General features: G+C 36.8%; 2 long non-coding RNA genes across 2 annotated transcripts; one reads left to right on the forward strand and one right to left on the reverse strand.

The window, feature by feature from the left end:
- Positions 1-11,062: 11,062 nt before the first annotated feature.
- On the reverse strand, positions 11,063-55,966 carry LOC109488437. The gene is made up of 4 exons (XR_004624347.1): positions 55,901-55,966; positions 35,792-35,879; positions 16,948-17,018; positions 11,063-11,092 (listed from the first exon to the last, which is right to left on the reverse strand). It is a non-coding gene; the product is annotated as an uncharacterized LOC109488437 (long non-coding RNA).
- Positions 34,131-53,457, forward strand: LOC109488438. The gene is made up of 3 exons (XR_002141412.2): positions 34,131-34,302; positions 45,116-45,180; positions 53,322-53,457. It is a non-coding gene; the product is annotated as an uncharacterized LOC109488438 (long non-coding RNA).
- Positions 55,967-72,089: the final 16,123 nt, after the last annotated feature.

The following is a 72,089-nucleotide window of genomic DNA, read 5'->3' on the forward strand; positions in this document are numbered from 1 at the left end:
GAAAAATCTTAAGCAGTTCTCTTAATTTTTCTGGGACTCCCTTTTCTAATATGTAAAGGTGAAGTTTAAACTGATGACATCTAAGTGTCTCTCTCAGAGCTTATTTTATTTAAAACTTATCATTTCTGAAGATTTCCCCAATTACAAATCCTAATTTTGGCACACACACAAAATCAGATTTTAAACTGGGAAAAATATTGCAATTAAGTACAAAACTTAGCTGAGAAACCTCCTGGTTAGCAAAAGCATAATAAAAAATGCAGAATTTAAGATCATTATTATTTATTATTTTAGAAGGCTACGGTGCTCTTTGCTTTTTCTCCAGGTATATGAGCACAAATATATCATCAAATATTTTCAAACTTCATTGATAATGATAAAAATAAGAATGTTTACTTAATAGGATTGATTAGAGGATCATATGGCATAATTTTGAAAGTGTTTTTTAAAGAAAAATATAAAACAAATGCTGGTTGGTATATTTAAATACATTCAATAATGTAAAAATGAAACAATTGTTTTTCTTCTTTTACATTCAATAATGTAAAAATGAAACAATTGTTTTTCTTCTTGTTCTCTTGATGAGAGAGAAACTGTGATTATCACCAGGATCTGCAAGCCTATAATATACCCGGAAGCAGGATAGGCGGGAAAACTGTGCACCAGAGGATGAAGTAAATCCTGGATGTAGTGAAGGATACATTCCAACACCTCTGTGAATCTGCTAAGTAGAAATATTTGTCCAGGCTCTTGGTTTTCTCTCAAATCACATTTCAGTCAAGCCACATGTTTCCTGAGAATATCCTCATGTGAGTGGTTTGAGTATTTACTAGAACATTCCAGTCATATTTTATCTTATTTCCACAGCAGTGGGGTATGCTTGTTCATATCATGGGACCAAGTCTTCACTAAAACAGACATCTCACTCTCTAATGTACCTTGAACTCCTGTTATCTGGACAAGAATCCTGTCGGCTTTTAGACTCCTTGATATTTGCTTCACTTTCAACCTCAATACTAATGCTTTCTTTTAGGGCTAGTATGAAAGGAAAAAAGTTCTCTTTTCTTGCTAGTTTTTCTTTAAGAATCTCTCAAAAGAATTATTGTGGAAGCTTATTTACTACCTAGGTGGGACACTTTCATTTTTTGGCACATGACTCAAATTCATGCCTCTGCAAAATGACAAATATCCTCTAATACATCTTAAAATCTTGGAAACTTTGACCATTGAATTCTCAAGTGCCAAGGTCTATTATTATACCCAACAGCCTTACCATTAATGCTTTTTTCTATTAATTCAATTTCCCTTTTCCTGATCAATTCAATTTCCCTTTTCCTGATCAGACTATTTCACACCTCTCTCTTCAAAACTCCAACAACACTGCTTTCTCCCTTTAGTGATAATCTCACTTTTTAATTAACTGAGAAAATGGAAATGAATAGACAAGAATTCCTCCATGCTCTCAACACCAATTACTCACCTACCCGGTGACTTCTCTCCTGAAATCACCCCCTCCTGCCTGCATCATTGTCTCCTGTGCCCTATTGGATCATGCCCATTAGCAGACAAACAGGCTGAATTAGCTCCCATCTGAGATATCCCCCGGTTTCTTTAATGCCTCCTTTGTCTGTTCCTCTTTTTTTCTAAACCTGTTGCCTATATTTACTATATTTCTCCTCTCCCATACTCTCCTGAACCCACCCCCAGACAGGCTGAAATCCTTACCATGCCAACAGTCTGCCCTGGTTAACAATGAGCACCATATTGCAAAATCAGATAAATGCTTTTTACATCTTCACATTCTCAAATGATTCATTCTTAGTCAAATAGTATTTTCAACTGTTAACAAACAGTTGTTTGTTAAGTTGCTTCTTCAAAATGTCATGTCTCTTGGCTTCTGGGAAACCCCGCTCTCCTGGCTTATTTCCTGGCACGCTGACTATTCTTTCTTGGCCTTGTTTGCTGACTGTTTTTCCCCAACCTAAATATTATAGTGGCCAAGAGCTTGGTCTTACATTCTTTCTCTTCTCCATTTATACATACCTCACCCACCACCTTGACTTTAAATAAAATGCAAATGTAGATGTAAATTCATTGTAAATCCCTTTCTCTGCACTGAGGTGCAGACTTAACAAATCTAACTGCTACTTAATGATTACAATTAAAAACATAAAATAGACACCACAAATTTAACATAGCAAAACCAAGGTTTTTTTTTCCAACCCAAAAGCCATTTCTTCCTAGTCTTCCCATCTCAGTAAATGGCACCCCTACCTATGCAGTTACTTAGAACAAAATCCAAGGAGTCATCTATGACTCTTCTCTTTCCTTCACATTCCACATCCGGTTCACCAGCAAGTCAAACTGGCTTCATTTTGAAAATATAACTTGCTCATTTCTCTCTATGTGGACTATGCCACTTTAGTTCAGCCTCCTCCGTCTCTTACTTAGATTTCAGCAATATCCTCCTAACTGATATCCCTGCTTTTACCCTTATCCACATTCAACTCATTTTCCATTTAACATGTCTGATGGCATAACTCTTCTAAAGGCTTGACCTCACTTTTAAAATAAAATCTGTGCCAATAAACAAAATCAAACTTTCGCACATGAAAAAAAATTTATTTTTGTTAAAGACCAGAGATTATAAATAAATATACCTGTATGTTTATATGGGCAAGCATACATACACATACACATAGCAAGTGAATGAATAATTGAAATAAGTAAGTTAATGAAACAAGTAAAAAAAACTAGTTTTTATTTCTTATAAGTTAATATTTTTAATTTAAAGCCAACTGACAAATATAAAAAAAGAAGAATGAGAAAATTTTTTTATATGTTAGGATCACATGATATCTCTAAGAGGTTATATGCTTAAAACTAATTTCTTCGGATTATGTGCCCAGATTCCTAGAAAGGGTCAATCCTTAACCCACCTACCCCCCACCAGAGGGACTTGGATAGGAAAATATGTATCTATATTAGAAGTAATGATCTGTACTCAAAGAATTTTCTTATATCAATAATCAATACCTTTTTGCTAGGCCCCAAATCAACACTCTTCATGTTGTCCAACAGACAACTGAAAGGGACGCAAGGAGTGACACTTTTCATTATAAAGCTTTCAAAGGAAGGTAAAATCCTTGTTTACTTACTTATCCTGTGCATGGTCCCTATAAATTGATGTCAAATTTATCAAAGCAATCCAGCTTTCAAGAAATCATAAAGAGTGTGAAAATCATTACTCACAATCTGTCTTCTTTTCCATCACAGACATTTCTTCATAGACAGCTCCTGGTGAGTTTGAGCCCCTTGTAATCTTCCTGAGTGTATAAATAATGTCACACTATTCAGGGTTAGAAAATTCTACTTTCTCAGGCATTTCAGTCTGAAAACAAGATAGTGTTCCAGTGTTTGTTTATTGACCATCAAATGCCCCCAGTGCTGGAAAGTATTTCTGCACTACATCTCATACTGGGCTTTGGGCCAAAAACTTCCTGCATTAGATGTTACCACTGGCCTCTGTAAGGGGGAAATTATTTTACCCTACGCTTTAATTAGCAAGGAAATGGTCATAAAACTGCTTAGCCTTTCCCTGTTATTCTGGATAAAGCAAAAACAAAAGACAAACAAACAAACAATAAAACCCACCACATCTCCATATGGAAAAAACTCTCTACACAAAATTTTGCCATTGACTACTGAAGTAATAAGAAAAATTTCCCTCCTGGCGAGCCTTCCCCATCTCAGATTCCTTACCCTCACGGGGAATGGGGCCAACCCACCAAGAAGCAAACCGACTCTCACTCTCCTGCTACAATTGCTGGTACAGAGCCATGGAGGGAGCACTGTGGGAAAGCAATCAAGACAGCAGAGTGAGTTAATTTTCTGCTGTCAGAATAAAGCTTCATAACTCACAGATGTGAGGAATTGACAAGAAAACCTACAGTCAAATCAGTTTCTACTCATCCAAGAGTCTCCTTATCCCTGGAAATGATATAAACTTCAAACGCAATCACGATCTGGTTCATTTCCTGTTGCCCAAAGAAATGTCTGCAACATATTCATTTTAATGGTTTTAACATAAACATTCTCCTCACCATCATAAATTCACCCATTCCGATTTGAAAGATACACTCTATTAACAGTGGTGAAATAATTTGAAAGGGTATTTTTATAATGTAGGAGGATGCTGCGTGCGTATATGTCATATGGTCCTATGGGAGTGGAATGTGTCTGTGTGTGAGAGAGAGAAGAGAGAAAATGAGATGGGGGAAAGGAAAAAGAAGACAAGTGAAACTTCCTACAGAATGAAAGAGTTTGGTAGGCTAGAAAGATTTCCCAGGTTTCCAAGTGAAATCAGACATAACTAAATTTCAAATGAACACCTCAATAGACAACTCTGAGCTCTCCAAGGCAGATATGTCAGCTCCACACCATCCTTCTCATACCACTCTTGTACTCATATCGAAAGCCAAAGGATTTTCAGAATAGAATGGAAGCACACATCCTGGCTAAGAATCATTCCCAGTCAGTACATTTGTTGGCTGACATAACCCATTGCCCAAGAAGACCATGTGTTTTGGTTTGTTTTACTTGATGATCAGCTAGTGACTATCTTTAGTTTACCATCTCCTTCTTGTGACTAAGGAAAAGTATTAGCAAAATTAATGGCAGAATAGCTGCATAAGCTACGTGGCCCTGAGATGCAATAAAAGTCACGTATTGAAATGCCCACAATTATGACTTGAGTCCAGAAAGTCCTTGTGAATATAAGGTTCAAAGCAGGAGCCCTACTACTTTAATTATATATGACAGTATAGACAGTTAATGGTCTGAGAACACTGATTATTGCCACTTTATACTTTTTATGGAGCCCAGTAAATTTCCCATTTGGGCTTAAATGTAAAGAGAATAGATTATATGTCTTGCTTCTATTTATGATGAAGTAATTCTATAGATAGATGTAAATATATTTTAGTGTATCTCCTTTGTAGCTCAACCAGCTCCATCTGTACTATGGTTTACAAGCTCCACTTTGTCTAAATTCCTTATTCCAAATGGCCAAAATAATAAGCATTGTACATCTATATTTGATGCTTTCTGGTCTAAAATGCAAATATAATCACTGGAAAGATATTTTTGCAGGGATACAGAATTGCAAGTACTCAGTGAGCAGGTGGCAAAGCTGGTCACTGAGTTATCGTGGCACGTATTCCATGAATCTTCCAGATGAACAGAAACAACCTGGTCGATTCCCTGGGATACTCCTTGGGATCACGCCTTCAATTGTCAGTAGTGCAGGTTTCAGAGGTTGTGAAAAATATATTGGCAAATATTAGTTTGATAAGTGCAAATCACCCCTTTATTTAGATTGCTTTTCTGTAGAGCATGCAGCTACGATATAAGCCCGCTCTAAATTTGGATTGATTGTACCCTTGAGAAAAAAATATTTTAACAAATTAAGTTTATTTTGTGTTAATTCTGTCCCAGTCCTTCCTTTCAACCGAAATGCACTCCAGACAAATCCTTTAGGGTTTGCTCGATCTTTGTTGGAGCAGCAGTAAGAAAATACAATCTGGGAAGAAGGAAAAAAACAAAAAACTTTTTTTCCCAGAATCATGCTGACATGACATCAGTTTTATAGAAACACAGACACATTGGTATGTAAGTTCCAGTTTGGCTAAGTTGAGTGAACCCAAAGATAGATGAATCCTGTCCCCAACCACACCTTAAAAGTTGTCACTAAACAAAAAACAGATGTGTTGACTTTAGCTCTATTCAAAACATTTATAAATTCTTTATGAAGTTTTATTTCAGGATCCTAAAGAAAACAATAATGTTTGAGTTAAATCCTAGATATTTATATGATTTACTTAAAGTCAACAAGGCCACAGATAAGAAGTACAGATGAATTATGCGAAGGGAAATGTGAGAATAGAATGTTAAAGGAAGTTACAGGTCTTAAAATCAGGTCAGTCTTAATGTTTTTCAAGTCATAAAACTTTTCCAGCTACAGGCTTTCCCCCATCTTTTGCTCACCACTGTTTTCAAGTGTGGGAAAACAGCTGCCTTGTGTGGTTTTAAAGGCAAGAGAATTACTGGTATCTCACAGACTCTGAAGAGACATGCAGAAATATGTAGACAGCATTTGAGTTGATTAATTCTCCTTAGATGGTTTCAGTCTCCTTTAAAAACAAGCTTGAGAAGAAAACTGAGGCCATATAGTATGTTTCATCAGGCTGTTGTATACACATTAACACATCCCACATACAAAGTGTAACCATTGCATTAAAGAACACAACATTGCTGTTCCATATTTAGATGCAACGCAGCCTGTCCCCTTCAAAAGAAGTTCACAGTTACCCAAAACAAGGAGATTGTAAAGCAAACCATATTCATTAATTGCCTTACAAAACTGTTCTTTCATTTAAATTTTAGAAACAGTGTGATGGAAAAAAAAAAGTCATCACTTGAGAGCACTTTAAAAAGAGTACCAAAAATCACATCACCAAAGATTTCTCAAAGTCTATTTATTTGGTACACAATGGAGTGGCATTTGTACACATTCAGTTTTTCATCCTGTGTGTCTGTACTCTGAGGGGCGGATGTGGGTGGAGGGTATAGGAAAATACTCTTTTATTTATCTTGTTACCCTTTTCCCCAGGTTATGAGGCTACAGATTTAGTGCAAAAGAATCCCAGCCTGGTGATTTCATGGCAGTGAAGGAATTTTTGAAGGATAGTTTTAAATGTATGTGATTTTTGTACTATGTCCTTACTTTAGAATCTAACTTTCTCATTAGATGTGAGTCCACCCTATTAGGCACTTACCTTTAAGTATTCTGATAAAATTCTTGCTGCTTCCATTTATCATTTCAAAGGACAGAAATTATTTTTGACAATTTGTTTAATGTTAAAGTTTGGAAACTAAGCAATCTTTAAACAAAGTCTTACATTAAAGAAACCCCTCATGTTTGAGGTGGTAACAGAATGTTTTAACTATTGTAACTCCTCTGTCAGATTCTTGGACATCAGCGTTCCCTCTGGTTCTCAGGAATCACGTCGCATTTATTCTTTTTAAGCGTTTCTTTTTATTTATTTGTTTGTTTATTTATTTATAGTACCTGTCGGGGGAGGGGCAGAGAGACAGGACAAGGGACAAGAAGACCCCCTGTGGAGCAAGGAGCCTGCCCCGGGGCTTGATCCCACAACCCTAGATCATGACCTGAGCCAAAACCAAGGGTCAGACCCTTAACCGACTAAGCCACCCAGCCATCACATCGCATTTAAAGGAAAATCAGCTAAATTCTCCATTTCAGGAGCTACAGGGAGCCCAGTTTCTCTCCCGCTACACAGGACAGGTGAGGTGAGAGCAGTTCCTCATCATCTTCAGTTCTTCTTCTGCTAAATTCTCATTTGTCCTCCTGTGTGCCTATTTTTTTTGCCAACAATGGGGTGCTGGTGAGACATCCCATTCCTTCAATTCCCAACGTCCACCAACCCAAAGCCGTGTAAATAGGGATCTTATACAAGGTTTAGAATAGGGAAAGTTATGTCTCTAGTGAAGGACAGAAAATATCTTAAAATTTAATATTAGTCATTCTTTATTTAAACTCTCAAATACTCTCTCCTCCAAAGAATGCTTATACTTCTTGCTTCTACTTGATTTCTAGAATTTCATCTTCCTTTCCCCTGCTCCCCATCTGTGCCTCCAACTTGAAAACTTCTCCTGATTTCTTATAGAAGACATTTTTGCTGTCTCTGTGTGTGTAATTCTTGGCTATCCAACCATTTCCTGGGGCCTAATAAGCCAGAGAAATGAAGGGAGAGAGAACAGTACTTCCATAATCAAAATAGTCTGTTTCAAGATGGTGAGCTAAAAATAGAGAAGTCTCTTGTAAATAATTCGAATGTCTACAGGGGCTAAGTAGGAGGCAAACAGGGACACAGATGAGTGGGCCACAGAGAACTAGAGCTTCTACACCCCACCCAGAGGAGTCAGTGGTCTGGATCATCAGCCCCAGATATTCGTTGCCCTCTGAGTTTGAACCCCCTTTGCTAGTGCTTACCATTTTTCATGAAAAGGCCAAAATTTCAGATTATTCTGTGAAATCTCCCAGTTTTTAAATATTGGAAACTAATTTTTTAATGTTTTAAAACACTGTACAGAGCAAATGTAATATGTTTACAGTTTATATCGAGCCTGTGGGATACTGTTACAGGAGGCAAAGCTGTTCACTGTTATTGTAAACTATGTGCACATGTTAGCTGAAACTTCCTAATGAACAGAGACACTCTACTTTAATTATCACTTTAATTGCACATGACAGTATAGATAGCTAACAAGTTTCAAGGCCTCTCATAAATACACAATTTTACCCTCCTAGTTATGCTATTTATAAACCTCTATTTCTCATCTTCTGAAAGGGAGAAGATCAATTTAAAGTAAAATTATGAGGGAAAAATGCATTTCACTTGTTTTTCCCTAAATCCCCTATTCTTCTGGCTTCATTTTCAGAAATATCTAAATTAAATAAATCAAGTCCATGTCCCCCACACTAAGGGACATTTCAGAATTCCAGATTTTTCATGATTCCCCTGGGGAATTACAGTCATTGTCCTCATCACCTCTTACTATGAATTACAATGGCTGACACTGGCTATCCTCTTTTTGGTCACTATGCCCCACACAAGGCCTTCTCTTTCATTCTCCAAGGAAACAATAAGACAAGACCAGAGCATGTATGCTTAGGATTAAATGAGAAAGAACTCCATATACTCAAAATAGGAAAGGAGTCTAAAAAAATGTTGGACATTATTTTCCTTGGGTTCTTCTTAGACTCTGGCCTTTATCATGAGTTGGAGAGAAATTACTTTGGCTTGTTTTGTTTCTCTCCATTTCACCACTTCTGACATTAGCATTTAAAACATTCATATTTTTTATATGTGATAATCTTGTCTGTGACAAAACCCGTAGTAAATAGAATCCACAATAATTTAAGGAAGATGTTTTGCCATGAGAAAACTTTAATAATTTTATTTCACATGGCCAATATAGTTCCCATAAAAACTCACATCAAGACCAAACTAATACAATGTTTTAAACAACTGGATTTTGGGAGTGTCACTAGTCAAATGAACCAGACTTTCAAAGCTCAGCAACATGCACCTGTAAATTAAGGGAAAATGTTGATGCCATTGTTTATTATTTCTAAGTAATTAAATGTTGAGGAATTGTGGTTTTGAGTGAACATGAAAAGTTGTTTCTTTGAATTATTAACAGAATCATGATGTTGTATTTAGGAATGTTTTGAAAGCCAGAGAATTGAAAGGTCTTTTGCATGGAAACAGGGGTGAGAATGATACAGACTTAAATATTAAATTAACCCAGTAGATGGATATTAATAAATTTGGCATTGAAAAATCACTGTAGCATCTCAAATTCATCTTAGATGTCAACAAATCATGAATACTGCATCACCAATGACTTTCTTGGAATGTTTTCAAGATTGATCATATACATGTTTGTCCTTAGCACATCACAGATGGAAGGAATATATGGAATGCAATTCCCTTTTCCAGATTTAAGAGGCAACTGGTCCTTGGGGTTTCTGAAGCTTCCTCACACGGAGGAGAGTCACCCTACAGCTCAATGTTGTGACTGCTCCGAAAGGGATTTTGGCCCAGACCTCTACGGGGGTAAAAGAGGCCTTTGTGGAAGGGTGCAAAAGAAAAAAGAGAAAGGGAAAAAAAATTTTTTCAGCTGCTAAATTCCCATACCCTTCAAAAATCCCCATTAAAGAAACAATGTTTTTCCAAATTGTTGTCAATAAGTGTAGGTTTGCATTTGTAATGATAACCTTTCTTATCATTTGCTCAACTGAAGCTTTGTGAGTGAACACAGAATAAGAAATGAATGATCCCAACAATTTACTTTCCTATACACCTCAGAAAGGCAACCTTTTTTTTCCCCATGTAAAATGTAATCATTTGAATTTGGAATTAAACACAAAAACCCAGAACTGTACAGTATGATATAAGAAGACAGGGCTGGCCCACCTGTCCAAAACACCCTCTTTTTACCTGAATTGTCACTTTCATGAGTGTGTTTCTTAAAACTGTACCATATTTGCATAATGAGCACTCATTTCCAGCTGATGAGTCTAATACTTACTGTCCAGGATACCCACATATACCAAGTTTGAGACTTACTTGAAATTGCTTTCAACATTAATATAGATAAGAGCTAGTAGAAAAATAACTAGAGTGGTTTAATCAATCAAGAGTATTGCAAAAGTAAGATTTTTCAGAATAATTTAATAGTCTGCTTTAATCAGAGTATCAACACCAGACCTGTTGAGCAGACCACACTGGAAAATTGGATTAAATATTGAGAAACATTAATATATGTCTTGCAGATTTTACGATTTTCAAAAAATTATTTTCAATTTTATGTTCATCATAAACAAGTTTCTTGCTACATACATCTTTCTATAAATCTTATCAACCGTTGTTTATCATGTATTCTAGACATTTCCAACCTGGAATGTGTAAAGGTCTAGACATTCTGGGAGGTATTAAAGTCTACCACGTGAACTTGCCATTTTCATAGCTCGAAAATGGCCAAACATCAGCAATTTCATATTATTCAACCCAGAGTAATAAAAGACAGTGGTTAGTAAATTCAATAAAACACACAAAACACATAAGTTATTTTTACTATTTTTACTATTTTACTATTTTTGAGTTTTAAAGATTGGCACATTATAGGCTGACAAAAATTCTGATTATTTTATGGTGATCAGAAGCTGTAGGTGTTAACTAAATACACTTTCACGTATTAAAACTGAAAAATAATCATTTCATAAATACAGTTTGATAAATATAAAAACTTTATTTAGCAGCCTTAAAATTTGTCATCACAGGGGCGCCTGGGTGGCACAGTGGTTAAGCATCTGCCTTCGGCTCAGGGCGTGATCCCGGCGTTATGGGATCGAGCCCCACATCAGGCTCCTCAGCTATGAGCCTGCTTCTTCCTCTCCCACTCCCCCTGCTTGTCTTCCCTCTCTCGCTAGCTGTCTCTATCTCTGTCGAATAAATAAATAAAATCTTTAAAAAAAATTGTCATCACAGTAGTTCAAACAACTCAGATATTCAAAAATAGAACTTTATTTTCCTCTTACTAAATCCATCATAATTTTCAGGTGCTCATTTCTTTCAACAGGAGGCAACAATCTAGATAAGAAATATGTTCACTTCCTTTTCGTATAAAAGTCTCTTTTTGGATAGTCAATCAAATCCAGAGTTCTCTCCCTCTCCCTTCTCCTTTTCTGGAGAGTAATCTAAGCTTCAGAGTCTTCCTAGCATGACTTTGAGGAAGGAGAGCTCACTTTGTAGATTCTTATGTAGGGGACAAAAAAGTTTCCTTCGACCCACTTAGAGTCCCTGGCTGGGGCTGAAAATTAAACTTAGATTAACAGGAGAAAACTGTACAACTTTTACTGAATTTTTAGATATACATCAGAGCCTTCACAAGAGAATGAAGACCCAAAGAATTGACCAATGCAGGCAGCTTTTATACCTTTTACACAAAGAAATAATAAATTTGTGAAGAACTGGCTAAACAAGGTGATTTGGGTAAAGGGTGGTAAATGCTAAAGAATAACTAGGAAGATAAGGGTCAGTTTGACACAGTTTATTTGCACAGAAAGTCTCTTGTGACAAGAATTTCTTTGCTCCTCCTGGTACAGAGGGTGCCTCTCATATGGGATTTTTATAATTTGTTTCAGAGAATAAGAGTGAAGGGCTGAAAGGTCAGAGTGACTGCTTCTGTTGGTTTTTAAATTCCTCTAGCTTATGATATTTAATATGCCAAGCCATATTTTTGGGTAGTGTCCTGCCCCATCATGATCTTCAGGTAATCTTTAGTGATTAATTCCTTCACTCTTTTCCCAGCTGGGGAAAGGCAGTATGACAGGAGGAGAATACCCAGCAGTCTTATCTGATTGTTCCATCATACTCCTCAGTTCCCAGTTTCCCTTCAGAAGCCAACTAGGCCTTTTGTCCCATAGACTCTATAAGGAGTCCTTCATCCCTTACCATGACACTTCCTTGGCAAGCATAACATCTTCACCTCTTTCTTTTCATTCCCTATTTGGCTCTCCTATGAATATTTCCAGATCTCTTCTATATCCAGTAGAAAATTTAAATGGTAAGTGGAAACAGGGGACAGATCTCTGAACATTTTCTAAGTAGACATGCACTGTTAGCATTTTTTTCTGCATTGCAGTGATTCTATGTTAACATAGAATACTCCACAATGATACATTTTGTCATAGTTCCAGACAGAATCTCAGGCAAATATCACATCCATCCACAGATTCTCACATCTAGAAGTTTCTATCCTCCCCACTAGGAGGGTAATGGTAGTAGAGATAGACAGAGAAGGGAGCTCCATGCTAGTGGTTAAATTCTACTTTCCTTTCTTAGTCTTCTCTAAACCTCTCCTCTGAGCCCAGAAATCATTGTTATCTCTTTTTTTAATGTGGAAGTATAAGTACATGTATGATACAAATATTTTTCATTTATTTCTCTTCCTTTTGTTTATGATATAAATATATGATCTGAAGTTTCCAAATTTTGCTTTTTTTTAAAGACTTTATTTATTTATTTATTTATTTATTTATTTGAAAGAGAGAGCACAAGTAGCCAGAGAGGCAGAGGGAGATGGAGAACAGACTCCCTGCTGAGCAACGAGCCCAATGTGGGGCTCCAGCCCTGGACCCTGAGATCATGACCTGAGCTGAAGGCAGAAGCTTAACCAACTGAGCCACCCAAGCACCCTCCAAGTTTTTCTTTTGATACTCAAAACCAAATTGAGAAATCTTAAAAATTAGAAAAGTCAATATGGAAGCCTCCTCTCGCCAGTTGCAGGCTATTTAAATCAAAAACCATATAGATGGTGCCTGAGTGTCTCAATCGGTTAAGCGTCTGCCTTAGGCTCGAGTCATGATCTCAAGGTCCTGGGATTGAGCCCCACATTGGACTCCCTGCTGAGTGGGGAATCTGCTTCTCCCCTCCCTCTGCCCCTCTGCCTGCTTGCGCTCACTCTCTCTCAAATAAATAAATAAAATCTATAAAGAAGCCATATAGAATTTGTATAATTGCATTTTTGAGACAGATACCCTCCTCTGCTGTAATGAATACAAACTGAGTGAATACCAGAATAGTTGTAAGGTAATATTATTAAAAACAAAATTATCTTCATGATACTCTCATTTATATGCTTTCTTTCTAATGTTCTTATATAACCCTGTAAGTTATATCGAGTAGAATTAACATGTTGACTATGACTAAACACTGTGATTTATAATTGATACCATTGATCCTCACACCAGCACTACGCACACACAGAATTGCCCCATTTCACACATAAGAAAGCTAAGGTGCCACGATAACTTCAGTGATTATTCAATTTTATCTGACACTAAATGTTAGAGCTAAAATCTAATCTAGAGCTTCCTTGTTTTTCCTGTATCACCTTTTTTTTCATGTAATACCTGAAATAAGTATATATAATCATTTAAATAACTTCTCAAATATTGGGGAAAGAGCAAATAATATTCTGAAATGGTACAACTACAGGTTTCTAAATTTCAAACCATGAGACTAACACAGATATATATTGAAAAGAAAGATTGAAATCTTCTTTAATAACTTTTTCATCACAGGACACAATTTATGGCTTTCTGCCATTTGATAATGAAAGTTAAGTTTTCTGTGCTATTACTGGAATTGGGCACAATAACTCATTCTCCAAAACCAATTTATATAGAAAACATATTCAATACTGAGATGATTGAGTTCCTGTATTTCTCTTCTGTCATTTGGCAGCAATTTGTGTGAGACTCAAGAAGATAGAGTGAGAACTGATGGTAGTTATTTCTTCAAGATATGTGGAAAAGACCAATGGTACTGAAAGCATGTGTCAGTTAAAATCATTCATTTTAGATTAAACTCATGGTCTGCAGTGACAGAAATCCCAAAGAAGATATTTATCTTTAAGGATTAATAGAGTTTTATCTGAGGATTATTCTTGGTCAAAAAAACATGGGTGTTGTGTTATTTTTTTTCTTTAGTAGCTCATTTGACAGCCATTGTAGCCATAGAAGGCAGTAGACATTTGAATCTATTTTTTTCTGAGGTATGTGAATGTTGGATGGAGTCTTTGGTAACTTTACAATTTATTTTGAAGGCACAATGGACTTTGTAATCTCTGTTCTCCCACACTCAATAAATGTCGGTTACCTCTATCATTGAAAATAAAAGTTTTTCGAATCCAATAATTATAAGGTGGTTGGCAACTCCATTTGTGAAACTGACAATTTCTATTTCTGAGCCTTAGTATCTTTTATAACCTTGCAGCTGAGTTCATAAAGTCATGGGTTTTTTTTTTCTATGTATTTCAAACTTTTTAGAGTATTTCTTCAGTAATGGACATTGGGGTAATCTCTTCAACAATCTCTAAACATTCTTCATCCTGAAGCAACTGTGAAGGTTGGGTGGGATTGGGTGGGACTTTGAGAGGTCCACATTCTTTGGGTTAATGTCACATTCCTTACTACAACCATTGTCACAGCAACCCATACAGCAGATGGTCTGGCAATCTAAGACAAATTCAGTTAATGTGTAACATTTTCTTGGCCACTGAAATTAGTTGAAGATTAGCCCAATCATCACTAAAGTTGCTAATAATGAAAGAACTGTGGAACCAGATGTCTATCTTCTCCTAATGATGTGATTGGTGAATGGGCCATCAGTCTGACAGCCTGAAGGACACCAATTTGATGATACAACTAAAACACATATAGGCCAGAGACCTGATCAAATCATATCTAGACATGTTATTTCTCTGAAACTTTTAAATGATGTAAATAAATCCCTTTATAACAAATAATTTCAAGATAGATTTTACATAATAAGTTAAATAGACATAACTATATCTCTCCTTGAATTGTAAGTCTAACAAATATTTCTGTAGCTAGAAGTGTTGTGCCTCATGATTTTTACAGGTTAGTTACATTATCTTAAATTATTTGGTGAATAATTAGAAAGAAAATACTTTTCTATTAATTTTCTTAAAAGGTAAAAATAAAGGATACTGTATATTAAGTCACATATTTGGCTAATTAGCTTATTTTCCCTCTTTTTCTGTAATCAAAGAATGTGAGATGAGAATAAGATCACAATGATCATTTAGATTAACAATACATCTGAGGCTTGAATTCTATTCCAATTGGTCATTAGCCAACTCTTGATCACTTCCAGTAACAGGAAACTCATACTTCCTGAGATGGTTTCTTCCGTCTTTATTCAAAATTTATTAGTAAGCTTCATTTTCATTCATATTAGAATCCAGATTACTAGTTCACTGAAGATCCTGTAAATTTTAATAGTATTTATTTCCTTTCTCTCTAGATAATAATTTATCACTTCTATGTCTCTTCAGGCAAAGCATTCATTGCTAGTTGCCTTTGAAATTCCTGCTGTCTTTTTTCAAAGATTTCGCTTCAATTTTCTTTTTACCCAATTGACTTTGGGCTACTGTGTTTTTTAAATCTAGTCAATTATGATTGCAGAGGTTAGAAAAGGAGCTGTGACTGTCATAATGTCTTTTCTAAAATCCTGCTTTCCTGTTTAGAGGTCACTAAGCTTTCTGGTAGTATAGTTAAAAGGGTTCATCAATTTTGGAAAATTCTTGGTCTTTATCTCTTCGAATATTCTTTCTTCCCCATTCGCCCTCTGCTCTCTTCATGAGAGTTCATTTATAAACAGATTGGGAATTGTTACAAATCTCTGTCATTTCAGGGGCGCCTGGGTGGCACAGTGGTTAAGCATCTGCCTTCGGCTCAGGGCGTGATCCCGGCGTTATAGGATAGAGCCCCACATCAGGCTCCTCTGCTAGGAGCCTGCTTCTTCCTCTCCCACTCCCCCTGCTTGTGTTCCCTCTCTCGCTGGCTGTCTCCGTCTCTGTCGAATAAATAAATAAAATCTTAAAAAAAAAATCTCTGTCATTTCAATCCTTTTTCTTTTTGTTTCAGTGTGAATGCATTCTATCAACTTGTCTTTAAGTTCACTTACCCTTTTCTCAGCTGTTTACATGCTCCTGCTAAGTCTGTTTAATGAATTTTTCATTTCTCTTTTTTTTAAGATTTTATTTATTCATTTGAGAGAGAGAAAGAGAGCAAGCAGGAGTTAGGGCAGGGGGAGAAGGAGAAACAGACTCCCCCCGAGCAGTAAGCCAGATGCAAGGTTTGATCCCAGGACCCTGAGATCATGAACTGAGCCAAAGGCAGACACTTAACCAACTGAGCCACCCAGGTGGCTCAGAATTTTTCATTTCTTATAATGTTGTCTTCATTCTAGTATTTCCACTTTTTTCTACAGCAGATGCCTCTTTCTCTTGCCATTCTACCAGAGGTAAAATTAACTGTAGTTTTCTCTCCTGCTAAGCATACAACACTTTTGGAGTTTAGTTCCTTTTGTGTTTCTTTGAGTACTCAGATCTCTGATGGGTTTATAAAACTAGATTCTGTAAGTTACCTGGATTGTTTGGGTTGTTAGGGTAAATTGCTTGTCATTTTCTAAGACTGAACTAAAACCAAAAGTGCCATATGGTTTTGTTTAATTTTAAAAATCATGTGGGGCGCCTGGGTGGCTCAGTCATTAAGCGTCTGCCTTTGGCTCAGGGCATGATCCCGGCGTTCTGGGATTGAGCCGCGCATCAGGCTCCTCCTCTGGGAGCCTGTTTCTTCCTCTCCCACTCCCCCTGCTTGTGTTCCCTCTCTCTCTGGCTGTCTCTCTCTGTTGAATAAATAAATAAAATCTTTTAAAAAAATAAAAAATAAAAATAAAATAAAAATCATAGAATTATGATAATGACCTGTTGTTCCACTTGCTGTCAGGTATTTGACTTGTCTGATATGAAAGTTGGTAGATCCAATTGCAAAAGTCCTAGAGAAATAAGAGAAAAAGATTTCTTTTTTTAATTACTAAGGCTTTGTAGAATCCCAAAGGCCTCCCCCAAAAAGGTCACATAACATGTTTAGGTATATAAATAAGCACAGTGTCTTATGTTATATGCCATCCTCCAAAGTACTTTTAAACAAAATTTTTTAAAGATTCCACTTGTAGGGGCGCCTGGGTGGTGCAGTTGTTAGGCGTCTGCCTTCGGCTCAGGGCATGATCCCCGCGTTCTGGGATCGAGCCCCACATCAGGCTCCTCCACTAGGAGCCTGCTTCTTCCTCTCCCACTCCTCCTGCTTGTGTTCTCTCTCTCGCTGGCTGTCTGTCTCTGTCAAATAAATAAATAAAATCTTTTAAAAAAAAAAGATTCCACTTGTAAGTTATATTATATGGTATTTGTCTTTCTCTCTCTGGCTTCCTTCACTTAGCATAATGTCCTATAGTTTCACCCATGATGTCACAAATAGCAGGATTTCTCTCTTTCACATCATGGAATAATATTCAATTAGGTATATAAATACACCACATATTCATTTTTTATTCTCTCAATGATGGGCATTTAGTTTGTTTCTATATCTTGGCTATTTTAAATAATGCTGCGATGAACATAGAGGTGCAGATATCTCTTAAGATATTGATTTTGTTTCCTTCAGATATAGACCCAGAAGTGGGAAGGAAGGATCATATAGTAGTTCTATTTATATTTTTTTCAGGAACCTCCATACTGTTTTCCATAGTGGTTGCACCAACTTACATTTCTACCAATAGTATGTAAGGAAAGGGTCCCTGTCCTCCACATTATCACCAACACTTGTTATTTCTTATCTTTTTGATAAATGCCATCCTCACAGGTGTGAGGTGATATCTCATTGTGGTTCGTGGTAAAATGGTGATCACTAGGAGTTGGTGAGTGGGGGAATTAGGGAGCGGCTCTTCAAATGGTGCAGGCCTTCAGTTACAAGATGAATAAGTTCTGGGGATCTATTGTACCGCATGATGACTATATTTAATAACACTAAATTGTATACTTGAAATTTGCTAAAAGAATAGACCTTAAACATTCTCACCACACACACAAAAAGATAGATAACTATGCGAGGTGATGAATGTGCTAATTAACCTGGTTTTGGCAATTATTTCAAAGTATATTTATATCAAATGGTTACATTGATTGGGTGATAGGTATTAAGGAGGACACAAATGTGAAGAGCACTGGGTGTGATACACAACTAATGAATCATTGAACACTATCAAAAAGTAATGATGTACTATATGTTGGTTACTTGAACATAATAAAAAATGTTTAAAAAGTTGTTACATTGTACAGTTTAAATATATACAATTTTATCTGTCAATTATACCTCAATAAGGGAAAAAAAAAGCTGTAAGAAATGTAAGCAATGCAGCAAAGATATAGAGTCCAGGAAAATAGCAGACCAAGCTGCTAGATATTTAGCAATCACACAGAGGCACACAACAGTAGAACTCGAAAGGATTTAGAGTTCTGGCTCATCACATTCATTTTAAAAAAGAAAGATTTAGAAAGCTAACATACACAAGAGGTTATTAAAATTAGAAGCTCTATAAATCTATTTCTTCAGTCTTTAATCTCTACACCATTCCACTCACTTCTGAACAAGTTCTACTAGAGATTTCACGGAGAACTTTAATATTTCTCCCTCCCTCACTCTTGACATACTTCCAGTCAGCAACCACATTTTATTAGTTCTTCATCACAAAACCCATGTTTTCCAAATTCAAGATATATTTATATTATGTGATTGTCAAAAATATGAGAAACTAGCAAAAGTACATAAAACCAACTATGTGAATTGTAAAACCAAAGTCACCGTTTGGTTTTTTCTGCTATAATAACCATAGGTTATTAAGCAATGTAGAAAATAAAAACTCAACATCACAGCATCCACAAATCTGGGTTCATGCCCACTAAGCATTTTAAACATTTCATCTCTATGCTTCAAAATATCTTTGACTTTTGTCCTTTCTTGTCCTCTTGTCACTAGCCCTCCAATGTGTGTGCTTTCTATTCCATTTCCATGCTGCTTCCAGACTTACTGAGCTAAGACATAGATTAGATCCTGCTACTTCGTTTTTCAAAGGTATTCAAAGGTATTCACCTTCCAGATGGCTACACACACACACACACACACACACGCACGCACACACACACACATATGCACACGCACACACACATGCACACGCACATGCACACGCACACACACATGCGCACGCACACACACATGCGCACACACATGCACACGCACACACACATGCACACGCACACACATGCACACACACACAAACACGCACACGCACACACATGCACACACATGCACACACACACAAACACGCACGCACACACGCACGCACACACGCACACGCACACACACACGCACACGCACACGCACACACACACACGCACACACACACACACCCTAAGATGCTCCAACATGGCATATAAGAGTTTCCATGGGATAAAATTTAGAATCCATTCTTTTGTTTGATCAGAGATGGGGTAGGGACTTGAAGAGGAAAACAAAACAAAATGAAAAGGTGCTTAGCTTAAGATGAGAATTCTGATTTGGAATGTACTTGAAACAGAAAAAGGATATTGTGGGGGCGCCTGGGGCGCACAGCAGTTAAGCGTCTGCCTTCGGCTCAGGGCGTGATCCCGGCATTATGGGATCGAGCCCCACATCAGGCCTCCACTATGAGCCTGCTTCTTCCTCTCCCACTCCCCCTGCTTGTGTTCCCTCTCTCGCTGGCTGTCTCTATCTCTGTCAAATAAATAAATCTTTAAAAAAAGAAAAAAAGAAAAAAAAAAAAGAAAAAGGATATTGTGAAGGGCATTAAGTTCCCAAAAGCAGTGACTAGAATAGAAGGTTAAGCCTAACACTACAGCTTCAGGCCAACAAATCAAGGAACACATGTTCCTTATATAAATGTTCCACAGTGTGTTTAAAATCCTCACTCTATTTGTGCTTGAAACACACAGTCATCGGTCATTTTCACTGTTTCAGTAGAATAATTTGTCTTCCTGTTATTTAAGACACTGTCTACTGACCATCTCAAAAGGACACATAGCCCAAGCCCCTCCTCACTAGAAATAGCAAGTGATCATTGGAACCTACTGAAGAAGAAGAAAGGTTCAAACTGCATGTATTTTAGAAAAAGTGAAATTGATATGCCAAATGCTGAATCAGTGACTCTTGCAAGGGAAAATAGGGTATCTTGACTGGCCATTTACCATTCCTTATTAATGTATCCAATTCAGAGTAAGTAGATGCAATTCACTGAAGCAGCAGGGAATGGGTTCCCCAAAATAAAGATGTATTTTTATATAATAAGAAGAGAAAAAAAAGGAAAAAATAGTTCTGAACACTATATCAACTAATTTAAATGAGTATTTGATAAAAGATCTGCATTATCTACAAATTCGTTATTGGGGCCAAATGGTTAATATTTAAATACACAGAATTAAGCATAAACATTTTGTTAAGTATAAATTATGCAATGATCAGATTCTATATCTTCATCTAAATAATTTTGGTTTTGCACTCTTGGCTATCTTTTATTTTCCTAGTTGCAACTGATTAATATTCCCATTTAATAGTCAATGTTGATACTCTCCAAACTATTCCAGGTACCATGTAACTTCTCTTTACTGGGCAACCCTAAAACATAAATTTGTTGGTTTCTTCCTCCCTCCACTGATGATGGCAATGATAATAACATTTATTGAATACTTATTATGTAAGTACTCACTGTAAGTAGGCACTGTTTTAAGTACCATGTGCGGTTTTTCTAATTGACGCATAATTAACAGTGTTATATTAATTTCAAGCGCACAGTATAATGGTTCAACAATTCTACACATTACTCAGTGTTCTTCACAATAAGTGTATTCTGAATTCCCTTTATCTATTTCACCCATCCCCTGTCCTATCTCACCTCTGTCAATCATCAGCTTGCTCTCTATAGTTAAGAGCCTGTCTTCGGGTTTTGTTTTTGTCTTTTTTCCCTTTGTTTGCTCATTTGTTTTGTTTCTTAAACTCTATGTATGAGTGAATCATATGGTATTTGTTTTTCTCTGATTGACTTATTTCACTTAGCATTATACCCTCTAGAACCTCCATGTTGTTGCAAATGGTGGGATTTCATTGCTTTTGAGGGCTGAGTAATATACTTCTTTATTCATTCATCTATGAGTGGATACTTGGGTTGCTTCCATATCTTGACTATTGTAAATAATAATGCAATAAACATATGGGCGCATATATCTTTCAAATTAGTGTTTCCATTTGGGGGGAGTAAATATCCGGTAGTGGAATTATGCAATCATATGCTAATTCTATTTTCAATTTTTTAAGGAACCCCACTACTATTTTCCACAGTGGTGCCCAATTTGCATTTCCACCAACAGTACAAGGATATTCTTTTTTCTCCACATCCTTGACAACACTTGATATTTCTTTACTTTTTTCTAGTTTATTTTAGCTAACCCAACAGATATAAGGTGGTATCTCATTGTGGTCTTGATTTGCATTTGCCTGATGATTAGTGATGTTGAGCATCTTTTCATTTACCTATGGGCCATTTGTTTGTCTTCTTTGGAAAAATGGCTATTCAGGTCCTCTGCCCATTTTTTAATCTAATTATTTGTGGGTTTTGGTGTTGAGTTGTATAAGTTCTTTATATATTTTGGATGTTAACCCCTTATCAGATAAAACACTTGCAAATATTTTCTTTCATTCAGTAGGTTGCCTTTTTGTTTTGATGGTTCCCTTCACTGTGCAAAAGCTTTGTATTTTGGTGAAATCCCAATACTTTGTGTATGTTTTAACCATTTAGATCACATATCCTAATGTAAAGGAAAATTTGGCATAGGTTTAGAGTAATTACTTGGTTAATTAGGCATTAAAATGCAAAATTGGCCCTCACATCTCAACACCACTTAAACTAACAGATTTCTTTCAGGAGGCTTTTTTTTTTTTTTTTAACAAACTCTCATTTGCATGTGCGAAATCTTGCTGTGAGGCTGCATAAGGCAGAATTAAAAATAGATTTAGGGTACATTACATCTCTATCACATAAGAAAGACCTAAATGAACTCCCCAGGTCTGTCACACCCTTTGGTTATTTAAAGAACAGAACTAAATTTGCGTGTTCAGCTGTGATATCTCTTGTCAGGTCATCTTACAGTGTTCAAGAATAGGTCCTCTGATTATTGTGGCGTATGCATGGAGTTTATCTATTCTAAAATGGTGACAAATCAAGTTAGAGTCCTGCAACAGAAGGGCAGAAGGCTTAATGTATCAATTTAATCTATAAATAGTCTATTATTGAAACAAAGTAAAAAGACTTTTGTTACAATGACAAGCTACAAATGCAAACCATGAAAATAAATGATGGATCCATTTCATGGTTATGGAAAACATAGACCCTCCTATCATTATTTTCTTTATTAACCTAATTGAGCAACCAAAGTAATTTAGTAATAGCATTGCTTCCATTTGGATAGAGACTGTAAGTATGTCTATTCTGGAAGAGCTGGCAATTATATCATTTGAACAAGTAGGAATTTATATTCTAATAAATATTCGTGGAAAATTATTAGATGAAGCCCTACAATGAAAAGGCGGTTACTATTTACAGAAGCTACTTTTGAATTCACAATAAGCTTATCTCTAAAATTTGAAAAGATATCAATACAAAAACCCAATGAGAAAATATGTTGACCATGTTTTCTGAGCTAGTAATTCAGAGATTTAAAATAACTATTTTATTTGTGGTTTGTGTTTGTAATTATTCTAAATGAGAAGTCATAAAAGTAAAACATGTCAACTCATCTTTTGTTTGGAGAAATAGAATTATATTAAATTAAAACTACATCATACAAACTGTATCTAGGATCTATCAAAGCCTTACTTAGGAGATTTCTGCTTTTAGGCATCTTAGGATAACAGAGACTGGATTCACCAAATGGCGCTAGAACATTTGAATATCCAGATACAAATGATGAGCTTCAAACCTTACCACATACCATATAAAATAGTAACTAGAAGTAGATGAATAATAAACCCAAATGAAGGCCTAAAACTATAAAATTTCTAAGAGAAAATACAACAAAATTTATGTGACCTTGGGTTAGCAAAGTTGTATTAGGTAGGACACAAAAAGCACTACTATAATACAAAATTTTGATAAAATATCAAAAAGTAAACGTTTTTTTTTCATTTTTCAAAGACACTGTTAAGAAAAAATGAAAAGATAAGCCACAGACTGGGAGAAAATATTTGCACAGCATATGTCTAATAAAAGACTGGTATACTGAAAATGCAAAGAAGTCTTACAATGATAAGACAAATTACTCAAATAAGATATGGATAAAATATTTGAATAGAAAAGTCACCAAATAAGGATAAATAAATAGAAAATTAGCACATGAAAAGATCTTCAATATCATTAGTCAATATGGAAATTCATAATAAAACATCACACTACTGCAAACCCACTAGGATGGTTTAAGTTTTTTTTAAAGATTTATTTATTTATTGGAGAGAGAGAGAGAACATAAATGGGAAGGGGGCAGAAGGAGAGGGAGAAAATCCCCAAGCAGACTCCCTGCTGAGCGTGGAGCCCACAGCAGGGCTCGATCCCGGGACCCCAAGATCATGACCTGAGCTGAAATCAAGAGTCTGATGCTTACCGACTGAGCCACAGAAGTGCCCTAGAATGGTTAAAGTTTTTAAAAACTGACAAGTGCTGGTGAGGATATAGAGCAACTGGAACTCATACATTGTTGGAGGAAATTCAAAATGGCATGCAACTTGAAATTTAGGGTGATACTTTCTACCAAGTTAACCTTTTGCTCATACAGCCCACTTATTCCATCCCTTGTCATGGCCCCAGAAAATGAGTTTATGTTTCCAGGAAGACTTGTCCACCAATATTTATAAGACCTTTATTCATGTAGGTAAAAACTGGGGACAATCCACATGTCCATCAGTTGGAGAATGAATAAACTTGGGGAGAAAAAAAGAAGAAAGTAATGATATACACTAGAACATGGATGGATTTTAAATCATGAAGCTAAATGAAAGAAGCCAGGCAGTAAAAATAACCTACACACTACATGATTCTATTCAAATGGTACTCTCAGAAAGGCAAATTATAGTGACAGAAAGCATAGTACTTGCCAAAGGCTGGCCAGGAGTGGGAAACAGAGATTCACCACAAAGGGGAGCAAGAAGTTTTGGGGGTGATGAAAATATTCTAAATATCATGATGGTGCCGATCATTCAAACCACATTAATCTCTACATTTAACTTATGATACATAGATTGTACCCTCACTGTTATGGACAGAATGTGTGTGTCCCCCTAAAACTCACATGTGGAAACACTAACCTCCAATGTGATGGTTTAGGAGGTGGGGTCTTTGGGGGTAATTAAGTTTAAATGAGGTCATGAGGGTGGAGCCCCATGTTGATATTAATGCCTTATAAAAAGAGGAAGAGAAACCAGAGCTGCTCTTTCTGCCATGTGAGGATAGACCAAGCTTGTCCATCTGCAAGCCAGGAGGAAGGCCTTCACCAGGAGCTGAATTGACTAGTACCTTGTGATATAAGGACTTCTCAGACTCTAGAACCATAAGAAATCAACGTCTATCGGGGAAGCCATCTAGTCTATGGTATTTTGTTCTGACAAACTAGAAGACTAAGACACTCCCTGAAGCTTATTTTAATAAACAGACAATAACACAGTTAAGTATTGACCTAAAATTATTAGGGATGTGGAATAACATCCTAATAGGATGTACTCCTCAAGCAGCTTAAGTGTACTCGAATCTGCCCCTCATTGTGGTCACGTGGCCACTCAGAGGGCTACTGAGTACGAAGCTTAGAACAAAGTCGACACAGGAAGCTCTGGACCGTGAGTGTAGGGGAATGCCTTAAAACACGAAGCTCTGGTGCTCGAGTGGTACAGGAGAAGGACTGCTGGCGAATGTAACGTTTCCGTAGGAAATAGCAGCTAAGGTTGAGGCCAATTTCCCTGTTCGTAATTCCCTCTCTGTCTATCTGCCAAGAAAAACTAAACAGCAGCAGCACCAGCTGTTCTTGTTGCTCCACAGATTGCAAACCATGTTTCCCAAATTAACATCTCACCAACGCATTTCCATGGAGTTTACATAAGACAGGAACCAAGTCAAGATGGGATCTGGGAAGAGTGTGAAAGTAACAAGGAAGTCTGATTACGGAGCAGACAGCAAGACGCTGTCCATCTGAAGGACCAGCGGCACAATCTGCTGAGAAATTAGCGCAAGGTCAACTTGCAGAAGCAGGGAAGGGGGCAGGTGTTTGAGAAGTGAAAGTAGGGTACTAAGACTATGACGCAGTACTTTGCCTCCCTCATTTCAGAAATGCAAGTGGGAAAATGAAGAGTCAAGTAGCAAAGCATTATTAGTCCTGCCCATAAGCCAAGTAATGAACTCAATGTACTGCATCCCATTAGACAGGTGCTTGAGGGTTAGAGACAAAATGAATTATATCAACAGTATGCGTTGCCTCAAATATTAAGATGGAATTCTTCATGTCTCGCTAAGAACACTCCTTACATCATACAATAAAAGGAGTCTCATTTATTCTGTTTGGAGAACGGTATCCCTGAACCCACATTCCTCTGGTTCCTGGAGCAGAAATGCTTTCCTGTAGCTAGGCACTGCTCTCATAGGGCCAGCGTATCCCAAAATCATCTGCTTGAGATGTGAAGTGAAAGTTCTTGAAATGGTAAATTTTCTTGGGAAAATGAAAAAAAAAGAAAAGAAAACCACTTTTTCCTCTCTTTTACTCATTACCTTCCTCTTCCCTTACTTCCTCCATATTCCTCCAATTTTCATCTCCTCCCCACAAACCATGTTGGGCTTGCACTGGACAGCAGGCAGGAATAATGCTCATGCTGTCTTAGATGGCAATACAATGAGGGGGCATGCTCTCATTTGAAAAATATGTCCATTTCAATACCCTCTAAAGTAATCTGTTCTGAACACAAAACATGATGAGGACAAGTGTCCATTGTTCTATGTCATATTTGATGGGGTGGCAAAGGGGGGGTTTAACCAATTTCACAATTTTAATCTTGAATATAAGAAGTTGAAAGCATCTATTGATACTCCCATGGTATGTTTTCTGAAAGCTTTAGGGGAAGAAGTTTAGAATTTAGTTTATTTCATTGACATCCACTATAAACAAATCAGAAACATTTATGGCTTTATTCTGCTCACTGTGTAAAGGTGAACATTCCATTTTCCTGTGTAAAGAAAGACAAATAAAAATACCTTATAGGCATGGAAGAATAATCTAAGTGATGGCTAAGTATATTTTAAACAATATGTATTTTTTTTCTTCTTTCTTTAAAACATTTTATGCATTTCTTACTTGCAAGATAAACAAATATAAACAGCTAACTTCAGTTTATAGGAGGCAATAGATACTTCTTCAGTCAGCAAACAATATGTGTAATTATCATGTAACTATCCTGCTCCTTGTTTTACTGCTCACAAGTTATTTGGGCCAAGGGGTCACTGCGAGCTTTAATTTTCTTATCTGAATTCTGAAAGGGCTACATGAATAACGTATGTATAACAACTTCTTAAAAAGTCATTACTTTTCTTTAAAAATAAAAAAATAATAAATTTATAAATGAAGTTTCTGTAATTATTGTCTACAAATAAAACTAAGAGATATACGAAGTGTTACGGTTCAGATGTATTGTTTCCTGTCCGCCCCCCTCAAAATATTGATTTCATTGATTTTATGGTGTCTGCACTGTTACAGAGGGTTTTAAAGTGTTTATGTATTCTGCTGCTGGAACAAATAGTAAATTTCTTTTGTAAGTATTTACACCCAAAATAAATTTTGCTTGAAATATGATTATGAGAATCTTTTAAAAATTAACCTTAGGAAAACAAATTTATATCCTCCCCCAAAATCTTAATAAAATATAGGTTTCAGGTAGGTAGTACCATTGTGGTTAACAGAGTGAAATAGTGCTAAGAGTTTGATCTGTAAGATTCAGGCTATCAGAGTTTATATCCTACTCTACTGCTTTTGAGTGGTCTACTCTTGAAGTATTTCTAAATCTGCATTCGTTTTCCCTTCAGTAAAATGAAGGGAAGCAGAACCACTGCTTTTATTGTGTTCTTGTGAATAATAAATGATACATGTAGAAAGCAGTTAAAATAGTGCATAGCAGAACAGAAACACGAATAAATGTCAGCTATCTATTTTTGAACAAATATTTATGGAGTGATGACTGTGCTCTGGACATTGTTCTGGTTGCCTGAGAGAGAGTAGCGAGCACAAAAGATTAGAATAGCTTCCTTCATGAAGATTACATTCTAATGGGAAGATTGACAATAACCAATATAGAAAATACATATTCTGCTGGTGGAAAAGTACTATGTAGGGGAGAGACAAGATATCTCAGGGGGAGGGAAGAAATTTGAGACAGGATGCCTAGGGAAACGGCACTGAAAAGGTGGCAGAGGTGAGTAAAGACTTGAAGGAAATGAAAAAGCAAACCAAGAAGTCTTTTCAGGGTGAAGAGTTTTCTAGGCGTGTCACAAGTGTGAAGGCCCCGTAGGAGAACTGTGTTTGATCTGTTAGAGGAGCAAGGTAGAGATCAGTGTGTCTGGAAGGGAGGGAGTGAGCAAGGCGGTGTGTGATAAAGAGGTCAGCAGGGGAGCTGCAGGTGGGGAACAGCAAGGGGCGGAAGAGTAGATTACTTGGGCATTGAGGGGAAGAGCCATTCAATAACTGATACTCTGAGTGAGGTGAGAAGCTATTGAAGAGTTTTAAGCAGAGGAGTGGCATGATCTGACTTACACTACAGTTGACCAGGATTTCCGTAGCTAGTAATAGACGAAAGTGCCCTCCAATCCTCACACCCAAGTACGCTGTCTACTCCAGTTACAGCATTGCTGCTCTTAGACCTCTTCTGAAACGTCAAGAACCAATGATACAAACCTGAGAATGTGAAAGGATTCAGAGTAAATATTCTGTTAGCCTTATGTAGGACACAGGCAGCTTTGGGGGCTTTTTTATTGGTACCATGCACAGCTCAGTGATAATTCAATGTCCCTGTGCCTCCAGTCGACCAGCAATGAATATTCAAAAGAACAAGGAGGGCATCAGCTGGTGTGGGATTCCTAATGGCAGTCTACACCACAACAAGTTAGTGCCCCTCCTGTTTTTCACACGAGCTAATTCATGAGGGAAGCAGAAAATTCAATCAGCCAAGGGCTTGTGCTGCTTTCGTTACAAGCCTATAGAGCATTTAAACTTTCCAAGGAGAGATTGTCCCTGGCTTCAGCTTCTACTCTTTTAAAGCCAGCTGTCCACCAGCTACTCTCCACGCTCCATAAGGCACCCCGCCTAGAGAATTCCACTTCCCCCTAAAGACCAGTCAGAACTGCTAGGAAAGACAAGCACTTCAAAGAAACACAGAAGTCTGGTGAATGTTCGCATCACTTCAGAAAACACTTCCCTGCTCTGAGATAAGGGGGATGCTGCGTGATCCTGAAAGCTTGCAGAATCACAGCATTGCCCCCACCTGCTTTTCTGTTTCGCCTAGAAATTTACGTCAATCGAGAGGCATGCTTCTTGCCCAGTTGAGCACAAATAACAACTGGCTGGGAAAATAAAACAACACTAATCTCCACTATTGTGATCTGGGGGCTTGAGCATACATATGAAACAGATTTAATACCAAAGACTCTGACTTCTGGGTCTTGAAAATCTTAACAGTGCTTTTGACTGCCAATTATGTAACTGTCTGGCAAGACTGAACTAACTCCAAAGTATTTTCTCAGTATAAGAGAGCACATTTCTCTCTACCCTTTACCTTTTCTGTGAATGAAGATTCCTCTTGTCCAGAACGAGCCTACTCCAAATTGTAATCCAATGCTTAGATTTACCTCTGAGAATATTCCATCAGTGGGGAGAGAGATTAACTGGACCTGGTGGAGATTGTCTCTGGTTAGGGACTAGCACAGGAATCCAGCTGGCCCCTTTTGGTCCTTAGAATAAACATAGCTTATTTCATTTAATCTCAGATCATATAACGTAAGCAATTATATACACAGATTCCTTTTCCAAAGACATTCACGAAGAAAGACAACCAAATGCTATTTGTAGGCTGCCATTTTCTTGGAACATGCCTACCGAAACCAATCCACTAAGAATACACAACTGCTTTTAAGTTAGTGTGTGATAAAGTTAAATCATCATTCCCATAAAAAATGCGATATCCCCAAATGAAGAAACAGTTGGATTAAACAATTTCTACTCTTATTAGTTAAATCAATGTCATAAGCAAAACAGTTTTCTTTTAAAAATTATCTGTTCTCTATCTTTAGAATCTTCCTGCCAAATCTCCTTCCCACACTTATCACCCCAAATAAATCTTACACAGCCCACATTTGCCCACATCTAAATTATTTGGGTTTGCCTGACAGGCACATGAAATGTTAATCAAAATAAATAGTCATCTCTTTCTTTCTGAATAGAGTGACAACTGGTGTTTTTCTTTCCTCACCACCTCCTCAAAGACCTCTCCTTCACCAATCAAACCTACTCGCTTTTTTTTTTTAATCCTTCCCATCAATGATCAGTGGTTTGCTTCATTTCTGTTAATTTGGATTGTTCAAAGACGAAAAGGTATATCATTTTAATATCAGTATTTTAATTCAGGGACAATTCAATGTGACCTAAAATAATAATACATTGACATGCAGCATTAAGAACAATATGACGTCGCTTTCTGGAAAAGGATAGCAAATTAACAAGAAGTGTTATGCCCTCTTCTCTGAAATGGCACCTCATCCCAGGCTTCATCTATATCCTCATTCTGCCCCTCAAAGTCTCCTAATTACTACATCACAAAGTTCTACTCTACCCATCAACAGTTCTGACCCTCAACCCATCCATACGGCCTATCTCTTAACCCATGAACCCTATCCCTCACCCTCTCCTATCTGGTCAAAATGGCTAACTTCCATTGGGCTAAATTCTCCACTTCTGTGTTCAATGTGCACATCATAGGCAAAATAATCGTTAATATGACATTTTTAAATGGGGTTGCCTTGTTTCCTCTTAAGAAAGCTTAAATTCATAATTTCAGTATAAAAGAACTTCAAAACCAAAAAAGATTTGTCAATCGCTTTATTTTTATGTACTTGCCTTTTGCTGGACATCTAAGCATGAGCTCAACTAATCAAGCCCCTCAGCTCATGACATAGTCAATTTGTCCACGAAAGGCGTGCACATATATAACTTTATTCTTCCCTTCATTCCTGTTATCACTCCTATCCTCCTCTTTTTTCAATGGGTGCCCACTATAGTAACTGTCATTAAATATCTATATATCTTTGAAAACACAATAGAATTCTGTGGCATTTAAATGTACGTAATTATGTTGTTTCTTTATTCATTTAACGCTGTTTGAAGGTATAAGATGTTGCTATAAATATATCTCAGCCATTCCTTTTAGCAATGGAGTGGTATTCCATGGTCTGTAACACCATGTTTTACATGGTTATTCCCCTGATGACAGGGAAGTAGGTGTTCTCCAACTGTCCCCTTTAATAAACATGTGTATGATTATTACTCATATAAGACAATTTGAGAGCTAATATTTCTAAATGGACTTTTTAAAAAAGATGTGGATTTAGGGGAACCACAAAGGTTATTTTAGTAGCCCAGGGTTAAAAGCAGAGAGGTCTACAATCCCTAGGTTTAAAAGCTTAAGTGCAAGAAGTGGTTGCTAAAACCTGGAAAAAAAACAACGTTGAAGGCTACCTCCTGAGAGAAGCAGTGACCTTGGGTAAAGGAACACAGCAGCTCAAGCTTCTGTCTCACGTCTCTGAGGCTCTATCCATTTTTCTTCATTCTTATTTCTCTCTGTTCCTCAGACTGGATAATTTCCACTGACCTACCTTGAAGGTTGCTGCTTCTTTCTTCTGACAGCTCAAATCTGCTGTTGAGCCCTCTAGTGAAATTTTCATTTCAGTTATTATAGAATTTCCACTTTTTTAAACAACTTTTACAATTTCTATCTCTGGATTGATATTTTCTGGTGGACATTGTTCTCATACATTCCCTTAGCTCTTTAGCGTTGGGGTTAACATAGAGCATGAAATCAGCCATAATACCTCGCTTGCTAAAATGTAACATGGAGGCCGCTGAGGGCAGGGAAGTTTTCCGAGAAGTACGTAGGCCTTTGGAATGCCGAGGCCTATGTGACCACTCTGCCGTTGGAATACCTTGGGGAGTTGCCTTCCCAAAACTTTCCTAGCCCAAACAGTTGCCCTGTGACCTAAGAGTTGTAGGCATTGTCCCTTAGGCTATGTTTGGCAGACCTTGTAGAACACGCCCAAATTAGCATATTGTATCTTGCCCGTAAATATATCTTCCCAGTTTCAGCAAGACCCCTTGTCAACATCATGTGCTTGATAAATAGCGATAAGGATTTGTGGTTTTCCTGAAGGAACAATAAAAGCGGGAGCAAAGAAGAGCAGAGGATCTTGGCCTCTGAGCGTTGACCCCCTTACCTTTTCCTCTCTTTCACAGCAGAGTTTGGAGTAATCTTTCATCCCTCGGTACAGGGATTGCTGGCCATTCCCAGCACTATAGACGTGGTTTTCTTTAGTTTTTGAACATACTAGAAATAGCTGATACAGAGTTTTTTTCCGGTAACACCAATGTCTGGACTTCCTCAAGGACAATTTCTATCCTACTGCTTGCATTTTCACCCAGCAAATGGGCCATACTTTTTTGTTTCTTGCAACTCCTGTGATAAGTTTTTATTGAAATCTAGATACTTTAAATAATGTAATGTAGGGATTCAGATCCCACTCACCCTCAGTGTGGTACAGTTGTCGTTTGTTGTTGCTGTTGCCGTTTGTTTAGTGACAGACTTGAACAAATGTTGTAAATTATGTACCTTTTCTCACAAGTAGCCGCTGAAGTCTCTGCTGGATTATTTTAGTGGTCAGCCAGTGATTAAACAGAGACTGAAATGCCTTGAGGCATTTCACCATGGGACCGTGTTTGTGCGATGTGGCACACCTTCAGTGATTCCCCCTGGCAGTCAAAATTCTGCTTCAGCCTTTACTTTCTGCTGCACAGAGCTCCAAGATCCATCGAAGACAGGAGATCAGAGGCCTCTCAGGTCTTTCCTGCACACACATGTAGCCTTGTGTTTGCATGTGTGGGTAGCCTTGTAGACTCCCAAAGTTACCTCAAAGCTTTCCGCAGCCCTCCCTGGTCCTCTCAGTACCCAGCATTTCCTTTTAAGTGTTTTGGTCAGCTTCTGGTGGATCCCAGCTGTTATCTCCACTTTAGGCCACTTCATAGTTAAAACTCTATCCCTCGACTCTGTCCAGATTTTGTAAATAGTTCCTCCATCCAATGTTCATTGAATTAAATTTTAGATGTGGTTAAATGCATTTGATTTTTGCCTGAGGGTTTATGCTTTATAGAACTTGGTTAAAAACTCCTCTCTCAACCCAAATGCAAAGAGTTAGTTTGCAAATATTTCTGTTGCTAGCTTCATTCCACTTATCGGTTTCTGTAAATGTTTTAATCCTTTTAACATTCACCATTGTATATGGTTAGAGGTAGATGTCTGTATTAGTTTCCTGTTGCTGCTATAACAAACTCCCACTAAATTGAAGACAAAATAATACAAGCTTGTGCTCTTACAGGTTTGAAGAACAGGTTTGAAGAAACCCTGCAATGGGTTTCACTGGGCGAAAATCAAGATGTCAGCAAAGCTGTGCTCCTACTAGAGGCTTTAGAGGAGAATTCATCTCCTTGCCTTTTCAGTTTCTAGAGCTGCATTTCTTACATTCTTTAGTTCATGGTCCCTTTCTCCATTGTCAAAGCCAGTAACATAACATCTTAAAGTTTCTCTGCCTCCATCTTCACACCATCTTTTCTTTTATAATGACCCTTCTTATTACATCAGACAATTGGATAATCCAAATTAATCTCCTCATCTCAAAATCCTGAAGATATGCAAAGTCTCCTTTGACCCCTTTTCAAAGGTAATATTCACAGGTTCTGTGGATTAGGACTTAGACATTTTTCTCTGAGCCATTTTTCAGCACACCAAGGTATCCTGCCTTATTTTACTCTATATGTGAGCCAGTTTTCTTAATGCCATCTATCAATCTTTCCCTCCATTGTTTTATATTGCCAATTTCATCAAGAATACAGGGTCCCTCATAATGCACAGCTTTATTTTTGAGCTATCTAGTCTATTAGTTCTCAGTAGAAGCAATTGCACTTCCCAGAGGACATCTGGAAATATTTGAAGAATATTTTGCTTGTCAAAACCAGAGTAAGCTGGGTGGGAAGCAAGGGGGTCCTACTGGAATCTGGTGAGTAGAGGCCTAAACATCTTACAATGCACAGAACAGCCCCACCCCCACCCCACCAACAGTTTGGCTCAAAATATAAATAATACTGAGGTTGAGGAATCTAGCTTTAGTCTATTCCCATGATCGGTAGGCTTATGGCTGCCTGAGTGCCACATTATTTTTATTGTTATGTATTTGTATAGTATATTTTCATATCATTTAAGATATAGGCTCCCTCTCTTTAAGAAAAAAATAGGTTATAACAGATAAATGTTATAATAAGTGGTTTAGTCCCTCAAAATAACTTACTGGAATTTTATTTGGAATTGCATATTGATTTTTTTAGAATAAATTGGAAGAATAAACATTTTTACAATGTTAACGATGAGAGACAACTCCCACTGGCCCTGGTGACTCCTTTTGTGCCCTCTATCACTAGCTTATCAGAGAACTGGCAGAACCTTCAGCTGATGTCAGTATTCTTGGCATGCAAGGCTGTTCCCACGACCCTTGTCTACAGACCTTGGCCTTCCATATGCATAGTCCTCAGGATTGCTCCTTGACTAGAAAATCCTTTGAATATAGCTCTTGTTACTTAGAAAAGCTACGTATTTCCTTTCCTTGTTAGGATAAATTGTAGATATATAATGAGGTTTAGGGGCAGAGCTTCTTCTTGCTCTTGGAGTACATTAAATTGCACATCCAACCTATTGGCCACTGCAGGTAACTCTCTATGGGATCACTGGCCACTGGGTACACAGATAATCCATATACCCTACCTATGCTGCAGAATGATGAAGGTTTTGCACAAGCTCTCCACTACGTTGTGGTAAGTTTTCATCCAATAAACTTTATATTGTACTTGCACTTGTATTGTGGCTCTAGTAGTGTATGTCCATGACCTTCTTGAATAAATTCTTAAGTCATTCCCTGATGAACAAGTTGCATTTCTTTTTTTATTTCACATAGTCCTGTACATCTTTTAAAAGCGTGGATTTTTTTATAAAATTCTTGTTCTTTTCATTAAGTAAAGTCCTAGGTCTTTTATATATTTTTATTGCTAATATAACTTCCTTTATTATATTTTTTAGTTAGTTTTGGCTGATATAGAGGAATGTTTAACTTATATAGGTTGATATTGTATTCAATTTTGCTGCATTTTATATTCATAAAAAAGAGTATGTTAGTAAATTTTTTGTTTCATAAGTAAATGATCATATCATCTATAATAACAGTTTGCTTATCTACCTACTAGAGATACACATTGTACTTTTCACATGTTTTGTATCTTATTCCATTAACCACAGACTTCAGACTTCTGTATTACTTTGATAGTCGTGGTGATAATAGGTCTTTCTCTTCTTCCTCCCACTCCTTGCCCATCTTAAAGATAATATGTTGAATATTTCTTGATTATAATTTGTGTAGATTTATCACACAAAGGAAACACTATTATAGTTTTTGACACCCTAAGAGAAAAGCAACAAACTGATTATTATATACCAGACAAAGAAGAATAAAGGACCAGACAGAACAAGTATTTAAAATAAGCATATTATCACCAGACAAAGGCAGAATCTTGAAAATAAAATCAAGAACAAAAAGTCTTAGGAACCAACTGGAGGTATTCATATTAAAATATAGTATGTGAGAAATAAATAATTTGAAAGGCAGGTTGAATATGAGACTGGATACACCTGAAGAATAAATCAATATGTAATACTTTATTAGGAACACCAACATAAGACATCAATATAAGATTAAAAATGGAAAAATATAAATGGAAAATTAAGAGATCAAAAGGATAACGTACAAATGCCAGTATCCTTTTTGACAGAGTCCAAATAGAACCCCAAAAAAGTAAATAAATGAATAAATTGATTAGGAAGAAATAACTCAAGTAAAAGGTCTAACAAAATTCCTGAAGTTATGAAAGATATTGAAAAAGATTATAAAGAGCCAAATTACATAGATACCTTTTTAGAAAGAAGAAAAAGAAAACTGGATAAATTATAATACAATTTAAGGACATTCGAACTGGTCAAAGGAATCAATCAGGGAAGCAAAACCATTGTAAGTATTTTGAAGAAAGTAATTTATTATAAAATTAGGCAACAATTGTGGAAGGATCCTGGAATATAAGGTCCAAAGAAAGAAGTTGAAGAATCAGAGAAGGGTCACTAACAAGCACCTACGTGAATGAATGACTCAAAGCTAAAAGAAAAATCTGGAATTTATGCACATCCAGCTGCTAAAGAGTGACTGCAAAGTGGGCTGGTCTATGAGTCTATGAAACGCTGTTGATTGTTTACACTTACCGTTCAGTGAATTCGCTGCAAAGCACCTAGCAATGGGCTTGTAATCACTGCAGGGCATCTGGGCAGCATTTGGAAAAGATACTTGGATCTAGAACATATCCAAGATGGGTCTATTATTTTCAAATAAAAAAAAACTATTCCCAATTACAACTTTACAATAAGTGTATATCACTCATTTAAAATGAAGTAATGACTAAGGAAAGTATGCAGATAATGAATGTCGCTTCAGTCATTCAGATTTCTCCAAGTGACAACCTGACAGATAGCAAAGGTCCAAATTACCAGGGCCTTTGAAAATGTATATATATTTTTAAGTTAATTTTCTTCTCTTTTCCTCCAATATCCCATCTTAGACTGAGACTTCTGGAAACAGATTCAGAGGCACAGTTGCATACATAAGGTTAATATAGAAGCACTCTAGGGGGAGGAAGTGAGGAAAGCACATTAGGAAGAGGGAGAAACTGACCCACAGTGTGGTTGTAACCAGGATACCAGTTGATCTCATATGGGACTAGAGCTAGAGTTGTCTCCAATCAAAGCTACATGGCCAGGGCTTTGTATGCCTGCTTCAGCCAATTTTAGCTGAGAATCACTTTCTGGGTGGGAGAGCACCACTGGGTGGAGCTGTTCTTAGCAACCCAGTGAAATTCCTATAAAAGATACATCTATGAACCATCAGCAATCAATATTTCTAGCAACAGAAGGGTAAGTGGCTTTGACTGGGAAGAGTATCCACTATAGCCCATTCCTTGGGCCACTGACAGCCACTTGCTTCTGTTAGTAATTTTGCCCATTTAGGGTAGCTTCTGTAAAAACTGTTGTTGCAGTTGATCTTGAGGCCATAACTGATACTTAGTCATTCCCCTTCTCTATCTGTGCCAAAGTCCCCTTCCTTAAGCTAACACCACCCCAGGACCGGCAGAATTTTTGGTGGAGTGACCCTCATCTCTGAGTAGTCTGAGCCCCTAGTCACCATTCCCATCTCAGATGATGGCCACTCTAGCAATGAGAATCTTTACCCCGGTAGCCTACGAAATGTGGATAGCCCCTGGCATCCTGTGATTGTACAATGGTTACGAATTTCAGGGGTGGTAAATTTGGATGCATATTGGTAGAAGGACCCCACTGGTTGGTATAACATATCTAATAGTAGAAAAAAGCTAGGACAATTATAAAAATAAGGCCTGGAATTATGTGGATACTCCTAAACTGTGTTAATTTGTTGAAGAGAGATAATGAAGGCTCTCTATGATGTATCATCAATTCAAGAAAAAAAAATGAGAAAGTACTTAAAAAAAAATGTTAGCACCATCCTTACTCAACTTTATCAACTGACTCCAGGCACAGACCCATCCTTTGGCCCGCAATCTTTTTAGAAGACACTATCCCTCTGGAACTTAGTTTCTTCAGATTTCAATGCACCCATAGCTCTCCAATGACTTCATTTCTTTTTCTTTCTTTCTTTTCTTTTCTTTTATTTTAATTCAAGTAATATATAGTTAATATTAGTTTCAGAGGTAGAGTTCAGTGATTCCTCAGTTGCATATAACACCCAGTGCTCATTACATCACGTGCCTTCCTTAATGCCCATCACCTAGTTACCCCATCCTCCTACCCCCTCCCCTTCAGCAACCATCAGTTTGTTTCCTATAGTTAAGAATTTCTTAGGATTTAAAGAAAAGCATGATTTTTTTGTCTATACAAGATTTCTTATTATTACAGCAATTTGGTAGTTTTAAAAATATTTCTACAATTACTCTGAAATTCTTCTCCCTTCAAGAGATGGAACTTCATTCTCCGCCACATGAGCGTGAGCTGGTTTCAGGGACACACTTTTGAATAAAATATGGCAAAAGTGTTAGCATGTTCCCAAAGACTGCATCTTCTAGCTTGGGAAAGATACTCTTTCTGGTTCATTCTTTTGATCAGGTCACTTGCTTTGTGGGAATTGGTTTCCATGGTTTAAGAATGTTCAGGGAGTCTGTGTACAGGCCCACACATTCAAGAACTGCAGACTGCAGTCAATAGCTGCGCTAATGTGCTTTCTTGGAAATGGACCCTCTACCACTGAGGCTTTAGGTGAGTGCAGGCCCAAGGGACTTATCTGCAAGCTCATGAGAAACCCTGAGTTAGAACAACTGAGCTAAACCACTCTTGGATTCTTGAGCCACACAAAGTATGTGGGATAATAATGTTTTAAGCTTCTAAGATTGGGAGTAACTTGTCATACAGCAGAAGATAACTAATGCAACCGGACCAAAGACCATTCAAAGCCTTCTGCATCCTAGAAGGATATAGAACATCCTAACTCACTCTGAGCCATTCATAAGAGAATTTCACACACCCTCGTGGATGGTTCTGAAATTGATATCACTAGTCTGGAAATCTCAGACAAGCTTTCATACATTGTCATGTTTTTCATTCATCCTATCTGTCCACTTCATTGTCTGCCTCTCTATAACCCTATTTATGTTAGAGGGGTTGGTGGTAGCTTAATGTCCTGAATGTTATCTCTACCATTGCATTTATCACTTTGTATAATTTCTAATATTTCTTTCCAAACTACTAGACAGTGAGATGCCTGAAGGTAGGAAGAGTGTTCATCTTTGCATCCCCTTGGGCCTAGCACAAATGGGTCCTCAAACATTGCTGTTATTTAATGAATGGATAATTAATTAATTGTCACGATAGAGTCAGTCACAAACTGTCTAAGACAACTGTGAACTGCAAAATGTGGTTTAATAGTAATTAGAGTCACCAAGCATGGAAAAACATGATAAATATTAATTGCATTTTTCATTTTAAACATTTATTGCATTTTTCATGTAGACTGGTATTGATTGAGCTTCAGTTTATTATTCCAGAATCCTTCATCAGTGTTTATGAAACATCTCCCACAGGAAAAGGATCTTCAATGAAATAACTGAACCTAATATATGCCATCTAATAAAGAAAAGATGAAGGGAGGATTAAGATCATGTCTGAAATGCCAGATGAGTATCTGTATCTGATTTACTGATTAAGTTAGGCCAAAACTAATTTTTATCATCATGGTATTTTCTGAGACTCTAGACACACGAGGTCTGTCGTGCCCCATAGCTAGTGCACTAATGCTTCTCAAGTTCGTGAAGCATGTCCTTTCAACCTTGACACTAGTCTGAATAGAGCAAGGCCACAATATATTTTCAGTTTCTAATCCCATGTTATCAATTGTTCAAGTACTTTGGCATTAAAAAGAGGGGAAATGCCACTCCTTTATTCCCTGCTGGTTATACCTCTCTTAAAGTCATAATCCTTGTGACAAAATTCGATTGAAGAGGGCATTGCTTTGATGAGGCTCTTTAACCTCAATCCTTTTCCATACTGTTTGTAATCTGCACAGCCATCCAAGTATTCAGCTTCCCTTTCTTTTTATGGCATCTCTTTTCACACTTGCAAAGCTCCTCAAACTTATAATTCAGCTTCACTGGCATAAAGACAAAAAAACCCTCCCAACTGTGGCTTAGAATCATGCCACTGTTGGCCTTAATCTCCTTCTAAAGCCCTAAAATATAAATTAGGCCTGTATTCATTGTGTCCCAAAGAGCTTTCTTTTCTGAAACTAGCTCTCACTGCCGCGGGGTCTCCCCAACAGTTCACAATGACCATCTGGTTGGTTTGCGTTCCCAGATGGGCTCAGTCAGCACAGATTCCAGGGTCTAGGAAAAAGGATAAGAAAGAGACATTTGGTAGCTGACTAAATTTAAAATGTACAATATTGAGAAAGTCTGCATTTCCTTTTCTCTAAGCTTCACCATCACCTGCAAAAGTTATTTGTGCCTAATAGGAGCTGCCATGTTGGTTAACAAGTTTTATAACAGTTAATGATTTCCTAATAAAAGAACACTTTGAGAAGTCAAGAAATTGTATTAAATGTGACAGATTCCTTGACTTAAAAAAAATCTGTTGCAAAAATGTAAACAGATGCTTGAATTATTGTGAAATAGTAAGTTTGAACAATGTGCTCTGTCCTGCCATAGAAAAGTAGAAGAATGAAAAGATATGTTGTTCATTCTATTAAATAGTAGTAGAAAATGCTTATCTCGGGCTTAAAACATGCCAGGCAAATGTTCTGAGTAATTTGCATATGTGAGCTCATTTAATCTTCATAATAATCATGTGAAGTACTCACTATTGTTTAAAAACAGAGAAGCATAAAGAAGGTAAATAATTTGTGCAAAGTGACATAGGTATTGACAGAACTAGGATTAGAATTGATGGTCTAGCTGCAAAGTCCATGGTCCACTCTAGACTGTCATACAATCTCCTCCACATTTTACCCTATATTCTTGATCAGAATACCTAGCTAGGTCCACATTCCAACACTTGATCTCTGTAATTTCCCCTCCAGTTAACTATCACAACTGGCGAGCAGTGCAAGTACTTCTGATGTACAAGCAGGCGCAAGCCCAACATTTGGTGATCTTCACTATCCGCCATGTTAGAGGAGCCCAGAACTTTCGTTGCCGATACTAACTTCTCCTAGGCTGAGGGATCAGGGTGGTTGGTCAGTTCGGTCATGCAGCCCTGAGGTTAAGCAAATAATTGCTCACTGCCCCACAGTAACACAGTCCAGTTTCTTCTGTTTGGGGTTCCTGGCTGCACCAATAGCTTTCGCAGACTTTCAACACCACAGACCACAAATATGTGTCTATGTCTAAGAACATATGTGTTTTAGATCAATTCCAAGCCAATTATTTCGTGTCCATCCCATTTAGTACATCACTTGGAGACTTAATAAAGTATGTAAGCCACTCTGTTTCCATCAAAATACAAAAACATTTGTTTTGTTTTTGTAACATCATGTCTGATGTTTTTTTAACAACATATCTGATTTTTTTTTTTTTTTAACATCATCTCTGATGTTAAATCCTCTCTCCCCATTAAGCTGGATCAGGAAAATGATGCATGATATGTTCAGGGCTATCATGCCTTCCACACATCAGGCAATCGAGAATTTAACCAAGAAACCCTATTTTTACCTCTATCTGATAAAGGTGCAAAAGAGTGGGCCTTCTAAGGAGACTCTAGCCCATGAGAAAAAAGTCAAAATATGTGACTGGGCTACACTTGCAGGGGTGACAAGCAACAGGGAGAATCATGCTTCAAAGAAGGCTTTGCCATGACCATGACCATGGTAATTAAATTAGAAGGTGGAACTTTATAAGGAAGTAAAGTCTGGGAATTTGGGGATGGTTTTGAGCTACTAAATATAGGTATGTAGAGTTTAAGTCTAATGTGCCTGATTTCAGAGAAGAAGGGAAACAACAAGAAACATCTGGGTTATAGTGGGAAACAAGTTAGGCTCTCTCTCCTCCTATGATGCTAAAATCTTCCCAGGAAAATCGTAGGTTTTTTAGCCTCCCTTAAGTTTCCATGGTTCTCTTGCAAACAAGCATTATAAACAAAGGATAGAAATTTCCACAGTATTTTTGGGCTCCTTAAACATTAACAAGAGAAGAGTTACAAGGTACAAAATTCTTGATCTTTTAAGGAATACGCATAAATCTTTTAATGTAAATCAGTATTTGATATTTAGCCAGGATTAAACCACACTAAGAATCTCAAAGAAATATGCATTTTAGCATTTATATTATGGTTTATCCTACATACCAATATGAATGTAAATATTAATTTTCAACCACTCAAACTACTATATAAAGCCTAAACAAGTAACAGTAAAATATTTTATTTATTTTTTTAAAAGATTTTATTTATTTATTTGACAGAGATAGAGACAGCCAGCGAGAGAGGGAACACAAGCAGGGTGAGTGGGGGAGGATGAAGCAGGCTTCCAGCAGAGGAGCCTGATGTGGGGCTCGATCCCAGAACGCCGGGATCACGCCCTGAGCCGAAGGCAGATGCTTACCAACTGAGCCACCCAGGCGCCCCAACAATAAAATGTTTTAAATGAGAATTTAGGAATAAATTTGGTTTTCAAAAAAAGAAAAAAGAAAAAAAAGAAAAGAAAAGAAAAGAAAAGAAAAGAAAAGAAAAGAAAGAAGAAAAGAAAAGGAAAGAAAAGAGAAAAGAAAAAAAGAAAAGAAAAGAAAAGAAAAGAAAGAAAAGAAAAGAAAAAAGAAAAGAAAAAAAGAAAAGAAAAGAAAAGAAAAAAAAAGAAAAGAAAAGGAAAGAAAAGAAAAGAAAAGAAAAGAAAAGAAAGAAGAAAAGAAAAGGAAAGAAAAGAGAAAAGAAAAAAAGAAGAAAAGAAAAGAAAAGAAAAGAAAAAAGAAAAAAGAAAAGGTTGTACCGCCAATGGAATATCCTCTTTTTACGTTGGCAACCTTTATGCTGGCACTTTAGCAATGGCCTCCTAATGGACTCTCTCCCTCTCCGCGTTCATGTTGAGCCCATGAATGTGAATTATGACACATCAGTGTTCCAAAGCCATCAGTAGGCCTTCATTGACTAAAATATTTTATAGAAGCACAACATTTTATTATGGATCACATGATAATAAAATGGTCATAATTGGAATCTTGCCAAGCCGAGTTTCCATGCTGGCTGTTTTAATTTGCATAAGTTGTTCTTTTTTTCTTTTCCATTAAGATAAACAATAACTAATAGTAACTTGGCAGTGAAATGACATTAATGATAATTTTTCCCAAAGAGAGTAAACACATAGGTAATAAGAACTGATACTCACTGTTATAAAACTTGGCCAGGACTATTTTACAAAATTTTCTTGGCAGTGTAAAGGGATCCCAAGTTGAAAAATAATAAGAATTCTTGATTTTGAAATATTGACCACATATTAAGGTTACATTTTCTGCAATGACTAGATTCAGGAGTTTTGTCTAACACTTTTTTTTTCAGTTTAAAATGTTTCATATGTAGTCTTTATAATCTTGGAAATAGAAGAAAAATTATAATATAGAACCAAAAATAGGAGTGAGTTAGAAGGAAGAAGGAGAGATAAAATGGGCAAAAAAGAAGTAGAAAATCATGGCATCAAGATGAAAAAAATGGGTAAAATGGCATGTCTGAAGATCATGGCTGTTTTAAAAATCTTAGCAACAGTACATTCTTAATTGAAATTTTGAGAAAATTGTAGATTGATATGCTATTGTAAAAATAACATGTACCCTTTACCCAGTTTCCTCCAATGATAATGGTAACATTTTGAATCATGTTACTGACACTGATATAATCCACCAATCTTACTCAAACTTTCCCAATTTTACTTACCCATTTATGTGTGTGTGTATTTAGTTCTATATATTACTTCACATGTGTAGATTCATGTATTTACCACCAAGTCAAGAAACTGAACAATTCCATCATCAAAGTGCTCTTCCTGATTTACTATTAGAACCGCACCTACTTACATCCCATCATTCTTATTTCCTGGTAACCACTGAGCCCTCCATTTATGAATTTTGTCGTTTCAAAAATGTTATATAAATGGAATTACAAAGTATGTAACCTTTCAGGGTTGACTTTTTTCACTCAGCATAATTGTCTGGAGAGTCATGCAAGTCATTGCATATATACCAATACTTTATTCCTTTTTATTGTTGAATATTCTCTTTCTTCTAAGTTGTCTAATTTTTTAGTATCAGTAGTTCATAGTACCCCATTGTTAACTTACTAAAGGTTACAGGATCTGTAGTGATAGCTCATATTTCATTCCTTAAATTGATGATTTTTTGCTTTCTTACTTTTTATTTTTATTAATGTTATTGATTCTTTAAAACAACAAAATTTTTTTTATTAACTTTATTATTTTACTATTTTCAATTTCATTGATTTATGCTCTTTATTATTTTCTTTCTCTGCTTGCTTTGGATTTATTTTACTTTTCTTTTTCTAGTTTCTTGAGGTCAGAACTTAGGTTATTGCTTTGAAAACTTTCTTCATTTCTAACACAAGTACTTATTACTGCTAACCTTTAAATTGGTGGGGAAAGACTTTTAAAATTATTCATTTTTAATTCCTTTGGACATTCTTACATTGAGTGACTTTATGCAAGACTGAGTCCTAAGCAAAATTGGATATATGTCTTTCTGAGACAGTTGTATTCAAACAATTCTAACCTTAAATAGGGTTAATCGATTAATACTACTTAAAGTTTTTAGCATGCTATTTTTTGTCCATGGTCTATAGAAAATACATGCTTAGCACTGATATTTTATAAAAGACTGTTACTTTTCTGAGGGCTCATAATTAACACTCCATGGCTTATATAGTTCATGTATCCAGTGAGTCAGATATGTTACCTGATATGTTTTAAAATTTAAACTTTCTTTGACATTTTAATATTTTAATTAGGAATTTTGTTTCTTTAGATAAGAAAGCTGTCATTGTGTAATTGTGTTTTTCAGTTCATTTGAAGGTAGCAGTGTAACCAAGCTTTGGGAACAATGACTAAGGACAACAATGTTGAAAAAATACATCGAGATAGGACAGAGTCATTAAGAAAATTTGAAGTAAAATGAAAGCAAAAGAGAGTGGTGGATTTAAAATACACTCACAAATTTTTTGATATACCTTTCTTCAAGTAGAGTTTAATTCTTTTCCCTTTGAGTGTGGGCTGGATTAGTGACTTGCTTTTATCACACAGACTATGAAAAAGTGATGGTGCATGACTTTCAAGATTAGATAATTAAAGACTTTGCAATTTCTCTTTACTCTCTTTTGAATTAACGGCTCTGATGAATGCTAGATACCATGTCATGAGGACACTCAAGCAATTTTATGTGAAGGTCCATGTGGCCAGGAACTGAAACATCCTGCCAAAAAAAACCCATCAAGGAATTGAGACCTTCTGCCAAAAGTCATATAGCTGAGCCATTTTGGAAGTGAATCCTATAGCCCTGGTTAAATTTTCAGATGATAGTAGCCCCAGCCAAAAACTTGACTCTGACCCAGAATCATGAGGCTAAGCCATCTTCAAGTCTTTGACCCCTAGAAACTATGAGAGGATAAATGCTTATTGCTTTCAGTTCCTAAGTTTTAAGATAACTTGTAATATAGCAATAGATAACTATTAGAAATACCTTCCCTTACCGATCCTGACAAAGAGGTCATATCCTTCAATGTCCAGAAGTAAACATGGCCTGGCATGTGCTAATCTTTGAAAACATTCTGGGGAAACAGGTAACTGTTTCCTTTTAACAAACCCAACTCTTCCTACCCATTTCACCTTACCAATATTCTTACTCTAATTCACTACCCTATTGGATTTCTCTCCCTTTGAAATCGGCCTGTTAGATGATAGATCTAGTACATTTTTGTTTAGGCAGACTTAAGTCAGCTTCTCATTTTCCATTTTATGGTTTTCAGTAAGGACATTCTGTAGCAGTGCTGTCTGTTCCTCAGAAATCAGACCATCAGATTTTTATTCACAAGTAAGTATTTTTTTATTCCCATACCTCTGAATATTCTTGCTCTGCTCTTAACATGAAATTGCATGTACCTGCGGTCTTCTTACATAAATTATTTTAACATCACATTAAAATGGAGAATGATCTGTATTTTAAAATTCTATATTTGAACGTATCAGCACATTCACCTTTTAATGCAAATTCTTCAGTGAAAATTAATATGAAATTATCTATAGCAAGGAAACCTGCTGAGTTCACTGGTAAGCAAAACTGTGAGGCAAATAATGATTTCCTAAATTGGACAGTCTTAGGAGTGACATAATTCTGTCAATGGACAAATTATCTTCTCTGAAATCCCACTGTTATGTGAAAGGAACTCCCAAACTGAATGCCTTAAGAGTGATATTAACAACCCTGGTCAAATCCAGTTTCTATTTTTTTTCCATCTAACCCTTCATATGTCTTTTGGTTCTTACAAAGTAGCAAAATTGTTGTACTATCTTAGACAGATCTCCTTGAAGGGGAAATAAACTTTATGTCTCTATTCTAAACTGGACACGTATTTCTCCCACTAATTATTTCATTGCTGTTTTTTGGCTTGGCCAACTACTGTGTATTTCATGATGGTTTTTTCTAGAATAAATTGTTTTAACTCCAAACTTGGAAGATATTTTTCTTAAAAAAAAAAAATTGAAAGCTGCACTGTACTAAAATGCCATGGGAAAGGATAAGTCATTCCAAATATCCAAGTTATTGATAGAATACTTTAAAAGTTGCATATAATGGCTATGTTTAACTAACTTTGCACATTTTATAATATTCTAAGTGTGATCCAAAAGAAAAATATGAAATAAATCTATGTGCAAATCACATTACATATATTTAAGAACTATACAGCAACACATAGACTGCATTAAGAGAAGAATTAATAATTCAGAGTATTTCATCGGGAAAAGTTGTCTGCAAGTTGATTTGAATATTACTTTAATGTTAAATTGGAGAAAAGTACAACCAGAATCACATGTATAAAGACTCTGTGACAGTTATTAATTGCTAAAATGAAGTATTGTGGCATTTTAAAATTAAGATTAACAATTTGCCATCACACCAATCACTCTTGACACTTGAGGCTGAACTGCTTCTCTTATATTACCAAATTATGACAATACCAGCTCCTGTGTTATACTGAAAGGGACATTTCAAAAGGTTGACAACCGATCCTCAGGAATCTGAAAGGAAATATCAAGTAGGTGTTACTTATCCACATGTGAGGCTTCCAGGAAGACCAGGGAAATTTGTAAGGCTCAATATTGCTGGAAATTCACTTAATGCATTCTGTCCTTCTCCCTAGTGTCTACAGAGAAATGATTTAGGGATACCGGCTGCCATGTCTTGATTTAGAACTAAGATCTTAATCACAATAAAACCCCTGCCTTGGCAGACCTTTCCTGTTATCTTCATAAAGACCTCGGCAATAACAGCCACTCGACTCCTCACAATTCTCACAGAACCACCTTATGGTTTTTCTGGGCATCCATTCTCTTTTTGGAATTTGCATTTAGACCAATTGGAGATAAGATCTGGTGCTTTGGGGAGCAGGTGCTAAGAGACCCAACAAAAAGTGGAGCTGTGGAGAGCTGTAGAGCAGTGTGGGTTGAAGCAATCAATTTTATTGCAGGACACTTTTCCTCCTGCTACTAACAGCTGCTCAGAGGATAGTGGGGAAGCTACCCTGCTGAGAGATTTAAGTCAGAGGATGGAAAATCCACCTCATTTCCAGGCTGAAAGGTCCCACATTAAAAGACCATAAAGCTAAAGTCATTTAAATAGTAGCTCCAGGGGCATATTAACTGCCTTCTTATAAAATGTCTGTTAATATAGATCTCAAAGACAAGTTCCTGGTCACTTGAACATTCAACACAACACAGCAGGTTTTTTAATTTGGTTTCCTGCCTCAGACGTTTGTATTTGTATGCACATGCGCGTGCGCGCACACACACGTTTGATTAAATGAGGGAAAAGAGCAAGCTATCACTTTTTATGCACGTGGAAGCCACCGTCTCCAAAAACCTAAGACTGACCATTGGAAACCTTGGCAAAGCATTTAAAGTAGTGAGAGGGACATGTCATCATTTATGTGGGGAAAAAATAATTTATTGCCACACATAGTGCTACAAGCTTCATGAGGGCTTGAAATTTCTAGATTGTGGATTTGGAATATTTCTGCCCTGGAGGAATGCCTTAGAGGAACGGATTTGGAATATAAATTGGCCCTTGAGAAGTCCAGTGAGTTAGACGGCTGGATGCATGTCAACTTGTTAAGTACTCTACAGTCTTCGTGGAGAGACCTGAACAGCCGGACGGCCCGTTCCTGCTGCTGTCAGCCGGATGTTCCCTTGAGAGATGCAGCTCCTGGGTGCCACACTAGAACTGTAAACTACTTGGGAAAAGTGGAGAGAGCGGGATTTAGAAATGTCTGGCAGCTCAAGGATCTGGTTTGAATGCCAAGTAGCAGCTGAGACAACTGTGTAATAGCTTTACAGTCCCAAAGGAGAAAGGATTAAAAAAAGAAAGACAGCTAGGTTCTTGTCGACTGTTTTGAGAATAGATAATGCCAACGCTTCTCAACAAGATCATTATTTTTGCATTTTAAAAATAATGTATAAGTATGTTTCACACCCAGGGTAAATTAAAACACTGAATTTATAATCAGGGTGCCTGTCTAAATGGAATTATATAAATCTGGCTGTGTAATGTGCTAGCTTTTAATATTATATCTTAAAGAGAGCATGATGAATAAAATATTTGGATTAGTCAATTATTGTAATACTTTGTGCAGTGTAGACACTGGTATAGGCAAATTTCATGAAAGATTTTTAAAATGTTCCCACAATATAAAAATAGCAGCATCATCTTATTTTAAATAATCAGTGTTTTCATTAAATTATTTAGGTCAGCAACATTAGATGTTTAAGTAGAAAACTAGAAGATCAATAATATAATTTATCAGGTGCTAGAAATATAGCATTAAATGATCATTATAAGCAATAAAATACTGTAACAGCATGTATTGACATCTCAAAATTAAGAAAAGTGAAAGTTGGCAATTTAGTAAAATCAACTGATAGAAATGTATGTGATGCCTGGAGATGGAATTTTTCTAAATGTCTATTTTTTTAATTTTCTAAGTTGTTTCATTGTGACATAACTGATTTTTCTGGGTAGGATTTGAACGGTTGGCCTAGATGAGATCTTAGTAATCTCATTTTGAAGAAAATCAAGATATGTATTTTAATACATACTCTACTTTCCAGCTTTGAAACTGTAATCAGAACTTCCAGCAGATGTTCCTCAGTTCTAAGAATATGAATCAGCTTTTGGATAAAATCAGAGCATCCTATTTAGGGAAACTCTTCTTGGGGGAAAAAAATCTGATGTGATGTCTTGGGTGCAAACTAGAGTCAAAAGAACTTGCCAGAGCTTAGCTTGGGGGTTTGTGCCCTGAAGGTGAGTCAGCGTTCGTTCTTCCATGCTGGCCATATGCTCTTGTCCTTATTTCCTTTTGTATCTGCCTACCTCTGATTCCTCTGGCTCCACAGGAAGGCAGCCCCTGTTGGACTGTCTTCCTGAAGATGCTTAAGCCTTAAGCCTGAAATTTCACAGAAAAGGAAATACTAATTTGTAAACATCATCACCCTTCAATCACTTTGTGACTGAATCACGGGAAATACCCAAAGTGATTTGTAAATACCCAGCGTACAGAAGTGTTCCCTATTTCATACCTTTTGCTCTAACTTAAGGGAGAACAGGGTCCAGATGCTTATATAATTCTCACCTTAACCCCACACATTTTGAAAATTACCAAGGGTGAGGGTAGAAAGGAAAAATACTTGGGTAGGTATGATGCTTACCATATGGAGCAGATTTCAAGTATCTTTCATCAAGCATTAAAATATTCCAGATATTTCAACATGTTTTGCCTCAAAGGTGCCTATTCTATTCTGACGCTTACACCTGGAAAGCCATGTTTATGCTATTCCGTGTCTCCATTAATTTGGAAAATAGAGCCCTGAGGGGGTTGGGAGAAAGCCTGTGACTCTGAGGCATATTGTGAAGTCTCTTTTTATCAAATTAGCACAATCAGTTAGACACAAATGTATTATTTTGGTCACAGTCAGTGCTTAGTATTACTAATTTTATTTGATTTAGCTCAGTGATAAAGGTCATATGGACAATGATGCCTGATCATTGTCGTTCTACATCCCTCAAGAATACAGACTCACTGAAGTTTAAAGATCCATGTTTTTCACAAGGGAAAGTTGCAAACCAACAAGTAAACAGGACATTTTCCCATAAATAGCGAAGGTCATCTTAAATGATCCTATGTACAATGATAAAGAAATATTCAGTAAAAGACCACATTTGCAACATAACTTCAAGGTTCCTAAAACTCAAGTAATCCCCCAAAGCATGTATCCTGCACTACAAATACATGCCATTATTTTTGCTTCTACTGCTAAATGTATGCATTTTCAGAGGGTTCTTGTATAAGGGAAATAAATTATCCAGAACGTGTAGCAGTTTATGATCTTGGCCCTCACGATCTCATTTGGTACAACTAGACTTTTAGCTTTCCACAAGAGATTAGGAACTATAACAAGATAAGTAGCTTTTGAGATGAGTGCAGTTTGGTAAAGTCCTAAATGCAATGCATATTGTAAAATGAGATATGTAATTGGGGTGGGAGAGGGAGATCCCTTGGGCAGCCAGAAGGATGAGCTCATGAGGACACTGGATTTCTATAAGAGGTTATTCAGGAAAAGGAACAAGCTCCACATCAGTATTTTCAGATGCATTGTGTCCCCTCCAAAGTCATATGTTGAAGCCCTAACCCCCAGTACCTCAGAATGTGACTGTATTTGGAGATAGGGTCTTTAAAGATGTAATTAACATAAAATGAGATCATGTGGGTGGACCCCAACTTAATATGATGATGTCCTTATGAAAAGAGGAGGTTGGGACACAGACAGACCAGAGGAATACACCATCTACCAGCCAAGGAAAAAGGCTTCAGAAGAAACAGCTCTGCAGACATTGATCTCAGGTTTCTACCCTCCAGAATTGTGAGAGAAAAAAAATGTCCATTGTGCAAGCCACCCAGTCTTTGTGTTGGAAACCCTGGCAAACTAATATGGTCTTTTTTTTTTCAGCATGTGGGCCAGAATGGAAAGCCATCCTTAGGCCCAATAGCATATTATATAATTTAAAATTTCAAACATAATTTAATGCAATTTGATAAGGTCAAAGAAGTAGCATTCAAAAGACACAATAGGCTTGAAGTCAAGAAAAAGAAGGAAATGGGAGCACCTGGGTGGCTCAGTTGTTAAGCGATTGCCTTCAGCTCAGGTATGATCCCAGGGTTCCAGGATTGAGCCCCTCATCGGGCTCCCAGCAAAGCTTCTTCCTCTCCCACTCCCCCTGCTTGTGTTCCATCTCTCGCTGGCTGTCTCTCTCTCTGTCAAATAAATAAATAAATAAAAATCTAAAAAAAAAAAAAAGAAGAAGGAAATGACAAAATAGGAAGAAAGACTCCCAAAGATTAAGTCAGAAAAATTGTGAATGGGATGGCTTAAGCTAGGAAAAATGAGACAGGGGGGAAAAAATGTTAAGAAACAAATAGTATATAGTATGTGGCCTCAAGTGATGATATTGAGTGGGCGTTGCCAATGGCATGAAGAGTATGAAATTAAATAAGACATGATGTTTTGATGCCCTGAGTAATGGACCCTTGGACAAGGTATCCAAATTATAACTACAAATATTATATTTTAGTTTAAAATACTATTATTAAGTAAAGTTTAAAAAAACTTGGAGTTTTTGGTTGAAAGGCCATTTGGAATCAATGAATGAATTGAATTATAACATGTTTTTAAAACATACAACTGCATTATGTTCTTATCCCTAACAGTTTATCAAACTAGGCTGACAAGAGAGCAAGTGAAAAAAGAATTCGAATATAAAAGAAGCATAGACCATAGCATCCTTTCTTATACTTAATGCTAAATTCCATGCTAGTAAATGATTTACTGAAAACAGGGAGTTTTTTTCCTAATTTTTCTGCTATTACTTGCACTATTGATGTTTGTCATAACTAAAGAAAGGACTAACAAGTTGTGGTAGTTAAGCCTACCTGAGTAATTAACCATTCCATAAGACATGACAGTAGACATGAACACCAGTGTGGATGGCATAGAAAAACAAAGAGGATGGGGGTAAATAGTGTTTGGGAGTTAACTTAAAATGAAACAGGGTTTAAAAGGTAACAAAATATAGCTAAAGTAGCTTTTCTAATAAAACCATTGCTTACGTATTACTGAGCACAAAAGATAAAAAGTAGTCAGACAACCCTAGGGGCACCTGTGAAGCACAGTCGGTTAAGCGTCAGACTCTTGGTTTCAGCTCAGGTCATGATCTCAGGGTTGTGAGATCAGCCCCACACTGGGCTCCATGCTGAGTGCGGAGTGGGCTTCATATTCTCTCTGCCTCTCCCTCTGCCCCAAACAGCCCCCCAACCCCACTCACACATGTGCGTGCTCTTTTTCTCTCAAAAACAAGAAAGAAGAAAGAAAGAAAGAAAGAAAGAAAGAAAGAAAGAAAGAAAGGAAGGAAGGAAGGAAGGAAGGAAGGAAAGAAAGAGAAAGAAAGAAAGAAAGGAAAGAAAGAAAGAAAGAAAGAAAGAAAGAAAGAAAGAAAGAAAGAAAGACAAATGGTAGAACTAGTGATGAATGTCTTAACATTAAACGTTATTCCAGATCGTCAACACGTCTTAAGAAGGTGCTATAGTGGAGCCAAAAACTTAATCAGAGAAAGTGATTATGATGCTGATGTTCTCCAGGAAAATAAAGGTGATGCAAATAACGTAGCTATAATAGTATGATTATGAATTTGAATGACTATCTTGAGATTCCTGAAACATTCTATCTCTTGGTAGTAGGGTATCATTGTTCAGAAGCTTATTATATGTCTGACAGTATATTAGAGGTCTCCCAAAGATGGTCTTCAACCCTCAGACCAACATCATAATGTAGGTACCATTATCCTCTTTTCTACCAACTGGTGGACAAAGAAAAGATTGTCAATACTGGAAACATTGTGTATCTTTTCTTCCTCCTGCAAACCATTGTTCCTTTACCAGCTCCACCTTACAGACAGCTGCAGATCTAATTCTCTTTGGAAAATACTTCAGAGTTTTAAAGGTTGTCTCATTTTCCATAAATAAGAAAATACAATTTAAAACCCTCTATTTTCTTGGCTATGTAGCTCTATAAAGCATAAGCCACTATTGCTTCTGCCTGCAAGTTTCATTCAGGGCCTAACGTCTAAGTAACAATAAACACAGTTCAACAAAGGCCTAGCACAAAAGTCATTCTTGGTGGATATGAGTGATCCATTATGGAAATACTGAAGTTTCTCTTAAAATTATGTTCTTTCCAGTAAGAACTATGATTCTTACTCTCAAGCTTGTTTTTTTTAAAAAATTGAGCTTATTGAAGAAATACACATCTTCATTTTTTTAAAAAGTACTTTATGGCTTTAAGAAGTTAGCTAAATAAAAAAATAAGTCTTCAAAAGAAGAGTTACCTAAATACCACACTAGATTACATCCTTAAAAATATTCCTTGAGCATTTTAATAATGTATTTTGAAATTTCTCACGCAATTGTTACCTTTACGATATTCCTGCCAAGAGGGATTTCTTGACTGCACTTGATTCTTTCATATTTATCTGATAACTTATTTGGGCTAAAACACTGTTAAACCCTTTATTAAAATTCCACAATTGACTGAAAAAGAGAATTTCTCAAAGTGCCTCACCAAACTAGACAGTGTCTGAAACTGAGAGAATCAATATCCATAAAATCTAACGCATAATGAAAAAAACAATGCTCTACTAAGAAAGCATTGTCAAATTCACCTGCAGCATTCCACAATTTTTTTTTTAATCTGCAGAATATTTCTCAGTGTCTTCTAAGGAACATTTATTAAACACAGTTTAAATGTGTTTCCCTGCACTCTTTCTAATGCAATCTAGAATTAATCAAATGCATGTGCTAAGAATGAGGGAAATAATAGTAAGACAGTTTCCTTTCATCTCCATGATTTCAGCCTACTGGGGGTGACCAAACAGAGAAATGGTGACTTCCAATGACAAGTCACGTGAAAGTGTTAAGATAACAAGAACCTCATTCTGCTTGAAGCTGCCAAAAATAGGTAAGCTGGCCAAGATGCTAAAGAATAACTGCATGATGAAGGTGTCCTACTTTTGGCCTAACCATAAGATGCTGTTAAATATTTAAATGGAGAACATGTATATAAGTAGATACATATGTCAAATTTGGAGATGCACACCCAAAATATTTTGATGAAGTGTTAAAAGATTTTACTCATTAGGATGTGGTGATATAATTTCATAAAATTTTACTACATTTTGGTCTGCTCACGTCTTTGGAAACAACCCAATTGAAATTCTGTGAAAAATCTCTTTACAAATGATCGAGTAAAAGAGACTTACTAATCTCAACAATTTATTATCCCACGATGTTAATATATCATACAAAAACTACAATAAGAAAAAATTTTCAACTTTTAGATTGAAAAAGAAAGACAGAAGTTAAATATTTCCTTTTCGATCAAAGTGCTGTGAACTTGAAAGGATTTGCAAAGTGGAAACAGGTGTAGTCAACTGTTGGAGTATTTTTAAAATTGTTTGACACGTTATAATAGTGTGATCCAAAACTGAAACTTGACAGTACTATAAGCATTGGAAGATCATAAATCACTTTAGACAGCACACTACACTCTCAGTTTTTGCACACTGAAAGTATTTTGTGATACTTTGTATTTTTAATATAAGAAAACATTAATATGTTTAACAGGAGAAAGCTTTTTATTAATTTTATTAATATGAAAAAATTTGATATTATTTTGCTTCCTAATATATAATAATTTTACAATTACCTACACACACAATGATTGTGATATTATTGTATATTAGGAAACATAATAATACCAAGTCTAAAGAATAAGATGAAAATCTCACTTTCTTCCCATATACTCAATACATTATATATAATCCCATAGTGTTTGTAAAGCAATTAAATATTTTTTCTGCTTTGGCATTTTTTATTAAAGGCTAGACATTTATGAATGATGATTTCAAGTGGACTTCATACATATGCATGCATCTTATAGGTGATTTAACTGATGCATAATTAAAATTACAAAAAAATTAGAAGACAAACTTTCATACTAATTTTGGTTTTGTAAGGACAATTTCATGTAAATGCTAATAACTTCATATTTTACAATAGCATTTTTCCAATGTTCCCAATTTTTTTTTATAGAAGCTATTTCAAAACAACTTTATTTATTGTCATACTAACACTGTGAGTATAAAATAATCCAGGTCAGAAAAATAGCACACAGGATGCTGGCTCCCTCTCTTGCCCCCTGAATCACTCTTGGGATGATGTTCCCACTCCAACTACAAAGTGTCAAAAGTTAACAGTCATGCTGATTTCTTTTTTTTGTTTGTTTTTTAAGATTTTATTTATTTATTTATTTGACAGAGAAAGACAGCCAGCGAGAGAGGGAACACAAGCAGGGGGAGGGAGAGGAAGAAGCAGGCTCCCCGCAGAGGAGCGTGATGTGGGGCTCGATCTCAAAACGCCGGGATCACACCCTGAGCTGAAGGCAGATGCTTAACGAACAGTCATGCTGATTTCTTTCTTTCTTTTTTTTTTTTATTTGACAGAGATAGAGACAAGCCAGCGAGAAAGGGAACAGAAGCAGGGGGAGTGGGAGAGCAAGGAAGCAGGCTCATAGCGGAGGAGGCTGATGTGGGGCTCGATCCCTTAACTCCGGGATCACGCCCTGAGCCGAAGGCAGAGGCTTAACTGCTGTGCCACCCAGGCGCCCCAGTCATGCTGATTTCTTAAGACTGCCTTATAGTGACTCAAAAGCAGTTTGTTATTGTCTTTCGGTATGTTAAGAAGCAAAAATAAAGTAAACCTATTTTATATCAGAAATGGATATTTTAACAAGAGCCAATAATGTTTAATTATTAAAGAAATTAAGCAATTTGCTTTAGGTTAGCCCAAAGGGTGTCTTTGAAAACTTTACTGTTGACATACACATATCCAACTCTCAAAGAAATATTAAACAATTTAACACTTAAAGAAAATACTTTTGTCAGTGCTCATCTGTTTGAGTTTCACCCCCCTCTGGTCCCAAAGGATTTCTGCTGTTTTTCCGTTTAATTCCCTCATCTCTTTTTAATTCCTAGTTCTACTAGAAATTTTTAACATTGGACTATGCTTTTCTAATGCTTAAAGATACAAACAATCTATGCTATGACTTGATTTTTTTTCCTATTCTCCAAAGAGTCCCTTTCTGTTGTGAAGTTTTCAAAATCTGAATACATTTCATGGATTGAAAACATCCAAACAGTCTCTAGCAGGAAAATATATAGCCCACAGTCCTTTAAAAATGCATACAATAACAGCTGGGATTTATAATAACAAATGAAGGGAAAGATGAAGGAAATATACAAATCATAAGCTCCAAGAAACACATAAATCTTTATGACTTTTTATCATAACTCAGACAGAACATTATCCTTTCAAAACCTGCCAGATCACGCCAGACATTATACCCGGTTTAAAACTCAGGTGCTTTGAAGTTACCTTTGAAGTCCTCTCCGTTTTGGAGTTTTGGTCACTCCTCAGATCACAGCAATGCCTGCATTAGTTCTATGCAGTCCTATTGTTTCCCTATGCCAATCGTTGTGTCTTCTTCCCTTTAATACAAAAATACATAGTTCTGTTATCTATAATAGATAATACGAAAATGTTATTTTCTGCATAAAAATGTTACATTTATAAAAGATAATGGAGTAAACTGAACTTGGTAGATTGCAAAGAGAAAATTTCTTTTTTCAAACTACTGTCCCCTTCAACTTCACTCTGTCTACTTAATTTTTTTGCCTGCAGGTGAAATTTGGACCAGAATGTATAACTTTTCTCATATTAATTTATTTATTGTTTCAAATGTCTACTAAGTGCTTAACACTGCTATAGATGCTTAGACACACCAGTGACCAATGCCAAAGTTTCCTAAAGAGCTTATATTCTAGTTGGGGAAAGTAATCAAAAGTAATTCTGTGGAAAAAATTAAAATAATCAAGCATGGTAAAGGGAGTCAAAAGGTCTGGTTTGGGAAAGTGAGGAGCAGTAAGGGGAGGTTTGGGAAGAGGTCAGAATTTAGTATTAATTATGGTGATCAGGTAGGCCTCATTGAAATGGTAAGATTTAGACAAGGTAGTAAGTTTAGCCAAATTGATATCTGGAAGAAGAACATTCCAGAACAGATAAAGCAAAAACCTTAAAATAAGAATATAGCTGGTATGCTCACATAACATCAAGGAAACCAGTGTACTGAAGCTGACTGAGCATGCGTGCGAATGGGAGAAGAAGTCAGAGAGGAGGGCTGGGTAAAAGAACATGAGAGCCCATATTGGCCATTTTCCGGGCTTTGACTTCTACTCTGAGTGAAATGGAAATATGACATAGTTTGACTTATATTTTACAGAGATAACTCAGTGTACAGGCAAGAGATGAGGATAATACAGACCAAGGAGGTAACAGTGGAGGATACTTTTTGAAGACAGAACCACCATCATTTCTTAACATATTTGATACAGAACGTGAGAGAAAGAAAGGAGGTAATTTTGCTCCAGGGCTTTCAGCTTGTACATGAGGAAGAATGGAAGTGAAGCAGATTGTCCAGAGGACAGATTATTTGGAATGTTGAAAGTTTTATACATGTTACATGTATGATGTCTCTCAGACAGTCTAGTAGAGATGTTGAGTCAGCAATTGGACCCATGAGTCTGTAGTTCAGGAGCACAGTCTGGCCAAGAGGTATAAAAAATCGGGGAGTCATCAGCATATGGTTTTTTTTAAATTACAAGACTAGATGAGATCACCATAAATCTTTAGCTAAAAAAGACAAGCCTACAAACTAAACTCGAGGCCAATGTGAATGGGTCAGTTAAAAGAGAAGGGATTGACAAAGGCGACTGAACAACCAGTAAGCTGGAGAAAAAACCAATCAAGAGCAGTGATTTAGAAATAAAATTTTAAAAGGCAATGTAGAGGCAGAGAGAGATCAACTATACCAATGCTGCCGATAGGTTCAATAGTTCCAGGAAAAACGGCTGTTATAGGGTTAGAATTCAGATATGTAGCCAGAATTACACTTTTGTTCTGAAAACCAGTGATCAAAACTACCAACCAGCATCACTTTTAAATAAAAAGGTCTGGGGGCACCTGGGTGGCACAGTGGTTAAGCGTCTGCCTTCGGCTCAGGGCGTGATCTCTGCGTTATGGGATCAAGCCCCACATCAGGCTCCTCCGCTATGAGCCTGCTTCTTCCTCTCCCACTCCCCCTGCTTGTGTTCCCTCTCTCGCTGGCTGTCTCAATCTCTGTCAAATAAATAAATAAAATCTTTTTTAAAAATTTTTTAAATAAATAAATAAAAAGGTCTATCAAAAAATCACAGAGTTGCTTTTGCATCTCTCTGCTATCTGTTGAAACTCTTGATTTTATTAAAGATGTTATTATTCCATATATGGGATGTATCTGAATTGGATTGTGGCACCAAAATGTCCATGATAGTGGGGGCTCCTCAGCCTGAGTCTATCGTTCTTGGCGTCCTCCAATTGCCTTTTGCTCTTCAATAGAAGGAATTTTGGAGTAAAAAAATCTTTAGCTCATTCTTCATTCTCTGAAACCTTATAGACTGTTTCAACGTATGTTCAATACCATATTTATGGCTCTGCCTGACTCAGAAAACCAATTGTATTTAATCCTCTTATTATTACCTTTGGGAATAATACAGACGTGCACACTTTGTAATTTTTTCCCTAATATTGAAGCTTAAAAGACCATAACAAAACTATAACACAATAAAGGATGTCTGCCGAATGCCAATCGATCATTTTCCAAAGGGGTCTTTTGGGGAAATTACAGATAAAATCCTTCATAAGTGCTTTCTACACATTAATGCTGGAGTTTTTCAAGAAAAATCTAAAGGCATTCTTAGACTTTCTCGAGCATGAATTCATACTTGCTATCACTTTTCAATGACTTTCTCAAACCTGAAGCATCCTAAACCCCAGGTGCCCAGAAAATATCTTGCTGTATCAGTAAAGATTACATAACTAGGTTTTTCAATAGTGCCTCTAAATTTTTTTTTAAAGATTCCTCAGTTAAACCTAATCATTTAAAAATCCTTCTAAAAAAAGCAAAAATTTTTCAAACCATGACTTTTATTATAAAATCATTTTAACTTTTAACAAAATATGATTTCTTTATAAAAAGGAATGGATTTAATACAAAAAGTAGCATTTTCATTTTAATAAGAAATAACAATATAAATTATTAGATGCCCAGAACACACAACTCAATTTTCAAACAATCTTCTGATTTTAAATATAATTGTGTTCATTTTATAAATAAGCAATAATGTTGCCCAAGTCAAATTTAATAGGTATAAGTGAATACTGCCCCTTGGAAAACACCTGTGATATTTGTTCTAGAATATAAGCGTCCATCCTGGACCTGATATTTATGGTTTATGTCATTTTTAGAAATTCATTTAGCCACTCAAGAGTCTTAATTCCTTCATCCATTAAATAATAACATTATTCCATGTAAATTGTCTTTATTTTTAAGTGCATTATCATTGAAAAAAATGTATAATGTAATATTATAATGTAAAAAAAAAAATTCCAGACACTTCTGAAGTCTACTCTGGCAGACATTGCTAGTTATATTAGTCAGGATTCTCCAAAGTAAAAGAACCAATAGGATGTATATATAGATAGGTTTATTTTAAGGAATTGGCTCATGTAATTGTAAAACTTGGCAGGTCCAAAAGCTGCAGGGCAGTTTGGCAGGCTGCAGACCCAGGGAAGAGTTAATGTTGTTGTCTAGAGTCCAAAGGCACTCCAGAAGCAGAATTTCTTCTTTTTCTGGGAACTGCATTTTTTACTCTTAAGATCTTCAATTGACTGGAAGACTCACCCATATTATGGGAGGTAACTGTCTTTACTCAAAGTCTACTGGTTTAAATGTTAATCACAGCTAAAAAATACCTTCCCAGCAGCAACTAGAATGGTGTTTGACCAAACAACCGGACACTATAGCTTAGCCAAGTCGACACATACAATTAACCATTAGAGTCTACCCTTTGTCATTTAGGCACCCATATGCATCTCTTTAAATATACTTATTCTCAAAATAAAGACAATAACAAGGGATATTTCCACCTTCCATTCTCCTGTGTACATCTGAAAATACATAAATACTTTCCCCAGAAGAGTGTATGAAGTCCTTAGGTGGTAATTCACTCTTCTCCTTGATGACCTACAATTTCATTATTATGATATAAATTTAATACATCTTATGTTATATGAAAAGAGGATAAGAAAGGGAAGAAAACAAAAATATTGCCACACATATATTCATAACAAAATAAGGAGGTAATACTCATAACGATTGTTGTCCTTGTTTCTGTAACTGGTCACATGACCATAGTTGGCATTTATAACTACCTTCTTCAATAATCTATTCCTTCTGCAATCAGCAGGCACCTCAACTGGTCATGGTTCTTTACCAGGTAGAATTACCCAAATATTCATTCCTGAGGGTCTAGCCCATTATTAGTCCTGCCTGAACTGATTTGTAGTTTTCCTATCGACTCTAAACCCAAGGCATGGTAGTACTAAGAGACGCCCTAAGGAATCACCAGTATTCCAGATATACTCTTCCTTAATTCAGTGTTGGTCTCTGCTGCTGGCATATTGGATACACAACAGTGGCTATGGCCAGGTTGGCCCTCATGAGTAGAAGTCCATGTTACTGAACCATACCATGGCCACTTTGTTCATGATCTCATTGGGTACTGACGGGGGTCACTAGGAAAAGAGGCTAACTGTTATCCACAGAATGGGTCATCCTGTCCACTTGATTATTAAAAACGCCCTGCTACTGAAGTCATTCTTTGATAAGCATTCACATGGGACACAAATACTTTCACATTTCTCACCCATTCTGAGAGGGCTATCCATATACCTCTTCCCTAATCTCTTTCTTATTAATTTTCCAATCATTTTCCTTCCAAGTCCATAACTATCTAGCCAAACCATTGGCCACAGGCCATGAATTGGTATACAGTATTTAGCTGTTTCTCCTTCCACAAAAAATGAATAACCAGATACAGTATTGAAGTTCTGCCCACCGAGAGGATTTCCCTTTACCACTGTCCTTCAGGGATGTCCCAGGGAAGGGCTATACTGCCGCAGCTATCCATTTCTAGATGGTGTCTGCCCATCATACAGACCCATCTCTAAACCAGGCCCAAATTTTCTCTTTCTCTATCCATTTATCATAAAGAACTTCCTATGAGGCCATAGCTGAAGGTTGTGGGAAATAAGTCAATGTAATAGAAGTGGGGACCATGGGGATTTGGGCCATTTCTTAATGGAACATACTTGATCCTCCAGAGCCCATTTGAACCCAATTCCATATGCACTACTTGCATTTGATGGTGATGTGCTACTGTGCACACTCAACTTCATAGCTTGGTGGGTCAGACACCATCCAGTTCATGATGACTTTTCAGGTTGCCTGGTAACTTAATGGCTCATGACTAGCATTCGGTATCTACTAAGGCCTAAAAGCAAACCAAAAGCTGCTTCTAAAAAGGAGGGTAACTATCCACAGAAGATGACAAGGTTTTCCTCTAAAATCTGAAGGTTTTAAGCTGTTATTCATCTATAGGGGCCTGCAAAGGCTCCAGACAACATCCTTATTTGCCACCGACATACCAAGGACCATTGGATCTACTGGATCATATGGCCCAAGTGGCAGAGCAGCCAGCATGGCAGACTGCACCTGTCACAGAGCCTTCTCTTGCTCTGGACCCCAATCAAAATAGCAATTTTTTTGGTTACTTGGTAAATGGGCTAGAATAACATAGCCAAATGAGAAAAATTTGTTGCTTCCAAAATCCAAAGTGACCCATTACATTTTATGTATCTTTTCCAGTTGTTGGAGGGGCCAGATGCAGCAATTTATTCTTCACTTTAAAATGGATATCTTGACATGGCCCACACTACCTGATCCCTAGATATTTCACTGATGTAGCAGGCCCCTGACTTCTTATCAGATTTATTTCTCACCCTCTGATAGGCAATGTCTTACCAATTAGTCTAGAGCAGTTGCTGATTTTGCTCAGTGGCACTCCATGGCATAATGTCATCAACATAATGACCAGTGGGTTATCTTGTGGAAAGGAAAGGTGATCAAGATTCCTGCAAACTAAATTATGACAAAGAGCTAGAGAGTTGATATATCCTTAAGGTAGGATAGTGAATGTGTATCATTGGCTCTGCCAACTGAAATCAAACCACTCCACTGGTCTTTACTAACATGGATGAAGAAACATTTTTTGCCAGATCAATGGTTAATTTGCTCAAGCAATGAATCTACGCCTGGTACAGCAGCTGCAACTGGGGTTACTACCTGGTTATGCTTGCAAGATCCACTGTCATTCTCTAAAATTCATGTTTTCTGCACAGCCAGATAGGCAAGCTAAATGGGAATGTAGTGGAATCACCATTCCTGCATCCTTCAAGTCATTGATGGCAGCTGTAATCTCCGCAATCCCTCCAGAAATGAGGTATTGCTTTTGATTTCCTATTTTCCTAGAGGGGCAGTTTTCCTATGTAAAGGCTTCCACTTTGCCTTTCTCACCTTAATAGCCCTCATTCCATAGATCAAGAAACCAATGTGGGGATTTCGCCCATTGTTAAGCATGTCTATTCTAATTACGTATTCCAGAACTGGAGAAATAACCACAAGGTGAGCTGAGGGACCCGCTGGACCCGCTGAAATGGATCTGAGCTAAAACAAAGCAAAACAAGCAAACAACAACAACAACTAAAAACAAAAACAAAAACAACTGACCTTCCAAAGCTTCTACTCCACCAGATAGGTCACAGTGGCATTTTGGGTCTCCTAGAAATAGTGTCAGTTCAGAACCAATGTTTAGTAATCCCTGAAAAGTCTGATTATTTCTCTTTCCCCAGTGACCAGTCACCCACTAAAATGGTGTAGATCCCTTCGGAGAAGACTAGGAGAAAGAGTAATGCTATAAATTTTGGGTGGTGTAGCTGAGTCCTTACTCAAGGGGACTCAGCCTCCTTTTCATTCATGGGGTTCTGGGTCTATAAACTGGCTCAAGCTTTAGAATTGATTGAGAGACCATGACTCTTGTTTTTATGATTCAAGTTTTTATGATTCCAGACTTTTGTTTGCTTGGCCTATAACTCTTTTGTGTATACAAACCAAGGAAGAATTTAGTAGGTTTCCCGTCTATTTCACTTCTAGGAACACCATGATTCAACTAGCCAATGCCATAAATCTTTACCAGTCAGACTGTTCTGATTACCGGTTTGACTTCATTGTCCATTGTGATAAACACTTCCACCTTGCCTTTGGTGATGGAGTGTTGCCTCTTGGCTCTTGCCGCCCCAAGATCCAACAAACCCCATTGCATTTAGGTTTCCCAATTCATATAATTTCTGACCTACAGAGAAGAGTGACCACAGAGCTCTTCAAAGATGTTGGATATCACCTCACAAATTTATTTCTCACAGTTGTGATGATAGGTGTGTTCTCTAGATGCACCTAGGGTAGGTGAGCAGGTCTCACATGATAACTCCATTCTTACATTCTCATCTCTCTAAGCCTTTTGATTACTTCCTCTACCATATACCAAGGCACTTCTGGTATTTCAACTTACTTAATATAGGTCACCTTTTGATCCATATTTCAGCCAAAGAACCAAACAAACTCTTAGAGTCCTATCTAACCCTCTGAGCAGCAACATTAAATCCGAAATCTCTGCTTATTGATATATATATATCAATAAATTAAGCCTGATCCAACTTTATGTTCCTTCTACCATTATTCAAAGCCCTTAATATCCATTCTCACACATATTCCCTGGATTTCTGTCCGTATAAATTGGAAACGTTGTATAGTATTTTGAGAGCACCTCCTCGTGTTCCCACTTTGTACCTCACCTTTCAGTGCCTGCTGGGAAGTGAGTTTAGTCTAGTAGCAAAAAGGGGCTCTCATGGCCGGGTCCTGAGGAGAATCTGCAGTGCTTGGCAGGGAAATTGCTTCACAGGAGGCCATATGGGTTCATTGGCATATTAATTATCCTCAGGGGGAGGTAGGACAGCTGCATCTATGGGCAAAAAAGACTAGAAGTATTAGAGATTCACTGTCCTCAGTCTCATCAGGATCTTCCTATATGGCCCCATTCCAGCCTTCAGAATTCTATTCCTTCTCAGTCAATAGCTCACTTTACCAGTAGATATTCTGTGAGGTTTGGAATTCAATTTGTGTTGTAATTCAGCCAGTAGCAGGATGAGACTCTGGGCCTGGCTTTCAGCAATCTCTGTGGTGACAGGATATAAAGGTTTCTGTCAGGGCAGACATAGGATCTTCCAGGTCACTTATGTGGTGCTCAGACTGGGAATTCAAATCCTTGAACTCATCCTTTTCTTTCCCCACTTTTTCCAACACAATTAGGAGCAACCAGCCAATTTCATTATACTTGTTAGTTTGACAAAAATGTTGTGAGATATCAAGTACATGGTCGCGCAAAAACTTGTCTTCTAAAAGTCTTTGATATAAAAGTACCCAAGATGATATTTTGTATATCTTTATTGCCACATCACATCATGAACTATCATTTACTATGGGGAATATAGTCATTAGTGCTTTTGTAACTAATCAGATTAGAGACTCAATTCCAGAAAAGTCAGAAACAATCCGGAAAACTATTCTTAAGATTTGGTTCTTCTAGAACCACTCTCAGTGCCAAAATTAGTCAGAGCTTTTCAGAGAAACAGAATCAATAAACTGTATAGATAGATAAAGAAAGAGAGATTTATTTTAAGAAGGTGGCCCACATGATTGTGGTGACTGGGAAGTCTAAAATCTGCAGGGCAGGCCTGCAAGACAAAACCCCAGGTAAGAGTTGACATTGCTAGCAGTCTTGAGTTTGGAGGCAGAATTTATTCCTCTCAGGAGACCTCAGTCTTTTCTCGTAAGGCCTTCAAGTGGTTGGATGGGGCCACTCACATTGTGGAAGATAATCTGCTTTATTCAAAGCTTACTGATTTAAATGCTGCCCACATCTAAAATATATCTTCACAGCAACATCAACACTTGTGTTTGACCAAATATGACTGTGCACCATAGCCTAGCCAAGTTGACACATAAAATTAACCATCATACTACCCAATGTCTGTTTTTCTTTGTTTTTCTCTAACCAACAGAAACTAGATTTTGTTTGGAACAGGTATAAACAATTATATCTCCCAGCCGGTCTTCCACTTCTGACCAATGAAATTTCAGCAGAAACCTCTAAGTATGGATTCCAGAAAAACTCTTTAAAAATGTGAGACTAAGGGATGCCTGGGTGGTTCAGATGGTAAGCGTCTACTTTCTGCTCAAGTCATGATCCCAGGGTTCTGGGATCCAGCCCCACATCAGGCACTCTGCTCAGTGGGGAGCCTGCTTCTCCTTCCTCCTCTGCTTGCAGCTCCACCTGCTTGTGCTCTGTCACTCATAAATAAATAAATAAATAAATAAATAAATAAATAAATAAATAAAGTGAGACTAAGTTGGCACACCATTTTGTCATTTTCCCTTGCCCTTCTTCTTGCCAAAACTGCAGAAACAATACGTGGAGGCTGGGAGGCAGTGGGGGAGAAGTCATCTTCTGAAATATAAGATGACAATGTTGACAAAAATGCCTCACACAAAACATGGCAGAGCAGGAAAATAGGAGTTTGGGTCCCTGAGGGCAGAGTGGAACCACGGAACCTAGATTGTCAACTTCTGGGCTTCTTTCATGTGAAAAAAATTAAATCCCTATTTGATGAGTCTCTGAAATAAGATCTCCTGATGTATCACCAACCTATGCTAGACACCTATTTCATTACAGCCTTAATAGTTTAATTTTTCATATTGGGCACGTAAGTTTTTTTCTTTGAAAAAATGCATAATTCCCTCATAGTCAGGGTTTTCTTTAATATCTAGAAACACATTGTAGCTTAGATCCAGATGATGTTAATATTTTCCTCAAATGTTTATGAGGATTAGTTACAATCATACAAAGTTGCATTTGTAAAAGAAATATCTTTTAAAAAGTTCTTAACAATTACAAACATCTATAAAGAAAACAGATTACTTGATATTCGTTTCATGTTCCCCACTGTATGATTGGACCAGGACTAGGGCTCAAAAACTCTGATATGCAACTAGTTTCTTAAGAATTATAGTCCATTGGGATCTTGTATTTCTTAGGTACAAGATAACCAGATAGATCACAAAAACAAGAGAGAAGAAGAAAGAGAGAAGGAGAGAGAGACAAAGATATTGAAGAAATTAATATATACTTTATTCAAACAAAAATTTAGAAAAGAGATAGAAAAAATTCTCCCTAAGCTAAAAATGTTCTTAAAAAATTATTTTCAAAGCAAAAAGTAAGATAATCTTTGAAACCCTAGAGGTTTTTGTTTTAGCAAAAGCAATGTGACTCCTAGAACTTGGAATATAGATCTGAAGCTCTAGTTCTGGGAGACACTTGATGCCAACAGTGTCCAAGAAGGATCACTTTGTGTGAGGTATTAAACTAAGTGTCATGAAAAGGTTGGTTCTTAGAATATTAGAAGAATGAGGATTCTAGACTATTAGAAGCCATTTCATCTGGTTGCTTTTTTCCCAGGAATCTGAGATTCTACAATATTAGAAAAATGTCCTAAACTCTACATCCCCCGGCTCTTTTCTCGTAATACACAAGAGACTTTAACTCCCATGTAAAGCTACGAGCTCTATTAAACATGAAAATTAGGTAACACGGTCATACCTAACATATAACAGTTGTCTTTGAGCAAAAGGGAATAGAAATAATTCCCTGGAAGAAAGATGAAAAGTCAGAACCAACTTTTGCATCCATGAGAAGGTCGTACTAAATCTAAGTTAAATTAACAATAACATTTCTCTTCATAAGTGGAGCAAATGTGCCAAATGGTACCAATCCCTCTTCTGCACTCTAAGGACGGACCAAGGCAGCAAGAATTCGAATGAAGAGGTATAGACACACAGCAGCTAGAGTGAGCATTTTAAAATAAAAAACCATGCCATATGTCTGCTCAAACCTTTGTCATGATTTCTTAGACTACTTGGAGTGAAATCAAAAATGCATACAATTCTAACAGGGGTATTTACTCCCGACCTCTATTATCATACTGACAACACTTCTGGGATCAGCTAGTTACTGCTGTGAAACAAACCACCTTAAAACTGCCTTTAGACACCACTTGATGTGTTCTCATGAAACTGCTGGTCAGCTGTGCCATGTCAACTGTCAGCTGGTGGGTTCCTAGGGGCTGTCTGGTCCGGGATGCCACCAGGCAGATGCCAGATGCCTCCGCTCCACTCTTCGGGGCCTTTCATCCTCCCTAGGCTGTCCCAGGCTTCTTCCATGGTGGTGGCAAGGTTGCAAGACAAAGGGAAAAGCTTTTACTAGCTCCCTTGAATCAAATTTGCGACCATCCCATTGGTCAAAGCAAATCACATGGCTAAACCCAGAGTCACTCTTGAGAAGGAGTCAATCTGGAGAATCACTACCAAAGTGAATGGAAAAAGGAAGACATAAAATATTGGGGCCATCAGTGAAAACCATTCACACTTTTTTTACACTTTTTGCTACTCGTCCTTTTGCTCACACAGTCCCAACCATACTGACTTTCATGCTGTTCTGTGAACATAACAGACCCCTTCCTGCATGAGGATCTTAATTTAGCTGTTTCTTCTGCCAGAACTGCTCTTCAGCGGATATTGGCTTGGCTAACTCCTTCCGTTCTTTCAAGTTTCTGTTCTAACTGCTCCTCGATGAGCCCTACCTGTCTACCCTATTTAATAAAGCAATCCACCACAAATGCCCCTTACTTGTTCTTTTTCCTTTTCCATAACAGGAAGAATTTCTAATATAATGTTATGTATGTATATTTTTTGTTTCTTATGTATCACGGGTTTTTTTTGGTTTCTTGTCTTTCTTTTCAGTTAAATGTAAGGTGTGATCTTCACCTATTTTGTTTAATGATGCATCTTAAAACACTTGTAAGAAAATTTAATTTAAAATACTTGTTAAATGAATTAATCAGATTTCTCCTTCTGTCACTTAAATATAAGAATTATGAGCTTTGTGTATCACAAAGTGCACAACAATCAGGAAATGAATACAATATAATAAATAATAAATATATAAAAATATAAACGTGCTGTTGGGAAACTTCAAAATCTCTTGAAATAGGTGGCCTCAGTATTGGTGCAAGTCACAGCAGGTGCAAGCCCAGGATGTGAAAGCCGAAAGAAAAGATCATTTTATCCAACTTCCTTATTCTACTAATGAAGACAATTAGGCCTAAGGACATTAAGTGTATTGAAGAATGTTAAAAAGTCAGCTGGTGGAAAAACTAGGATTAGAACCAAATTTTCTAATTACGAACACTACATCCGTTCTACTTTCTCAAATTAACAAAATTACTGCTCAAACAAAATTTATAACCATCAAATAAAAATAGAAAAAAAGAAATTTCCAACGTTATTGGGCATTCAAAAATGTAGGGCTTTGAAAATTAAGCTTACAGTTCCTAATTTCACCAAATGGAAATCCAATACTCTGATATACTTGTTTCTCCAAAAAAAAAGAAAGAAAAAAAAAAAGCATAAATGACTGCGGTTTAGCTTGTCTGAATGTAAAACTGCAATAGAAAAGAGAAATGTCTTCCTGAATCTAAATTTACAGTCTCATTGAACTAAATTATTGGCTTCGGCCGGGCCATGGGAATTTCATCTGCAGAATTGAAATGAGTATAGTAACAGCTACTACTGAGAAAGGGAAAGATTGTTTCAGCTACTAATGTGAAGGAAGCAGAAGTTGTCACTCTAAGGAAATATCTTTTTAGTCTATTTGCTATTGAATAGTTTCAAAGAATTTTTTTTTCTATTGAAACAAGCAGGGAGTTAATTTACCTCGGAGAAAAAGCATCTAATAATTGTGGCTATGCTTCTACACACTGAATTTTACTGGTGGAGTGTAATTTCTCCCACAGAGTTTCGTAGAATGAGAATCTGGGTCAGTGTTTTATATCACCGGCTTCGAAAGACAAAGTAATGTGATACTCCCTCCTTGTTGCAACTGAAAGCCAGGAAGTTAATAATTTTGAGGCAAAGTTTATCATTTTCTTTCCCAGACATTTGGCTGTTTCGGTCTTGTGATTCTTCCTCCTACTTCAATGTTATAGCTAATTGAGATGCATTTCTATCTGATAAAGACTGAACGAATCTTTCCTGGTGAAAATATTATACATTTATAGCTATTAATGTCCCTATATTTAATTTCCACTTCACTGACGATAAATCAGCTATTAGGTTTCCTATACAAATTGGCAACAAAAAGTTCATAAAACTATTCATTTAAAGGTCAACGTTTATATCGTTAAAGAAAATAGAATCGAAACCACCAGTTTAATTCTCTGCTTTGCACCAATTAAGAAAATGTTCTTCTACTCAGCAACCACTATAAGTCTATGCTGTAAAATAAAATTAGAATTTCAGCACCATCTGCAAATTCTCTCACATTGAAAGTTAATTACATTATTGTTAAACTGATTTGTTAACGCTTGAAATGTTGTGTTGTAGTAAGAAGACATGAAGAATCTTTCAGACTCTGGTATCAGATTGTTCTCATTTTGAAACAAAACATTGCCTCATGTAGTCAATATAATTTGGTTAACTAACTGAAATGGTACGTTATCTTTATCCCCATTATTGTACAAAAATGTTAAATTGTCTCCTTAGGAATAAAGAAATAGTTTATGACAATTGTTTTCTAAATTTTAAAAACTAGCAAATTTCTCTTTTTTCCCCAGTAGTATGCATTTTTTATTTGAAAAACTCAATTTCCATTCCAGATACTTCAAACCTTATTTAAATGCAAATAATATCCCGAAATACCTTCTTTCAACATACAACTCTCAATTGGAGACATAAGCAATTTAATGAAAACAATTGATAAGCAATTCATTAACTGGAGATTTTCATTAAGTTCATGACCTTCCTGTAAGTATTTTAATTTAAATATATTTCACACAATATAAATAAAAATAATGTATTATGTAGAAAAGAGGGCAGACACAGTATGACTCACCAAATCGCCAAATATCTGAACATGGTTTTATTCTCAGCCCTACAGCAAGTTTCTACTTGACACTGAGCATCTTACTGGATAATCAGTAACATTCTAGAAACAGGATAGATGCAAAAAAATTGCAGAAGATTGCAGTGATTTCTCAAGAAAGAGAAGTCTTCTAACATCTTTGGATCATTTCCGAATTATGCATATAACAATGCTAGAATTTGATTAAAACTTTGAAAACTTGAAGGTCCCTCCCCCACCACCCCAATAATATTTTCACTTGGGAGCAGCAATGTAAAGATTTATGTTTAATATAACAATCCTCCTAAATTTGCATACCAAGTTTTTAAATTATTTAGCTTCTTAGTTCTTAAAGAAAGGGGGAAATCCCTTTTTCTATTTAATAGAGTAATTATTCTAAAAAGTAAATACAATAATAACATGTCAGCATAACCAAATCAACGTTCAGATTAGCCTCTAAAATTTAAAAGAGGCTTTAAAAGCATGAGAAAATATTGTGGGTTCTGATTATGTGTTTTCTGTATCTCCCTATTCTATGGTTTGGATTTGAAAATGGTAAGATGGTCCATTGCAGATGAGAGACACAGAACATATTTCCATTCCAAAAGGACGGTAACCAAAAGTATATCTTTAAAAAATAGAAGTCTACCTGGGTCATCTGGTCAAACTTGCCTTGTAGCATTTCACACAAAATGCAATTTATTCTCTAAATTGGCTAACAGCCTCACAAAAGAATAAACTATAAAAACAGACAATACTTCTGCCCTATAGGACCCCAATATGTCTTGCTGCCAAATAAGAGAGAGTACTCAAAGAGAGAACAGAAATCCATAACCAAAGTGGGAAATAAACTTTAAAGTATGTATTTCTCCACGAATGAGTAGCAAGAACCAGAGAGAAAAGGGAAGTCAGCTCAACTGTTTCAATAAGGAACTACCAAACTGAGAAGCAATAATTTTCAGAACAATAAGCCGACCATTGTCATAAGGAAGGGAACCTGATATTCAGAGTCTTTACGACTAAAAAGAGATGAGCAAATATTTAAGGATGTCCACACTGATTTTTTTTTTAAAAATTTACAATTTAATTTTTCTGAAAAGGAAGTTTTATGGCCTGCAACACAGAAAATAACAATCACCAAGTTATATTTTCCATTTTGGGGGTCTTGATGTTACTCTCAGTAATGGTAAACTGAGCTATCTGCTTGGAATTAATGATTAGAAAATCTCATCTTACAGTATCATTGTTAACTTTAGATAAAAATTGCAATACCTAACATTTATTAAATGTTTATAATGGACTAAGTGGGTGCTGTTCAAAGTACTTTGATTTTTTAGCTTATGTAAATCCTCACAACATAAATTATCTCATCTGTTTTACAAAGGCAGAGAATTTACAAGATTTACCCCAAATCACATAGCTAGTAATTTTAGAACTAATATTTGAACCCACTTTGTCTGACTCCCAGGCCCCTCTACTATACAGAGCTCATTATGTCTTAGAAAGCCTAATGAAGTCAAAGGAACTTGGAAAGTAGCAACAGCAGCCTAAAACAGATTTTAACTTTTTATTGTCTGTTCCATTTTTTTGGTGGGTGATCTTGCATATTACTTTTTCTTCTATTATATTTTAAGCTCAGAAAATAGTTCTATCTTCCAAAGATTGGACAAATATTCATTTTAACCAACACCATAAATGACACCACCAAATAAGCTAACATCTTCCTTTGTTCTGATCATTTTCCTTGTCCGTACTTAGAGGGGTCCAAGTACAGAGTTACCCTGAAGACGACTGCAATCGTTTGGCCATGGGCTTGGGCCCCTGGGTTATTCTTGCCAGATTAAGAGCTCTACCCACTTTCGCATTCCCCATCTCTTTGTAAGGTTCATGTCAGTTAGATAAACTGTCTTAGAAGTATGAGTCACTTGGCTGACTGGATTGCCTATTGCCCCATCATACCACCCTAATCCCATGACCTCTTAACACAAAGGAAGGACAGGAAACCTGCACTCTTCGAAGCACTAGACCTAGCCTAACTGGATGTCCAATACCCACCTAAATTTAGAAGATGGGCAGCCTCTGACGCCCCGCTTGCATATCTCTCTTTCTCTTACCATGTGCGGCTAACCAATCACTCTGTCCCAACAACAAGTAAAAAGCTGAGCACAGTGAAGAATCAACAACTCTTCTTGGATCCATAAAGGAGCTGAGGACACAGAGAAAACCCCTGCTCCCCAGATTGGAGAGACAGACAAGGGCACACTGGGAGTCACAGCTTCCTGGAGGTGAGCACAACTGCCTGGGGGACTAGTGCTGGAGGAGGAAAACTTGAACTGTAATTGACAAATCACCAAAGGCTCAGTGCGGACAAGTCTGAGAGTTAAAAATTCCATAGGGACCGGGTCATAGGAGGGGCCCAGGCTTTTGAGAGTCTTACCTCCAGGAGCACAACCAGGTTCTCACAGTAAATATCAGAAAACTCCCCTCTTGCTGGGGAAAAG

The sequence above is a fragment of the Ailuropoda melanoleuca genome, chromosome 1 (genome assembly GCF_002007445.2).
Source record: "Ailuropoda melanoleuca isolate Jingjing chromosome 1, ASM200744v2, whole genome shotgun sequence".
In the NCBI taxonomy this organism is placed as follows: domain Eukaryota; kingdom Metazoa; phylum Chordata; class Mammalia; order Carnivora; family Ursidae; genus Ailuropoda; species Ailuropoda melanoleuca.